Source organism: Pinus tabuliformis, chromosome 6, assembly GCF_031772625.1.
Source record: "Pinus tabuliformis cultivar Carrire ecotype Pingquan chromosome 6, CPIR1, whole genome shotgun sequence".
In the NCBI taxonomy this organism is placed as follows: domain Eukaryota; kingdom Viridiplantae; phylum Streptophyta; class Pinopsida; order Pinales; family Pinaceae; genus Pinus; species Pinus tabuliformis.
Genome location: NC_142292.1, coordinates 2049414450 through 2049486538, shown reverse-complemented (window position 1 = coordinate 2049486538; position 72089 = coordinate 2049414450). Strand labels below are relative to the sequence as shown.

Below are 72089 nucleotides of genomic sequence, written 5' to 3'. Positions count from 1 at the left end.
TGGCCATATGCGGGAACCAACTTCATGGGGGACCCAGACCTCCCACTGCTAGAGGGGGAGGAGTGGGAAGAGGAGCTAGGTATGATCTTCTATTTTTGGTGTTTTATGTATTTTCATCATTTTTTTTTGTCAATACATGCATGTTCTGATGACAATTGTATGTATATGCAGATGTGGGCCCAGAGCGACCAGCCGGCTTGTCTCCTATAGCATGGAGGGACCAACCTGCAGCTGACCCTCAGGCAAGGGGAGCCGTGGAGGAAGAGCTGGTGTAGAATCTCAAGGGGCTTACCCAAGGGATTCCAGGCTATGCCAGATTGGCAGATGTGCCGTTTGCATACTAGAGGCACATGGTGGGGGTGCCGACCTACATCCATTGTCTGTTGAGACGCTTGGTGCGTGCGGTGGCGTGCTATCATGAGCACCACCACGAGTATACTCCTAAGTTTCTTTCATGCATATTTTTTGAGGGACACGTTGTCCGAGGATGTATCAGGATGAACATGTATTATTTTTGGGTTTTGTAACGCACACGGTGCAAACATTATGACACACACATATATATATACATATGCCTATGGTTTATTATTGTGCTTTTATGTGCTTGCTTGTATGATGTTTTGATTATAAATTACGCAAATGTCTATCTAATACATGATTGGCCAATGCATCAGATAATGTGTTTAATCGTCATGGAATATGTTGATATGTGATAAAGTCAAAATTCCTTTCTAGCAATTTAACACGTAAGTACAACCTTAAAATGTGACAGTCTCTGATGAAATATCGCCCATTGAGCTGATGGACAACAAGTTGAGAGTCTAGGTTAACAAGCAATGTACGAATACCAAGATTAATTGCCTCGGCTAATAACTCAATAACAGCGCTATATTCAGCAACATTGTTTGTAGTACAACCTAAACACACAGCTTGAAGATCTATCAACTCACCGTGAGGATCGTAGATCACCCACGCCACAGAGGACAAATTACGAGTGCTGTGGCAGGCACCATCAGTGAAACCAATGTAAGGTGCACCCGACATCTGCACAAGAAGAAAAAAGACACAATAAGGGGCAATCACGCTTTCACACTAAACCGAAAACATGAAAACTCACACACACACATGCATATACAAATCGAAGCGCATGAAACTTGAGAATAAGGGACGGGCATGCCCCCTAGCATGATGTCTCAATTCCAGGCACATGCCCCCAAGCTTCAGTCCATTGAAAATGGAGTGAAGGTTGACATCACTGTTATTACGCTCGAATGGCATCATATCGCCCCGAGATTCTATCCGATGTATGGAAAGCGTTTTAATAGGGGCGAGATTCGAAGGTGGGAGTGGAAAGACACCCATTAGGGCGGGATCCTTAAAGAGTCCGGCTCCCACTCTCGAATGATTTAGAGGTATGCTCCACGAATGACACATTACCTTCAGAAGAAGAGGTGAAGAAGGAGAGCTGGTCCACCATGACAATCTTCCCTTGATGAGGGAAACGAATGACATGGAAAAGGGAGGAAGCCACGGCTTGCATGGCGTATGTCTAGCTACGTCTGAGGAGGAGGTTGTAGGTAAGATTAGCATCGACAACTTCGACCCCCACTTCTACCATCTTCCCTTCCAGGGAGATGGGCAAGTGTTGGAGGATACCGTAAGGACGGGGCTCTCTTCCATCAAAGGCTTCTAACGTCGTAGGAGACTGGCTCAATGTTGGAGAACCAATAGCTTTCCAGCAAGCAACATACATGATGCAAGTTGAGGCACCTTCATCAATGACTGTACGATGAATCGTTTTTCCATTGATGATGACCTGTATAAGGAAAGCGATTTGGTGAGGCAGTCTCGACGTATAGCCCTCGAGATCAAAAGAAATCAGATCCGAGTCAGCCGGGTCTATGCCACCGATGGCCGATAGCAAGGACTTCCTCTGGGAGGGGCAGCTCTGGAGGACTTCTAGAGCGGACATAGCAGAGGGAGCCTGGGCTAAGTCCTCAACAATGCTGTAGTGCTGAGCAGCACGAGCATTCAGGTTGTAAGAAGACTTTCGGAGTACACCTTTTGGAGGGGGTCGTATTGTCATCTCAGTGCTGGGTCGTTCGATGTGGAGTGGGCCGGAACTGGACGGAGGAGTGCTGGAGGGGACCTCCGGCTCTTTCCCGGCATGAGATGGATATTCTTTTGCTCGAGTGGTGACATGGATGGGAATCGTCCCTGCCATGAAGACTTGAGAGCCGAATGAAGAAGAGGGTTGCGATGGATCTGCCACCATTTGAGTTTGCTGAGAAGGGAAAGGTTCTTTAAGCACAGCGGGAGTCCTAGGAGCACCTTTCAATAATCGACTAACTTCGGACCACCTAGGGCAGTCTTTAGTGTAGTGATCCTCATCACAGATAAGACAAGGATACTTAGGTTTACGTTTGGTTCCTTCCTCGGGTGGAGATTTAGGGGAGTCCTGTTTGGGTTGTTCGAATTTATTCTTAGCTTTCCCTTTCTTTTTCCCTTTCAAGTATTTATCTGCCGTGGTGGACTGAACGACGTTTACCTCAGAGGTACTTCAAGAATTTGATTGACCCTGAGAAGCATTTCCATTAGAAGCATTCTGTTTTTGCTTCCTAGGGTTCGCGGATGATTTCTTTGAAGATGCGTTTACAGAGCCAATAACTTCGTCAACAGATGGTTTGGGCGGAGCTTTGGATGTTCCGGGTCTCGGGGCGTCTGTAAAATAATCATATAGAGTACCTGACTGAGAATATACCAAGTCAAGGTATTGAACATGCGCGATAGCTTGCTCTTCAGTTACACAAGCTCCCATGGCGATGTCTCGTGCAATTGCGGGGACAAAGGAAGTCGTGAACCAATCGGTCAGGAGCTGATCAGGAATCCAAAATTTGATCAAGTGACAACGCCTTCTCCGTTCATGTATATGATCGGATATGTGCGTGGCCGTGTCCTGTTTGAGAGACGTAAGGAGATGTGTCCCTGTATCATACCGAATGGGTAACTGAAAATGAGTTAGGAATGCCATAGCCAGGGAGTTGAAGTATTGAAATGTTCCACGATTCAACTCAATATACCACTTAGCGGTCGAGCCGGTGAGAGTCCTTTGGAAGAGGCGGAGCTGGATAGAGTCATCAAGCCATGAGTTGGATGAGCACCAAAGGTGATAGGTCATGACATGGGCTTGAGGGTCCTCACCAGCTTTGTCGTCGAATTTCGGGCAATCACCGGGTATCTTAGTTGGAACTGGTGGCCAATATGGATTATGAAGAATGGGATCATTTGTCAACTTGGACACATCTGGAAGTTCCAACGTTGCTAAGAAGGGCAACTGAGGATTAAAGGACATTTGTGGCTGTGGAAGAGAGGTAGTACCAGGGTTCCATCCAGGTGGTGGTTGCCCCCACGGACTTTGTCCGGATGGGCCTGGCCCGTAAGGGTTCTGCCCATAGGGATTTTTTCCATAGGGGTTCTGTCTATACGGATTCTGTCCATAAGGATTCTGTCCATATGCAGACAGTTGACCCTAGGTCTGCCCGCCAGCACCCCATGGATTAGCAACTTGACCTGTAGGTGCAACATACTGCTGGTGATAATTCTAGTAAGGAGTGACCTGCATCTGTTGATAATTTTGATAAGGGGTAAACTAAGTTTGCCCCTGGGGTTGCTGGTAGTCATACATTTGCTGAGCTCCATACTGAGCCTGATAAGAAGGTTGCGCTTGGTAAGAAGGTTGGGGCCGTGGTGAACCTTGCATTTGATAACCAATTTGAGTCTGGGGCTCAGAAGGATGTCCTTGAATGGGTTGAGCTTGGACCATCTGGCTGGAAGGTTGGCCTGGTTGGGTTTGGGATGGACCTGTTTGCCCAGAAGGATGTGCTTGCTGGGTACCAAGTTTTCCTTGTGCAACCGAGGGTTGTCCTTGCGGAATAGATGGTTGAGCGGGCTAGACGGCCGGTTGAATTTGAGGTTGGACAGCCTGTCCAGAAGGATGACTAGGCTGAGCAGTGGGTTGGCCCTGCTGTATGTAAGGCTGCCCCCCTTGCCCAGAAGGATACCCCTGTTGGACTGTCGGTTGACCTTGTGGAATATAAGTTTGTCCAGCTTGTCTAGAGGGATAACCCTGCTGGATACCAGATTGGCCTTGTTGGATGTAAGGTTGTCCTGGTTGTCCAGACGGGAAACCTTGCTGGGTACCAGATTGCCCCCGATAACCAGAAGGTTGACTCAGATAGGTAAACGATGGACCACCAGCGGCTGAAGGTTGTCCTTGATAGGGTTGTCCTTGTGGGCCCCCAGATTGTCCTGGGTAAGACTGGCCATAATATTACTGCCCTTGGTGGGCTTGCACATAAGATGGCTGGCCTTGGTTAGGCGGTCCTTGAAGCTCTGCAGGCATTGCTTGGCCTCCATGAAAAGAGTGAGTACTAGGGTCCCAAGCAATGGATAACAGTACCGAAACCTCAACGAAAGGTTGAGTAGGCAAGGGTTGAGAAAGTTGAAGGTATTGACGAGTAGAATCGTAATAAAAGAGTGGACCTTGTGCGTTCAGATCCTGAACAACTTTTCCATAGCCATCATACGGCCCCCCTCCTAGAACAGGACCAGAAGAGGGTGGAGCACTTTGTGCAGGGTGGAAAACTCTAGGCGAGAGGTGCCGGCTGGCCATTACTCACTTGGTCGTGAGGGGGACCAGCACCAGTGTTCAAGGCTGAAGACGCTGTTACGGCACTAACAACTGGAGTTGAATGCGCTACACAAACAGTTGGATTTTTCGGAACTGAAGTAACAGGTGTAGAGTGGACTTGTGAAACAAAAGATCCCGTGGTGGGAGTGATATGGGGATCCCACATGGTCGAAGCAGGGATCCTGGCACTTACTCTATCCCTCAATGATTGATAGCATGGGGGGAGTGGAGAAGTAGCTGGGATGGGAGTGTCGATATTTGACAACACAGGTGTCTCACTCACTCTAGGAGATGTCTCATCCATGTGAGAGGTAGACATTGGGGACGAAACACCAAGGGGGGTAAACGGAATATCGTCCTCGTCAGGCTCCCAGATGGGGTTCCAATGAATTTCGTAACCTTTGTCGTCCGGAGTGCGAGAGTTGATCAGTTGGATACTCGGGATGACAGGAAGAGTATCACTTACAACCAATACCTCAGGAGCAACGGAAGATGGAGACCCTTGATCACTTGGAACGGGAGTCGACGGTTCAGCCAGGATGACAAACTTAACACAAGACCTAAGGGAGTCTAATGATAAAGGACCCTACTCAAACTAACGCACACAAGATCTAACCAGGTAATGTTTATCATGGCCAAATGAATTTTAAGACGCAAAGACACAACTTGACCTTTTCATGTTTTAAGAGTCGAGGAAAGGACAAAAAGGTGACTCTAGTCGCCTTCGAATGTTTTGTGAGCCCGAAGTGACAAACTGCTCAAGTGAGCCTTTTCTTTTAAGGAGTCCGAAAAGGATCAAAAGTGACTACTCTAGAGAGACTAGGCAAAGGGTTTACCAAACAAATCCATAAAACTGCATATACACCTTGGCAATCATATGAAAACCAAGGACTTCCCGTACGGTAGTCAATCTTCCCGAATGTTGTGTTCAGTGCGTTACGGCTTGTAAGGCGGCAGACACGGCTTCTTGTGGATAAAGGATGATAACCTAGTGGGGTCTCCCCTATATACGCGATGGTACATGGGAGCTCAAGTCCGTGCTAGACCACTATCGAGTCACAAAAGGAGGAATCACCCAACCGTAGTGTGAAACAACAGTGACTAGGTTTAACGACGCCGGAGCACGTCTCTAGCCTAGACTTCTAATCAGTGAGCGTTATGTTCCAATGCATTTTTAAGTTCATTCAGTTCATTTTATGGTTGATCTTTAGTTAAGTTTCAATTTCCAGGTCCTACTGTATGTAATCTCTCACAATTCCCTAAATGCAAGCTATATGCCAAATAATATCATTTCGTTCGATGAATACTAACTACGAGAGAGTTGAGAATTTTTCAAACAAAATGACCACAATCAAGAAGCACTCTAATGCAGCTAATGAAAAATAAATGAAACTTTTCTTTGTTTTAAATCACTTAATCAATGAAAAGCTTCTAATTTCAATTAACTAATGCAACGCAAAAGAGATTATTCGTTTTTCTTTTCCAATGGAAAAGTGCACTAAACAAATTTTGAGAGATAATAACACCGAGCAAAAGATCAATTTCACTCAATGAGAACACAATCGAATCCCCAAAACACCAAAACAGTCCTTCAAACCAAGAAGAAAGCACAAAGACCTCTATGAGCTATGTAATCTAAGCCCAAACGAAGCCAAGTGAAACCCAAGCGAAAAAGAAACAAATCACTTGGAAAAAGCTTTAACAACTACCGAGCAAATGCAAAAGTAATCACAAAGTAGACTGGACGATCAAAGAACCCAAGACTCCTACGGAAGGCTCAATGCACAAAGCCACTAGATGCCCTAGGGCTAAAAGTGTAATTGATAGAAAGAGGCAAATACCTGAAGGATGAAGGTCCAAAACCAGTCAAACCAGGATCAAACACACTCCAGTAATTGAAAAAGACACAGAAAGACACAAAATCCAAGCTCAGGGGGCTTAAGGACAAGCAAACTGAAAAGTTGACAGGCCTGGCGTGACTGTCAGGCTGCAACTCGCGCTTTTATAGGATTGACTCGGGTTGTCTTTGAGAAACTTGAGCCAATTGGTGCGACTGTAAGGCTAAAAAGCGCGCTAATCAAGTTGGCTAAGTCAAAAACAAAAGCAAGCGACTCAGAGCTTGAAGACAGTATCTAGGAAAACCAGGAAGCAAGAAACAACAAGAAATCCAACCCAGAAATCTATCTAAGCAATCAGAGCAAGAAAAACCAAAGAGACAAGACAAAGTCCAAGTTGTTTAGTCCGTAAACCAAACTGGAGATTGACTGAAGTGGCGTTGATCTACTTCGCTAATGCAAAGCAATAGCGTTTCGAAGGCTACCTGGCCGTACTTTAAGCTTCGTCTAAAGTTTACAAATCAAACAACAAGATCTCCCAAGCGGAATCGCCAAATTTTTGTGGAGGTAAATCCTCTCTGCGGACAGAGACGATCCCTACTAGCCCAGACTGGGTCTAGCAACAATCACACAATGCTATCACGCAAGTTCCTAATTGCAAATACAAAGTAGATGGTGAGAACCTACTTGGATTCCAATGCTAGTGTTCGTAGAAGAGATGTCACCCTCGTTCCTTTGCTTTGGCCGGTCACGATCCCCACGATCTCCGTGATTGGACACCTGCACATGCAAAGAACAACACAAAAACAAGCATAAAATCTAGTAGATGCAATTATATATCAGCCAGAAAAGATATAAATCAACATCAATCATAGGACAATGAGAGTGGAACCATAATGATAGTCATCTATTATTGATAAATAACAAAGAAGAATACAACCATAGTTCTGACTTCAAATCCTCCTTTGGTTGGGCAGTCAGCTACACAAGTCTTGCAAAGCTTGTTGGGATGGGAAACAAGCCTCTCTCTCTTGGGTGACAAGAATCTCCTCACTTATATTTGGCCTTATGGGTGCAAAGAAGGCTCTTGCAGCTTCAAACTCTTGAACTCCTGGTATTCTCTATCACTATGTTGGAACTAGCTTGCTCAAGGAATAGAGACAAGCTAGTAGATGCAATTATATATCAGTCAGAAAAGATATAACTCAACATCAAACATAAGACAATGAGAGTGGAACCATAATGATAGTCATCTATTATTAATAAGTAACAAAGAAGAATACAACCATTGTTCTAACGTCAAATCCTCCTTTGGCTGGGTGATCAGCTACACAAGTCTTGCAAAGCTTGTTGGGATGAGGAACAAGCCTCTCTCTCTTTGGGTGACAAGAATATCCTTACTTATATTTGGCCTTATGGGTGCAAAGAAGGCTCTTGCAGCTTCAAACTCTCTATCACTATGCTGGGACCAGAACTACTGTATCTATGACTAGCTTGCTTAAGGCATAGAGGCAAGCTTTTATAGATAGAGAAGAAAGAGATAGGATCAACCACATTATTCATGGGATTGGCTTTATCACTTGGAAACTTCCATGAAAGGTGGCAAACCACTTTCCCTTCTATGGAGATTCGAAGCCAAACCATCCTAGCTCAACATAGATTCAATTGGTGAATGGGTTGAAGAGAACCTTCGGGAGTTTGGTGGTTGAAAACTTTACTCAATTCGGTTGGCGTGAGTGCGACTCTAAGACAGAGCGCCAATAGCGTGCCCTTTTTAGAGGATTTCCCTCATTGGTGCGGGCAGTGAACTGACGACCCGCGCTAATGCAAAAAGAGCTATTTTCATGGAGATTTTGCAGGAGATGTCTTCAGGGCAAATGAAGCTCATACTTAGAGGAATATGATGCAAGTGGTTTCAGGTCATGTCACTTCTCACAGGTCCCGGAATGAGTCCTCCAGTGTATGGGTGAAAGGGACGGTGACAAATGGTGACAAATTGCTGTGTAACAAGGACTTCAATTAGAACTCAAGTGGTTGAGTTTTGGTGGAGTTGATTGAGGAGTTGATGGAGTTGTGTTCAGTTTGACTTGGTTAAACTAGTTGTATTTAGTATAACTGTAGAATACACTAGTGATGAGTGATGTGAATCAATTATTAAATTAATTCACTAATTATTAACTCATAAATTAACTAAAGAATACATCAGTTAACTCAGTGCATGGACAGTTCAGTGGAGACAAGTGTTAGAGGTGAGTGAAAGGGCAAGACAACTGTCAGTTGTGACTATAGTTGTGCATGAGATTTTGCACAATCAATGGGATTGAGTAACGCCAATGAGGATTGAATGGTTCAGCCAAGGAAATACGAGTTTGCTTCAGCCATTCATCATTATTCTCATGCAAGATTGCACAGTGGAGGCAGGCAAGCAACAGGAGGAGATTTGAACCTCTGATTGATTCAGATCTGAGCTAGTTTGTGTGTAACAGGTGGAGATAGTACTGAGTACTTGTGAGGATTATTGTACTATGTATTGTTACATGTTCTCAATCATTATAATATACAAATATTGTGGGGTTTTCAGCTGTATTCTTTCCCCGGGTTACATACTGTGTTAATGTGCACATGCGATTTGTTTTTAATGTTGCTAAATTGATGATTAACGTAGAGGAGGTTATGTATTATGCATGCATTCCGCAATAGTGTATAATCAGGATAATCTCTGTGAATAAGTGTCATATTATTCAAAATTTCTAAAGAAGCTTGCATACACACCAATTTTATCAGTTAAGGAATCATTAAATCTATGAGGACCTATGTAGAAGTAAGAAAAGGAAATCAAAACCTTCAATATCATCATGTTATGAAGTCGAGCTCTAGCATGAAGATATATCCAACAATTCGATGTCACAAGTAGGCTCTGGTATGACAACGCTCATCTCTTCCCCATGCATATAATCATAAAATGTGTTAATGGCCAAGAAAGGATTTTTTATGGGCTGGAGGTGGTTAGTAACTTGACCACATTTGATTAGTAAAATAGATTTCATTTAGTCACACATGCAACGTGGAAACTTCAACTTAAGTGGAGTGGTGATTACAAGGAGAAAGGTGATGATCACATGGAGCAGGGTGATAATTACAAGGAGTGCAGGAAATGGTTAAAAAAGGGAAGTTCATGTAAGATCCATGTCATCAATGCACTCTGAGCCTTTACCATAAAAGGGAATAATGAGTACAAGGCTAGAATCCATTTTCATCATCGCTTATTCTTAGAAAACAATTGGAGAAGGATGAGGTAGTGCTATCAGAGACTACCTAGGGTACCACCGAGCTACTTCGAACTGTGTTTGTAGGTGCTACAGGAGGAGTTACAATAGGATCTAATTTTCTACAAGAGGCCCAGAAGGAAGCTACAGGAAAGAATTGAAGGGAGAAAGGAAGCCAAAACTACCCAAAGTTGTCCTCAAAATGTCATGCACATGATAGAGTTATCTTGAAAGGAGTAAGTGGATTTCTCCCTCTTTAATTTCCATACACCTGCATTGATAATTCTGCTTGAATTGAGTACTTTATAGCAAAATATTGTGCAATAGTTCCCTTTGAAATTGTTATATGTGAAGGCAAGATAGGAATAGAGGACAGTTTGTTTTGATAAAAACAATTATTAACATCCTTCTTCCCCTCTGATAAAAAGGAAAATTTGACATTGTCTCTACACCGGAGACTACTTTGAGGTCAAAATTAAAAAACACCCAAGTAACCCCAAGAACTAGTAGGAGAAACAGGAGGAGGCTTCAATAGAAGAGAACCCACATACACAAAAATAATTCATCAACATCCTCCTATGGTAGAATTTTTTATAAGATATCAGTGGATGGGTTTCTTTAAACAGTTGAAGGGGTATGATGATGACATAACTCAAGAATTTTCCATGGCACTAAATTCTGAGGAAGAAAATAGTGCCACTACTGTTGTTAGAGGACTTGCCATCTCTTTAAATGATGAACTCATTAGAAGAGTGACTACCCTACCCTTGGGATTTTGATGGAGGATGATAAGGTAGTAGGGGTCACAACCAAGAAGAACTTCTTCATCCATAGAGAAAATCCCGTAGAAGATAAAATGGAGTGAGGAGAGAAAGCATACCTTACCCCTAGGATGAAGTGTCCTATCACATTTTCAAATACATATCCTGTGAGGGGAGGTTGAGAATTGTATATGCCTATCATTTTAGGCTACTCCATGAGCTAATATTTAAAGCATAATTACCTGTTCCACATTGACTCAGTGTGCCACATTTCCTCCTACATTCTATCATTGAAATGAGCCAGAAAGTGAGGGAAGGGGAGCACCAAAACATTTCTCACCATGGCCTCATTAAGCTGATTGTTATGGATGCCTTAAGCCACCTAAGGAAACATGTGATATGGAATGATATTGTGGACATGGAAGAAAAAGAATTCATTGCGACACAAGCCATTGCCTCCACACAACAAGAGGGAATACCAACCTCTAGTATTGGGGGTAGAGAAGAGAAGGAGGAAGAAAAAGCCAAGGAAGAAGAGGAGGTAACATAAAAAAAGGAAGAAGAAGAAGAAAAAATAGAGGAAGGAAAAAAAGAGGAGGAAACAAAAGCGGAGGAAGGAAAATAAAGGGAGAAACAAGAAGCAGAAGAGGAGAACCCTTAGGTGCCCTATAAACCTCAAGAGACAAGTAGGGAAGGAAAGAAAATAAGCCTTTCACTAGGAAACATAGAGAAAGAAGTGGCTGCCACATTGGCACACCTATCAAGCCCATAAGAAGGAAGCCAAGGAAAGGTCCCTTATACTTTAAAACAAGGAATAGAACTAGGATAAGGCAAGGGAAGCCTCAACTTCCTTCAAAAATACCTGTCACTATTAATGAGTCATCAAGAAAAAAGGGAGAAGTGGGACCTAGTGAGGGAATCATTGAAGAAGTTACCTCTCATAAGGAAAAAACTAATAAACTTGTGCTATGCATGGGAAGTCCCATCACTGGAGAATTCACCTTTAAGAGGCTCAAGACCCAAGATTCCATGTTATAAGAAGAAAAATAAGAGCTACAGGAGAAATAAGGGTTGTTCGAATAAGGAATTGATGGGGGGGGTGAATCAGTAATTAATAAACTATTTTTTCTTTTTCTTACTATGATTACAACCCCTTCTAATGTTCTTTAACTTGTGAGATCATTCATTCACAAAACAATGAACCAATAATATTTCAGATGCACATATTCAAATAACAATCACATGAGCAGCACACATTTGACACAGTGATTTTCATGTGGAAACACAAAGGGAAAAACCACCAATTTGTTGTTTGTTTTATGATGTAAATTAGGCACCCACTTAATTACATATGTTTGTTTGCGAGAGCCCACTCATAGGAGGCACCAACCCCCTTTGTTTAGCAAGTACCAACTTTCAAAGAGGCACCAACCTACCTTTGGTTAGCAAGCACCAACTTTCGAAGAGGCACCAACCTCTTTAGTATGAAGGCACCAACCTGCCTTTTCCACTATTCTACTATTTTGTACAATTTTCAAAATGAAAATAGAGGCATACAATTATACAAGTAAAATACTAATAAATCGCTATTTGCAGATTCAACTTTTGCACTCTGCTTTCTATGATAACTTGCAACAGATCTCCTCTTGTTTCTCATAAAAGCACTTCCTCTACGCTTTGTCTTCACTGTTAAGGGCTCTTCACTAAATTCTCTCCAATACTACCCTCACCATTCTCCACATAGCACACTCACTGCTCTTGCTACACTATTAGACAAAGTCCTCTTAGGTGCTTCAACCTCTCTGTCACTATGCGCTTCACTCACAACTCAATACTCTCACACATATGCTCAAATCTCTAGTAGGTCAATCGAAGTTCTAAGTTTTTTTCCTATCTTTCACTGAACTCAATGTTGTCTCTGTTGCCATCCACATTGCCCGAGAGTGTACTCTTGGCATGGCACTCCATTCTTCTGTTGCATGATGTTTTACAAATTTTGTTGCTCCATTAAAACATAAGAATGGGCTTCATTCACTTCACCATCTCACTATGTGATTCTCCATGCTAAGAATTTAATCTCAGTCCACCTGCACACTCCACTGGGAGTCCCCATGCCTACTCATGGCTCACAGAGCTTGATTGTACTTTCACGTGACTTCTCTGTTTTTCATTTACTTCTATAATATGTTCAAGAGATATCAGAGATGGATTTCTTTCAACATCAAGACAAGCACAACAGTTCTTTGATAGTCACCATTACTCCTTTCACCAACTCCTATGGTCCGCATTCAATCTAGCAGTTTCCAAACCATATGCCTTTAACTCTATGTATTACACTATCGAAACCCAATATGTCATGAAATATTACAATAGTGTTGTATTGGAGCTTTTCCTTGTTGAAAATTTATTCATGAAAGACATTACGAAAACAACGAATTCTAATGTTCTTGGCCCTTTTTGTCTAGACCCTTTCTATTTTCCTCCATGGGATTGGGTGCAGTGATTGGAGGCCTAGCTTTAAGGTGCTAGGGCATTTTATTCCTTCCCATGAGGGGTTTTTACTTTGTTAAGAGCTTTGCAACCTTGGTTCTATAAGTTGTTCTTGACCATGTGCTAGCCCTAATATCGAAGCCACCTTATCGACACTTTTTCAATTTCCAACTGATATGAAGTGCTAAAATCCTCAACCTCAGATATGTCGAACTTTGATATGATGTCATTACTCCATGTGGCACTTCTAGAGTGGTGACATGTGTCACCCATATTTTCCCCCTTAGTCCCCTCAAAATTACAAAACTATCTGCCTCGTGTTCTATCATACTGACAATGTAGCTTATCAGGACCAATCATATGCCACCATGTGTTTTGCTAGAGGAGAGATAAAAGGGCTAGCCCACCTTTGGTTTTGAGATGAAATCCTTTTTTAATTCTCTTTTGGCATTCTTGGTGCTTTTAATGCTATCGAAGATTCACACATTTCGCAACATTTAAAAGGTTCACCACTTGGAAAGTTATAATATTGTGATCACTGATATGCCTTACTACAATGTTGTGATGTGCTGATATCACTAGACATTTGATATGCGATCACCAATATTCCAATGCGCTGGTATGCCAACCTTATGATGTGCCAATGCTTTGATATATCAGGACCTTCAATGTTGTGATGCATCGATTTTTCTAACCTACGATATGCGATCACTAATATGCCTGCTTCTTTAAACCTCTGATATGAAATTGTAGATATCTCTAGACCTCCAATACGTGATCGCCAATATTCTTTCCTTCCTGAGGCTTTACTCCTTGAAACTTCAACAGACCATAAATTTTGATCAAAGAGTCCATTTTTGGACTTTTACATATTGTTGGAAAGCTTATTCAAAGAAGATTCCAATGGGGGAGGGTTCCATATATTCTTTGATTCCTTCTAATACTTGTAATTCGACTACACACTTATTTTTCCATTGACTCTTTGGCCAGTTGAACACCAACTACTATGATGATAATTTTATGGCTTCTTCAGTAAGCCTGCAACTACCATGGAGTTCCACGTAAACACTAAATTATCATGCTAACCCTTTCTTGAAATTAATGTCAACACTTACACAACTACCTTTACACCATAAATAATCTAGCAATATGACCCTTTGGAATTTATGGCAACACCATAAGCTCCCCCTCAAGCTTTGAATGGTTTACTCCGATGCCAATCTTTTCCCCCTTTGACATTAGTGGCAAAGAATACTTCACATGCACTACCTCTGAGCCATTTCAGTCTACTCTCCCATGAATTCCACATGCTAAGTAGCTACCACCACCTACCAAAATTAGGTCATTTGGAGGGAGGAGTCACAAATCCTATCTACTGTTTGAGATACTCAAATTCTTCCCTTGCGAGTGGCTTGGTAAAGATATCTACCAATTCTCTTTAGTGAGTACATAAACACATTTGACAATGTTGGCTACAACCTGTTCCCTCAAGAAATGACACTTGATAGGAATATGATTAGTCTTTGAATGCATGAATGGATTTTTAGAGATGTTGATCGCACTTGTGCTGTTACACATTATTGGAATGGGATCAGACAAGTCTACCTGTATATCTTTCAAGGTTTGATTCATGCACAGAATCTACATGCAATATGTAACAACAACATTATACTCTACTTCAGAAACCGACAGAGAGATAGAGCCCTATTTCTTACTGACCCACGACACCAAGCATTCACCTAGAAAGAAATTTGCACCAGAGGTACTCTTCTTGTCATCAAGAATTCCATCCTAATCTACATCTGTGTAGGCTTGCAAATTGAAATATTTACTCTTAGCATACCACAGTCCATACTTTGTTGTACCTTGAAGATATTTGAAGATCCTCTTGAAAAAAACAACATGAATTTCTCATGGAAATGCCTGAAATATGGCCACAATCCCCACTGCTTGCATTCAGTTTGATTTATTAGTGGTATTCCATCTTCTTTGCACAATTTGTAGCCTGTAGTCATGGGCATGCTGATAGGTTTGCAATCTTCCATTCCAAATTTCTTCATAGTTTCCATAAGATATTTGGATTCAGATATAAACACTTCTTGTGTTGACTGAGTAATTTTCATACCCAAAAATAAGGACAGTTCTCTAATCATGGACATTTCAAACTTTGTTTACATACAATTTGCAAATCAATGCCCCAACTATTCCACATTGCTGCCAAATATTGTATCATCCACATACATAACCACTATCAGTAGATGGTCACCTTTAGATTTTACATAAATATTACTATCAACTGCTCCTTTCTTAAACCCTTATTTCTAAAGATACCTATCCAGCCTTTCATACCAAGCTCTAGGGGCCTGTTTCAAACCATACATGGCCTTCTTTAGTTTGCATATGTGCCCTTCATCGGAGGAGAGAAAAAATCATTCTGGATGATCAATATCGGCCTCCTCTTATAAATATCCATTGAGAAAGGAATAATTCACATCCATCTGATATACCTTGATATTCTTATGGATGGAAAGAGCAAGACAGATTCTTATAGCTTCCATTCGAGCTACTGGTGTAAAGGTTTCTTCGAAATATACCCCTTCTATTTGGGCATACCCTTTGCATACCAATCAAGCTTTGTTCCTGATTACTTGACCCTCTTCATTCAGTTTTTTCTTGAAAACCCACTTGGTTCCAATAACATTTTTCTCTCTCAGCCTTAGAACAAGCTCCCATGTGTCATTATTTTCAATCTAGTCCAGTTTTTCATTCATGGATTTTGCCCAAAAATTATCTTCACTTGCTTGACAAAGGTTCTTGGGCTCTATCTGTGATAGCAGAGCCAAATTTGCATGACTTGTACTACCCTTAAGTCTCCTTATGGTCTGGACACCTTGTCTTTGTTCTCCAAGAATCTGACTCTCGGGGTGTTCTTTCTGTACATACCTGGAGAGTGTCTTTGGCCTTGAAGTTGTGCCTTATTCCTCACCTTCACTATCTGAATCTTTTTCATTTATATTGATGGAACTCAAATCTAATATTTCTTCATCATATGAGTTCATTTTTCTTCTAGAGTATTCAAGTTTTGAACCTACTTCATCTACTATTACGTCGATGCAATCCTTAATCTTCCTTGTCCACTTGTTGTAACACTTATATCCTTTTCTTCAAATATAGCATCTGAGAAATATTCCTTCGTCATTACGTGAGTCAAACTTCCCAAGGTTCTTTTCATTCCTTTTAGTGAAGCACTTGCTCCCAAACACCTTGATGTATTTAACTGATGAGGTCTTCGCTTCCATAACTCATAGGGAGTTTTATCACCATTAAGCCTAAGTTGATTTCTATTTGAAAAATATATTGCAACCTGTGTTGCTTCTCCTGAGAAGTTGTGAGACACTACTGCTTCATCTGACATTTCTCTAACCATTTCCTAGGTTATTCTATTCTTCCTTTCCACTACTCCATTTTGTTGAGTTCTATCTACTAAGTACTAGCTCCAGATGACATGCTCTTCACAGAATTCCTCAAATTCTCGAGTTGTACTCTCCCCCTTTGTCTCTTCTTAAGAAATTTATCTTTAACTCTTTCTCATTTTCTACTTGAGCTTTAAACATCTTGAAATGATTGAGCATTTTTTACTTTTATTTTAAGAGGAAAACCCAAGTGGCCCTAGTGAAATAATCTATGAGTAACATAAAATACCTCTCCCCTTTTGAGGTTCTTTCTCTGGTTGGGCTATAAATGTTTGTCTAAATGAGCTCTATAGGTATAAATGAGGAGAACTCTTTTGATTTGAAATGAGTTCTAGTATTCTTGGAAAACTGACATGGCTTGTAGATTGTGTTATCAGGCTTCAAATGTCTTGGTAATCCTTTCACCGCTCCCATATTGCTTGCTTTTATCAAACTGTAAAAATTCATATGTCCAAGCCTCCTGTGCCACAACTGTGCTTTACTTGTTTTTCTTAAATAACAACTAATTTTGAATCGTCAAACACATATACATTATTGTGGGTTCTTTTTGGCTTATTGGGGCTTGACCTAGGTTCAGAGTTAAGTTAGCTAAACAAATCCTGGTACTATTGGCCCTTTCGGAAACAGTCCACAGAGTGCGGACTAAAGTCTCACCCAAAGTAGTATGGGAGGGTGCTAGAACTAGGTTTTTGCACCCTAGAGATGTCTAATGAGTTCAAGTGGTCCGCAGTTTGACCCTACGTGCAAGTTGCTTTGCGCACTTTCTCGTACCTAGCAGCCTGATATACTGCCTTTGTGTAGCCCTACCCAGGGGATGAACATTGCGCTTCTGCGTTATTACCCAAGACTTTACTAGTATTCCAATGTTAGTTACTTATCTTTGCCTACTTGAGTGCTTTAAGTGTACTTAACAATATAAACCATTCATATAGGTGCGGGCAGTAAATAAACAGTGTACCTGCAAATTATATCAAACATGCATTAATCCAAGAACAGATAGACAAAATTATGATAAAACTTCTCTTTATTAATTCCTTCCTTAGTTACAGACTCAACTCCACCCTGCGCACTCATCTGCAGGGGTCCGCGCATTTAGCTGAAGACTACTAGGCCTCTGCGCACTCAGTTGCAGAGCCTTCTCCTACTCTACAACCCAAAGACACATTTTTTTTCTTAGACTCTCTTCCTATCTCTCCTTATTTTCTTTAAACTTAGAGCCTCACTTTATTTATACAATCCCATGGTCTGTGGACCATAGCTAGGTCTATCCCACTGACATTACATTACAAAACTAGGGCAAAAAACCCTGTGACTCTATCATACTTTCGCTCCCCACGCCTACAATTCGCGGAGCTTTACAACAAGATTAGGTCAAAACTTGGGCTTTGAACCCCAAAACATGCCTTGGGTGGATTCCATGCCCAACATGCCCCAAACAGTAACATCGTGACTCACCCTTGAATCACTTTGTCAACGCAATGATCTTTGCCCAGAGTCCCTTCAACTCTTCTTGAACTACATGAAGGTCAATAGCGCACTGAGCTGCCACATGTTGAATCTGCTACATATGCTGTTCCGAGCCTCTTTGTTAGCAGTGATTCTCTACATCAATGTGTGCATCCCTTGTATGTGTGCGAGCTTACCTTCGATGTCTACTGTGATGGTGAAGGGCTCGTCGATCCAATGTTGGACGTGCGCTTTTAGGACTGCATCCTTATGTCGTGCCGCATCCACCTGCTCCTTCAATGCTTTAGCTTGCTACATCCTCGCAAGCCGATGGGTGAGGACCACTATCTGTGCAGTTCCTCATACACTTTCATACTGCTGTTGGAGTTCTCGTGCCTCTGTATCTAAGCACTAGATGTTGGGGTCCTCATGTAGAGTTGTGAGGACTTCAAGTGATTCTTCCAACATGTTGGTGTAGTCTCACACTGCACCTCTGATTTCCTCCAATCCCGTTGTGATAGCACTAGCGCGTTGTTCTCTGAATTTTGGGGGAGTAGATGGCTGCGCGTTTAGCCATATCTTGGCAGTATGAAGATTTAGCTCCAGCTAAACCTTTGTCATTGCTTCCCTGGCCTCGCAGACTCTTGATGCTAACCTGTGGATTCGTGCCTCCGCTAGTATATTTGCTGGTATGGCTAGCTCTGGGATGCTTTGCCAATTTTCGTCTATCACCTGCACCAGCTATTGATTTTGCGACACCAATTCGTTGCGCTGTAAGCTTAGTTGTTCCATATTTATCTTCTCTCACTGAGGACTTGGAGTGTGTAGCTCTCCCTAGCTCACAACTCTGCAGTTATTCCATCCTGTGACACATATAATGTCTCGTGTGGAAGGGTAGCTAGATTAACATCGAGACCTTTCAGCATCCTAACCGAAGGCCTGTTTGCCTCATTTGATGTCACTAGTGCCCCTTTCGACAACACTAATGTGTTTGTCATCTACATGTGCAACATTTGATTTGCTACCATGGATCCGACTGTGAGGTTGGTCGAAAGGGTACCACCCTAAGGGGGGTGTGGCTATAATTCCTAAAAATATGCTTTGAGGGCCCCCAACATAGTCTGGTGCTCCCACATGAAACCTTGAAGAGAATCATTTGTGACATCACGCACTGTCTCACCAATGTCATGCAGATCACCCTTGATTAGGGTGATCGAGTTAATGGACAATTTCAAGGCCTTGACCTTCTTTTGCGATCCTGCCTGCTTTGCCAGGTGTTGGCACATCAGCTGCATGGACGTAGTTCGTGGGTCCATGCCTCCTTCTTCTGTTTCTGCTTCCTCTACTGCCTACCCTTGTGAAGGTGTTGTTTGGCCGTTGCCCACCTTCACGGCTGCTTCCTGTGCTATTCTACTGTTGTGGCCTTTTCCTTCTTGGCTACTTTCTGTGCCACGTCTCACGCTACCCGCACTTCTGCTGCTACTATTTCCTTCCATTGTTTTTCGGCCAACTGTGTGATGTGCAGCTTGGCATCCTCTTTCTTCTTTTACACTGCCAACTTCTCAATTTATGCAATGTCTGGGTCTTGTCTTTCCCATGGCCATGCCTCCAGGACATTAAAAATGGCATTTTTAGTAGATACAAAAGGTAGCTTTGTCCACTGCTTCGTCGGGTCCTTGAGTGCCTTGATATATATGTTATGCATGTCTGCCTTAAATTTTGCAAAACTCTACAGACTGTTGTAAACCGTGGGTGACAACTATGGCTTATGGTTGATCCACATTCGTATGTTCATCTCCATGAGTAGCCAGAAGATCTTGTTGTCGCATATCCTTTTAGCATCCTTTGTAGCCTAGAGCGAAGTGTACTTCACGGTCTCTGGTAAATATTTGTCAATTATGGGGAATTGACTATCCTTTGGAAATTCTCCAACTACAAGTACTATGGACAACAACAACCATGCATAGTGGAACATTTTTCCCTATTCTTGGGCTTCGTGACAATTCTCTAAAATTTCCATGTAGAGGAATTCGGACCAGTTAAACTGGACCCGCTTCGCACATTTCTTGATGAGTACGACCTCCAGCACCGGTACCTCATCTGTGTGGCACTTGCGCATAACTTATCCTGCGAGGATTTGGGTTGCCACGCGTACTTCTTTGTCCTTGATGCTGGAGAAGGCATAACCCCTCTTCTTCTTTTCCAGCTTGTACTTCTTCTTCATGGCCTTTGCGATAGCCAAATCACTCCCCTTCCCTTCTGATATGGCCATGGGGTCCTTTGTATGGAAGCTGGGAGATGTGATGAGTCAAGTATTCCGTGATGGGGATAGGATCCTCCAGCCATAAACACCCATCATGCACCAAGGAGAGCAGCTGCTCGATAAAAAAAATGGTTATTGGGGCATGGTGGAAATGTGGCACTTAGAGTAGGTTCAACAGCTCGACCTTTTCCACTTTGCGCAACCACTTCTGTGGCTCTAATGTTGTCACCACCCCCACAATGTTCTGCTTCATGAGGTTTCCGGTTTCAAGGGGAGGGAACTTCAAATCTTCAAATTTCATGCTCAGAACATGGCCCAGGTGCATGCCTTCAAACATAACTCCATCTGTGAGGAGCGGGGTCTAGAGCGAGCTCTTGGTCTTGTCCAAGTCCTTGGGCACTTTGGCCTTCCCTTTTCATAGGGGGACATAGGTGAGCAGTTTTGTCGCAGAGTGCAGAGGTTGAGTATCCATCTCCATGGATTTATCTTCTTCTTTTTTGATGATAAACTCCTGCAAAAATTCTTCTTCTTTGTCTGTTTCTATAGTGACAACTTTCCTCTTTTCCTCCATCGACAGTTTGCTGCGCAGTGGGTTCCACGGGGATACATGTACGGGAGCCATTTCCTACTTGTGCTTCTTGGGTCTTGGTGTGCATAGTGATTTTGGGATTTCTACCACAATCTCGGCACCTTCTGGAACATCCCCCACAGTTAGGGCCTATGTGGCCTCCTCGGCAGTCACTTCTGCTATCTCTATACCATCCTTAGTTGTTGCCATTATATATGTGCTGCAATCTATCACTCTCGAATTCAAGGGCTCAATCAACACTCAACTCACAACACTTAGGGCTTTGCTCAATTGCTCAATTTTTAAATGACCAAGTGTTGTTTGCTAGGCAACCCTTTGTATTTTATAGTGCTTTTTGAATTTGAATTCGACCATGCCCCCCATATCCAGTTCATTAATGCTCCCTTAATAGTAGATTTTCCCAGATTTTTCCCATAAATCATGTCTTAAATGCCTACCTCCCACTCCAACTAGCCTCACATCAAGCATCCCATCATGAATAGTGACTTCAATGGTCACTTTTTTGCCAACCCGCACAGTAGCGTAGCCTCCCGTGCGCAGTCGCGGACCTTGTGACTCTTTATTGCTGCATGCAACTCCAATATTGTGCAACTCCTGGGAAGAATAGTTTATAGTCCCGCGCTCCCTTCCAACTACCTGGAGCGCTAAGACTATCCATTCCTCGGCTAGTCAGGTGGTCGCACCACCCACGTAGAGTTCCATCCTATCCTCTGTCATGGTTCTTGGAGAATCCCTGCCTGGTATTGTTACGGTTGGCATCGCACACTTCACCATTTGCAACACGCTACCCTAGTCACTATGCTTATCAATATGCGGTCCAAGCCAAGGCATCAAACTAATCAATTCAGGGTGATAGTTCTCAAACTTGTCAGCAGGATTGTACACACCTTGCCTTACCATCCTAGTTTTTCTGGCGAGAAAATTGTCCTTTATCTCGTCCTCTAGATTCTTGACTTTCGCATCCATCAAAGCGCTTTTCTTCCTTAACCGTACCATTTCTTCTTCAAGTTTCTGGAGTCTAAGGTTTCCCTGTTGGGTTTCATCCTCAAGTCCCATGCGCTTTATTTCTTGCGGCTATGTGATCCCTCCTTTCCGGGCTTCGCGAACCACTGTATCTATGGGTACTACTATGCGTGGACTAGGCTTTGCATGTTCCATAGGGATTACAAAATCTGCTTCATACTTTAGCTTCGAAAGTGCCCGCGTGGTCAGGGATTTTCACGTGGTCCTATAAGCCCAGTGAACCACTGGTACACATAGGTCCTAGTCAATCCGTTTCGCATTGTGGACCCTGTTTAGTACTTCTCACACTTTGTCAAAGGATTCCACGTGGAGAACCTTCTATGTGCTTGGTCTTATCATACCTCCTAGTCCCAAACGAAGGGGTATTTCGCACCATTGTATTGACCTCTCCTGCTTTCCAATCGTGTTTCCTACCATGCAAATGGTGTGCCTTCGTGCAGGTTGTGTACCATATGGCTGTATTCCTCTAGAAAGGTGGGTACGCGGGCCATTTTGTTGGGCATACTGGGCTTTTATCCACATCTGAGGCTTCCCAAATTGTATGTGCATCACCCTTCTACATTCACACTAGTCCTCAAAACTTCCTTCATGTGTATCCCACCATCTTGCGGGCATAGCGCGTAGTACCCATTTCAGACCGTTGAAACATTGTTGTTCCGGTACTTCACATTCAAATTTGGTCAAGAAATCATCCACCTCACTCAACTCGTCATACATAGGCAGATCTCTTACCTTTGTTGCCACGTAGTGCAGCGACCTTGTCATCATGTTACAGTTGAGCGTGGTTATCTCATGTAACCAGTTTTGCCATCATTCTATTTCATCATCCGAATCTAAGGTGCAGGGTCTTTCATGCTCCCACGAGAGTTTGTCATCCACTGTTGGATTTACCCAGTGCTACTCCCACACAGTTATCTTGTAGATACAGTCTAGATCATCGTCGCTATCATAGTCACGCACTGGCTCTATGTAACGCGATCCTTCCGCAAGGTCTAAAGGTACCACTACGCATAGTGAATTTTTCTCGAAAATCATCTTGCGCTTCTTTAGATTTATCACTCCATTCATTTCAGTGGCCAAATCTATTCCCAGTAGCGTGGGATAGGGATTGTTGTCATCAACAATCTCTATCACTTCGAAATCTGCAAGCGCACTCACACCTTCGATATCCACCGTTATTCCCTGATATCTTTCCATAGGTAGGATCTTTTGCTGGTTCGCCATTCACAATTGAATAGGAGACCATTGCAGCGTAGGCCTGCCCATGCGCTCCCATGTCTGCTTTGGCAGGACATTCGCATTCAATCTTAGATCCAAAATCACTTGATCCATTTCATATTCCCCGATTTGTAGGGTCAATATCATCTCTCTTCTTGTTCGCGTTGTGTGCCTTTCGAGCTTCCAGACTACTGGTGGTTCTCCTGGTCCAGCACATCTAGTGATGAGTTCTTATAGTCCCATCACAACTTCTCTATTACATAACAACTTCATGCATGTCTCCAAAAATGTATTGAGCATGGATGGGTCCATTTCTGGTTCCTGTTTGTCTTTACTTGTCGAAGTGGAGGCATCCGTGAAGCTCTTCTTAGCTTCCATGAATGTCTCCTTAGCGCGCTCTAAATCAAATTCTGGTTCCTATGTTGGAGCCTTGCGAACCCAGGCACTATCTTCGGGCTACTTGCCTTTTTCATCTCTTGTTGTGATACCACTTTGGAGCACGATATTTACATTCGGGTCTTCCTCGTGCGGCTCAGTGTTATAGTTCCATTTACTACCCTTGGTATTCGTGATGTTTGGTTTATGGCCTAGGGAAAACCCTCCTTCCAGAGTTGGTCCAAATATTTTAAAAATAATGTTTTATTCCCTGTAGACTACTTTTCCCTGAGATAAAAGCGTGTACACGTGGGTTAGTCAATACCCAAATCACGCATATGTGTTAAAACACTTGAAAAAATTAAATTTCTTTAATTATGGGTGGAGTTCACGGGTTTTACCTATTGATTACCTCCTATTGCCCATCGCGCAAATATTTCCCAACTAAAAAACTAGTTGGGAGGAGTATAAATAGACTTCTATGGGAAGGCCTTAAGGAGGAGAAGGGATAGAATTATTATACTGAGATTATCCTTGACTGAGTCTGAAGTATCCCTGTGCTTCAAGCACTTCCCCAAGTTTCAAGAAACCCTTGTTTCCTTGATCATTATATTCTCCCTCTTGCTTAAGATATCATGGTATTGGTTATGGAAGGAGGCTGTTGAAGACTAGGACTGGACAGATTTGGAGGATGGCTCTACTTGGAGCTGGAAGAAGAAGACTCAATTAAATTCTCTCCGTGTTAGTTATAGCTTTCTACAATAAAAAGAAACAATGTCTTGTTTCTGTGATTAATTGTGTTTATGCATTAGATATTGTAATTCATATATGAATTTTATTTTGATGTATAACTAATCATTTTCTTATATCATACAAAGTTAATTTCATTAAAATGCTTTACCTATATGCTGCTATGTATGTTCGAATTGGTTGATTTGTAGATTCCAATATCATCAGGAGTTGTAGAGGGTCTGAACCCTGTTGGAACTACCCAAATGAAGGACATCTATGTATGGTCACTATCGTATAGTTTGTCTATATAAGAATGTTGCCTAAGTTATATGAGTGTTTCTTTCTGATCTCTTTTTGATGGCTTGGTAGGCTGAATTCTGGTGAAGTCCATCTTAGCCTCAGCAGGATTCTTTCCATAATACATTTCGGCCATCATGTACCCCTTTTGACCTCATATATTAGGGGGCATCAGTTATAGCACCATTTACCACCCTTGGTATTTGTGATGCTTGGTTTATGGCCTAGGGAAACCCCTCCTTCCAGACTTGGTCCAAATATTTTAAAAACAATGTTTTATTCCCTGTACGCTACTTTTCCCTGAGATAAAAGTATGTACACGCGGGTTATTCAATACCCAACCCACATATATGTGTTAAAACACTTAAAAAAATTAAATTTCCTTAATTATGGGCGGAGTTCACGATTTTTACCTATTGATTACCTCCTATTTCCTGTGGCCCAGCTGTTTCGCAACTAAAAAACTAATTGGGAGGAGTATAAATAGACTTCTATGGGAAGGAATTCAGGAGGAGAAGAGATAGAATTATTATACTGAGATTATCCATAACTAAGTTTGAAGTATCCCTGTGCTTCAAGCACTTCTCCAAGTTTCAGGAAACCCTTGTTTCCTTGATTGTTGATATTCTCCCTCTTGCTTGAGATATCATGGTATTGGTTATGGAAGGAGGCTGTTGAAGACTGGGACTGGATGGATCTGGAGGACGGTTCCGCTTGGACCCGGAAGAAGAAGACTTAGGTAAACTCTCTCCGTGTTAGTTATAGCTTTCTACAATAAAAATAAGTAATGTCTTGTTTCCGAGATTAACTATGTTTATGCATTAGATAGTGTTGTAATTCATATATGAATGTTATTTTGATGTATAACTATTCATTTGCTTATATGATACAAAGTTAATTTCATTAAAATGCTTTATCTATATGTTGCTATGTATGTTCAAATTGGTTGATTTGCAGATTCAAAGATATTTAGGAGTTGTAGAGGGTCTAAACCCTGCTGGAACTACCCAAACAAAGGACATCCAGGTATGGTCACTATTGCATAGTTTGTTTATATAAGCAAGTTTCCTGATTTATATGAGTGTTTTTTTCTGATCTCTTTTTGATGTCCTGGCAGGTTGAATTCTGGCAAAGTCCTTCTCAGTCTAACCTCATATATAGGGGTCATCTATTATAGAACCATTTACCACCCTTGGTATTTGTGATGCTTGGTTTATGGCCTAGGGAAACCCCTCCTTCTAGACTTGGTCCAAATATCTTAAAAACAATGTTTTATTCCTTGTACGCTACTTTTCCCTAAGATAAAAGTGTGTACACATGGGTTAGTCTATACCCAAACCACGTATGTGTGTTAAAACAATTAAAAACCTAAATTTCCTTAATTATGGGTGGAGTTCACATTTTTACCTATTGATTACCACCTATTGCCCATGGCCCAATTGTTTCCCAACTAAAAAACTAATTGGGAGGAGTATAAATAGACTTCTATGGGAAGGCCTTAAGGAGGAGAAGAGATAGAATTATTATAATGAGATTATCCCTAACTGAGTCTGAAGTATCCCTGTGCTTCAAGCACTTCCCCAATTTTCAGGAAACCCTTGTTTCCTTGGTTGTTGATATTGTCCCTCTTGCTTGAGATATCATGGTATTGGTTATGGAAGGAGGCTGTTGAAGGCTGGGACTGGACGGATCTGGAGGACGGTTCTTGCTACACAGTAATTTGTCACCGTTTGTCACCATCCCTGTTACCCCTCACCCACACACTGGAGGACTCATTCCGGGACCTGTGAGAAGTGACATGACCTGAAACCACTTGCATCATATTCCTCTAAGTATGAGCTTCATATGCCCTGAAGACATCTCCTGCAAAATACCCATGAAAACAACTCTTTTTGCATTAGCGCGGGTCCACGGTGTACTGCCCGCGCCAATGGGGGAAATCCTCTAAAGAGGGCGCACTATTGGTGCTCTGTCTCAGAGTCGCACTCGCGCCAACCGAATTGAGTAAAGTTTTTAACCAACAAGCTCCCGAAGGTTCTCTTCAACCCATTCACCAAATGAATCTATGTTGAGCTAGGATGGTTTGGCTTCGAATCTCCATAGAAGGGAAGTGGTTTGCCACCTTTCATGGAAGTTTCTAAGTGATAAATCCAATCCCATGAATAATGTGGTTAATCCTGTTATCACTGAAAATTTTGATGCCAAAATAGCTCACACTAGCTTGAGGACAAAGTGTTTTGCAGCACATAAATCCTTTTGGCAGTTTCGCAGCGCAGCATGTTTTAGGTGATTTCGTAGCACATAATTCATATTTTGCACTGGCTGCGCTACGAAATTGGGGATTTGTTCGAATCCATAGTCATTCTTTCCCAGCTGTCATGTTTATCAAAATTCATTGGGTTTGCATCAACAGTTGTCAATTTATAAGGTTTTTTAGTACCCTAGCAGATGGTGTTTCATTGGGTTTATCTGGAGCATTCTTTCCTTGGAAGAAGCCTTCTGTGGTAATCAGTGGATAAACAAGGGATCAGACTGTGGATATCACATCATTTATTTTGGCACTGTTGCAAGTGCAAGGGAAGCTCTCATGTCAGAGGTTAGAACAGGGGTTCCTTTAAAGGTTTCCTGCAAAGACTTGCATGTGAAGAAAAGAATTGGAAGTGGAAGCTTTGGTGAAGTCAAAGAGATTATCTAGATGGGAGAGAATTTTGCAATGATGCATATGTTTACCAATGTGGAAATATTTCTTCATGAGGTCTCTGTAATGTCTAAGCTTCTGTACCCAAATCTTTTGCAGGCATTAAGCTCGTTCATAGATAAAGACAAAAGTAAGTGTTGTCTGGTGACAGAATTGATGCATAAGGATCTTCGTAGCTTCATCAACGAATGGATGCAAAGCTAAACATCGCCGGATGGGTTGGTGAACGAATGGATGGTCTCTGCTATTCGGAGTTTCCACAAAACCTTGAAAAACAAGTAGAAGAAGACTGGTTGACAGTTGCAGGTTTACTTAAGGAAATACGGAGTAGCATATTTTCAAGGAAACAGGTACTGATGAACTTGACAGCTGAGGAAAAGAATCTTGCAAATGCTGAGCAACACAGATTTGCTCAATTCTCTCCCTGAGACTAATACCTTGGAGATTGGTGAGCTCCAGTATTGTAGCAATAATGCTACAACTCCTGGGGCTTCCTGTCTCTCATTTTATCAACCCGGTAGTTCGTACAAACTTGGAAGCGACGGTGCTGTATGCACAAGTACTAGCTCTTGTCGCAGCTGTCACTTGGTCAGCTGGCACAAGTCCGCTAGGGCTCAAGCCAACTTCTATAGGCTCACAGAAGAAGCTTTATCAATGATGGACGAAAGCTAACTCAGAGAAAACTAATCTACTTGGCGAAAATGATCGGAAAGCAAATCAAAGCATGTAAACCTAGGAAACCCTAATTTAACTAGTCTAACCTCTATACTGCAAGGAATGTGAAGGAAACTTCTACCAATGCTTCTGTTACCTCTAATAAGTGGAAATGCATGGATCTAAGCTACGTGCATCATAAAAGACATGTTTTTGTATTTTCCCTTTAAGTGTGTGGAATGATTGTGATTGTGCGCTAATTAGGGTTTGGTTGTGCAGATGGGATGGAGAAGGAAGGAAAGCGTGGGACAGGTTGGGAAGGCTAGGGGAGGTCCCTAAGGATCCTTAGCATCCATCCACAGAGGTTCCTCGCATTCAGATGCTCAGCAACCAAGAGAGTGGCCTCCTACAGGATGGCTGTGGAGGATCCTACAGGATACTCTGTTTTCTACAGGATGTCTACAAATGGCTACAGGATGTCCTACCGTGAGTGGTTGGAGTGATGGAGGAGTAATGGAATGGTAGGGGGAGATGTGCAAGGTGGGGATGAGGCTGGTGATGGATGTAGAAGTGAAGGAATGGGATAGGGAGTGACTGTAGGGAGTAGGTTGGAAGATAGAGGACTAGGTCAACAACGAGGGGCTAGAGAATGGAGCTATGCGAGGAGTGAAAGTCTTTGGGGAAATAGCAGAGCGGAGTAAAGGTCGAGAAGATGTGGTTGCATGCGTGATCAAGGTGGAGGAGAAGGTAATGGGCCGAGAAGGAGAAGTGTAAATGTATCAAATGCTTATGACTGTTATCAAACCGAAAGTGCATCAACCTAACTACCTGTGCTTATAAATTCAATGATCAGCAGTCAAAAACGCGAAGGAGAATGTGCATGAAGCTGTGGTAAAGGAGTGTAGTGCATGAGTGGATGACAAGGAAGCATCTAACGTAACAGTGACTGTATTGCAGCAATCATCAAGTGAAGAAATGCGTGTTTTTGGTGGCTAGCTATGGGCTGCACCCCAATCTTCAAGAAAGATGGCAGTGAGTCCTAACAGCCTTTTTGTTGGAGCTCCAATGGACTCTATCTATCCTCTGCTACACTAAACGACTGTAAACAAACTCACCATAAGCAAATCCTATCTACTCATGAAAAAGACCAACTCAACAACCTGTAATTCGAATTGCATGTACAAATGAAAAGCTCAAAGTGCTGGAAATGAAATGGGAACAACACTACAGCAGAGGGGATCTATGGCTCTCAGGTTGGGCCCTAACCTGAGAGCTATAGTCTCCTTAAGAAACTCAGAACTAGATCACAAACTGTCTTCTTTATTCATAATCTGATATCATGCCAAATTGGCTTACAAAAAGAGACAAAAACTGAACCGTGCTCCAAAATGACAATAGCAATACGAGAGTTTCAACAACCTAACCAAGGCTAAGGCCTCTATACTTATACAAAACGATGCTCCAACAAGTATCCATGATTCTAGGAGCTCGGCTGTTCAATCTATAGTTTAATTGCTGATCCTGTAGGATGATCATAAATGCTGTTTCCTGTAGAGCAGTTTTGAACTGCTGTTCCTGTAGAACAGCTGGCCGTGTATTAGGGAGGATGGAGTGGGGCTCGGAGTTCTTGGTGAGGATCACGAGGAATGTCCCCCAAGACCGTGGACAACCTCTCCTTACGTCAGCAATGCCAACTCGTTGTCTCCTTGCCACCTTTTCATTGTCTTTTGCTCCCTTTTAATGCCAAAACCTGGAATCACAATGCATTAGCTACGTAGATAAAGTGCCTATCCTTTCTCCTACAAACAAAATGAATAAACTAAGAAGTGTATGCATAAACAATAAAAATGAATGGTTTGAGCAAGCAAAATAGGCCAAAAATGAGCCCAAATTGTACCAAAATTGGGGCTCATCATCACCCCCCAGCTGAACCATTTGCTCATCCTTGAGCAACCTTGCCCCTGTTCCTCGTCCTTGGCCGAGGACTCGGGACCGGAACAGGCTGTTTCTTTTCTGCTTTTGATGGCCCTGCCTTTTCTGCCCCTGATGGTGATGAGGGTGATGCTTCCTTCCCTTTTTCTATTTCTTTGAGTCGGGCTTCAGAAGGCGACTGACCTATCTTTCGTGTCCAAGAAGTTATTTTTGGGCTCCCCTTTTCGGGGGTAGCTGATGGTTTAGAGGGGGTTCTTGCACTGGGTGAAGTAGGTACATCCCCTGAAGTGGTATGGCCGCTGGGTGAAGGCTGTGGCTTGCTCGGGGACATCCTCTTGCTTCTCCTGGCTTTAGGTGGCAGAGGGGTCTCCCTCTCCATTTTCTCTTTCAGTTTTGGAGGTGTGCTGAGGGCAGCCAGTGCCACTGCTGCCTCCTTATCGAGGATGTCAGCCTTCTCTTTCTTGTGTTTTGCTCCCTCGGAGCTCCTTGTAGAGGGTCCCTCCTTTTTTGATTTCAGGCTTCCTGTGGAAGACCCTGCTTTGCCCGCTTCCGGGCCTCCTGTAGAAGATTCTTTCTTTGTCTTCGGGCTCTCTACAGGAGGCTGTTTCGCAATGACCTTCGGGCCTCTTGTAGAAACCCCTCTTTCCAGCCTTGTGATTCTTGTAGGAGCCCCTGTCTCTGTCTTCGGGCTTCCTGTAGAAGCCTGTGGTTGTACTGTCGGGCTTCCTGTAGAAGCCTTTGTCTCCATCTTTGGGCCTCCTGTAGAAGCCTTAGTTTGTGTTTTCGGGCTTCCTGTAGAAGCCTGTGATTGCGTTCCTACAGATGCAACTCTCACCACCTTCTCTTGCCTTGTTTCGTGGCTTTTGCGTTTGGCTTTGACTGCAGAAGCTGACAAGGTGCTTGGGCTGGCAGGGGCCACCTCAGCTTTGACTGCCCTGCTTTTCAACCTCTGTTCCCTTGCTGATAGGATGGGGGTGTCCTCTTTGACTTTGTCATCTTTTCCCTCTTCCTTCTTCTTTCGTTCCTTTTTCTGTGCTGGAGCCGGAACTTTTTGGCTTTTTCCTTTCTTACTCCCGGCTGCTGGCTCTTCTTCTTCTCCGTTAGAGGATTCCGCTTCTTCAAGCAACATTTTTATGTTCCCCGTTCTGGATAAGTTCCTAAATGATTCCCAAGCGAGGGGGACTTTATATGAGCGGAGAGCATCCTCCACGAGGAGCTTGACTAGCCCATGGTGGGCTATCTGGTCCGGAATTCCGTCCTTGAGCTTGGTGGAACACTCCATTAAGGACTGTAGTAGAAAGTAAGGAATGCTCAACCTCTGTGCTGCAGGGAGGTCAATCTGGTGTCTTAGTTCGTTAAGCAACCTGAATTGATACGCATATACAATGCTATATCGACCCTCACAGGTGATATATTTCATAATTTGTAGACTGACTTCGTTCCATGGCAGCAACAGGCTTGCCCTTTTGACTCCATTTTTGTCTTCGGTGAATGACTCTTCCGGTGGGAAGAACTCCTTCTTTGCTTGCTGGCTCATCTTCCGCTCTTCTTTGTCCCACGGCAGACCCATGGGCAGCTCTGTAATCCGACTGATATGCTCTGGGGTGAGTTCGAGGCTGAGACCTCTAAAGGTTATCGTGGCCAATGTCTGTGATTTAGGCTGCAGAGCCTGCAAAAATTCCTCGGCTAGTTCATCATCGTAGCCCTGTAGTTTATCACAGAAAGGCATCCATTGCGCTCTAGTGAAGAGCTCAACCACTGTCGGGTTTCTCCTTAATGCATTTGAATTAGTGGGCTCTCACCTGATAAACCCGCCAGGCATGATGAACACAGTGGTTTATACCAAAGGTGGTGGATACACAGGAAATTCGGTCTTAAAGACAGAACATGCAATGAATTTTTAGACCACAGTTGATTATACAGCTATCTTGTAGGCGCGATAGTATAGGCACAGCAATCCAATTTTTTTATGACCACACTGTGACTAATGGCCTTGCCACCTTTAAAAAACAATTGCGGAAGGAGTTGCAGGGTTACCTCTTTTCTGCCACCTTTTTTACGTGAAGACTTCACCTTCCTGTAGAGCCGCGTTCCTGTAGAAACTGCTTCCTGTAGGATGGCGTTCCTGTAGAAACTGTTCCTGTAGGAGCAGTGCGCAGGCTTCGGGAAGAGCTTTAGTTGGCTGGCGGTCGAGAGGTGCTTTACCAGCGTTCAGGTAGCCGAGAGCTCGGCGTATCAACATGCAGAGGTAAGCAGAGGATCTACTCGAGTTTTGAAGTGAGGTTGATGGAGATACACGCTTAATCGAGCCGATTAGATTTTGAATCGGTGCAGCTCGTGGCGCGGGGGTGAGCTGTCCCCGCCGGACCGTTGGGTGACGTCACCCATCATCCGCCTGCACATTCGTTTGTTGCCGCATTCATTCCCACAGATCTGCTGCCGCCCTTTTCGGTTAAACTTTACTTCTCGGTTGACGGGACTGATCTTCACGTGCTTGCTGCGTGTTTCTTTCGTCGTGGCTGCCACCTCATCCTCTGACTATCCCTTTACTAACCGACGTGGCCAATCACTGGCCTTTAGGCCGCTCAACCATTCACCTTTATGCCATGCAAAACAAATCGAAGTAATAATCATGCAGTTTGATGGAGAGAAGGATTAGAACACTTACCTGCGCGCGACTGCACATGATTTCCAGTTTTTTGAGCGATGGATCTACCTGCCGCATGTGGCTGCACATTCCTGTAGGCTCGTGGTTACAGGATGCTGGCGATGGAGTGAATGGTTCTGCGTTCATGCACCCATGTTTGATCTCAGCTCAGATGGCGGTGCTGTCGACGGTCTTCACTCGAGCAGGTTGGACTGTTACAGGATCCCCGCGAGGGTCTTGTCACAATCCCTTCTCCTTGGGTGCATGCTGCATGCTGGCGGTTCTGGCTTCTCGATTACGATCCCAGCGCTTCTGATGTATCAACGTGGATGTGGTATGGTTCTCGATGCCTAGTTTTTCTTTAACAGATGCTTTCTCACGAGAACTGATTACTTTGTTGTGCTGCTGCAGGGATCTTGGTTGCATGGCGACGAAGATGGTGGAGGACGATAATGGCAATGTTCAGGGGTGCCATCATTGGCATGCATGCATTCAATCCACTCCTCAGTCGCTAGATCTTCATTTGAAACACATTTCAGCCATCGTAACCTTCTACAAGAAGTTTCCTGTAGAACACAGAGCTTCCTGTAGAAAATTGGCACTTTCCTGTAGAAGATCCGCGTCTTCCTGTAGGAAGACTGTCTGTTCCTGTAGAAAAACTGTATCCTCCTGTAGAAGATCCAAAGCATGATAATAATTGCACATACCTTAAAAAACATTGCTGTTCTTGGAGGAGGTGCTGATGACATCCTTTGTTAGCATGATGAAGGCCCCTGGCTTGGAGTGGAGAGGCTTCTTCTCCTCCATAGAACATCTGCATGCAAACCTTTTATGGTGCTGATTGCTTTTTCCTTTTTTCTTTCTTTTTTCCTTTTTTTTTTTAGAAAGACAATAGGAGCGCCTCAATGAGGTTTTCACCCCTACTGCCTGCCTTGGGCGCCTCAGAGAGGTTTTCACCCAAGGATCTTTATTTTTCTCTCTTTTCTTTTTCGAAAGACAATAGGAGCGCCTCAATGAGGTTTTCACCCCTACTGCCTACCTTGGGCGCCTCAGAGAGGTTTTCACCCAAGGATCTTTATTTTTCTCTTTTTTTTTTTTTCTTTTTTTTTTTGTGTTTTAGATCCTTCAGGGTATGCCCAAAGCGGAGGCAGAACCCTTCTCTATGACCAAAACAGATTTCTCCATAGTGCTGATAAACTCTTGTCTTGAGAGAGGTCTTCTATAGATCTTCAATCGGTGCCCATTGACAAGCATGGGAATGGATTCCTCATCAATGGTTCGAATGAGGACAGATCCATTGTCATGGCACTGTTCCACTACATATGGGCCTAGCCATCTGGTTCTCAACTTCCCCTTGAAATCTTTGAATCTGGAGTCATACAACAAGGCCCAATCTCCCGGCTGAAATTGCTTGTCATGGAGATGTTGGTCATGCCACGCCTTCCTCTGAAGTTGAACCACTTCTAATTGAAGGAGGGCCTGCATGCGGTGCTCATCCAGTCCATTCAGCTGTAATAACCTTTCTTGCTGTGCATGGCTGAGATCTAGGTCCAGCTGAGCTGCCATCCTCAAAGTGTTATACTCAAACTCAATGGACAGCAAAGCTTTCTTCCCATAGACCAGCTCATAAGGTGTGCAGTCGGTGGTGGTCTTCCAAGTGGTGTTGTAAGCCCATGTGGCCTCAACTAGGCGATCTGCCCAGTCTTTTCTGCTGCTGCTCACCACTTTGGTCAAGATCCCTTCTAATGCTCTATTGGTGACTTCCACCTGCCCATTTGCTTGAGGATGATAGGGGGTGGAAGTCCTATGTTTGATCTTGTGATGAGCTATTAGATCTTCAACCAAATTGGATGTGAACTGGCTCCCTTGATCGGTCACCAGCTCTCTTGGGTAGCCAAACTTGTAGAAGATGTTCTCTCTTAAGAACTCGACCACCTTCTCTTCTGTTGCTGCTTTGATTGCTTTAGTCTCTGCCCACTTGGTCAAGTAGTCAGTACACACAATGATGTAGGATCTCTGCCTCGAAGAGGGATTGATTGGACCCACAAAGTCCATGCCCCACTTCTCAAATGGCTCAAGAGTCACTTGAGGTTGGAGAGGCATCTCATCCTTTTGGGTAGGTTTCCCCATTCTTTGGCATTGGTCACACTGACTGACATATCTTCTGACATCTTGATGAAGTGTGGGCCAATAGTAGCCTGCCTGCAGGATCTTGAAGGCAGTTCTCTTTGCTGCAAAATGTCCTCCACAAGGCCCATCATGACAGGTGAGGAGGATGTCAAAGACTTCCTCTTCCCTTACACAATGCCTTAGGATCTGATCAGGGCCAAGCTTGAATAGGTTGCCCCCGATCCAAGTGAATGAGGCACTTTTTCTGATGATTTTGCTCTTCTCTTTCGAAGAGAGGTGTGGAGGAAACTGAGCTGAAACAAGATAGTTTGCTATATCAGCAAACCATGGAGAGAGTACTGAAATAGCAAATAGATGCTCATCAGGCATCTGGTCATCCACCGTCCCATCTTCACCTGCAGACAAATCCAATCTAGATAAAAAATCAACAACAACATTTTCTCTTCCTGGTTTATCAACAATGGTTAGATCAAACTGCTGCAATAAAAGTAACCATCTAATAATACGAGCATTCACATCGGGTTTATTCATCAAATATCTAATAGCAGCATGGTCAGTATGTACAATTGTTTGATATCCGGTAATGTAATGACAGAACTTGTTTAGTGCATGGACTACAGCTAAGAACTCTTTCTCGGTTACAGTGTAATTCAGCTCAGCTTTGGACAAGTTCTTACTAACGAAGTAAATGGCATATGGAAGTTTTTCCTCAATTTGTCCTAAAGCTGCCCCTATGGCTTTGTTTGAGGCATCAGTGTGGATGTGGAAAGGTAGGGCCCAGTTTGGACCTCTCAAGATTGGTGCTGACACGAACTTGTCCTTTAACTCATTCAAACTCTTCTGACAAGCGTCAGTCCACTTAAACTCCACATCTTTTGCCAACAAGCCAAACAATGGCGAGGCGAGCTTGCTGAAGTCCTTAATGAATCTCCTGTAGTATCCCGCTAATCCCAAAAAACTCCTAACATCCCTTACCTTTTGTGGAGGTGGAACCTTCTTGATTAGAGCAATTTTGTTAGGATCCACCTGTAATCCTTGGGAAGAAATGGTATGGCCTAACACTGTCCCTTCAGTCATTAGGAATTCACATTTCTCAGGGCTAAGGGACAAGTTCATCTCGATGCACTTGGTTAGGACCTTTCCCAAGTTGGACAATGCTTCCTGGAAGTTGGCCCCATAAGGGGTAAAGTCATCCATGTAGATTTCCACTACATCATGGACCAACTCCGAGAAGATGCTCAAGACAGCTCTCTGAAAAGTAGCAGGAGCATTGCATAGCCCAAAGGGAAGGACTCGGTAGGCAAAGGTACCCCAAGGACAAGTGAAGGTGGTCTTATCTTGGTCTTCCGGGCTGATTTGGATTTGATTGTACCCGCTGAACCCATCCAGGAAAGAGAAGAACTTCTTTCCTGCCAGTCCATCCAACACTTGATCTATGAAAGGTAGAGGGAAATGGTCCTTCTTGGTAGCTTTGTTCAGCTCCCGGTAATCTACACAGATCCTCCACTTCCCATTCTTCTTGGGAACCAACACTAGAGGGGACACCCATTCACTATCTGAGATGGGGTAAATGAATCCGGCATCCAACAGTTTTTGCAATTCTTCCTTGACAATGTCCTTAAGGGCTGGATTCATTCTCCTCTGGGGTTGCCTAACTGGTTTACAATCCTCTTTGATGTATATATGATGGGTACAGACCGAGGGGTGGACTCCTTTCATCTCCTTATAGCTCCAAGCAAAAGCATCTAACGCTCTCTCCTGGGAAGGAGATAGAGAGGAGCTGATCTTTAACGCTCTCTCAGGGCCGAACTCCACACTTTTGACTCTGGGAGTGATAGGGCTGGTTGTACAAAGGTCCACTAAGGTGCTAGCTTGGGCATCCTCCACCAACTTCTCTAAAGATAGTGCACTGGAAGGTGGATTCTGGATCAGGGTCTCAATTAAATCATCCTCGGTAGGAGAATTTCTTCTAGCGGTATCTAGGGTGCACAGAGGTGCAGAGTACACCTCGTCTTCCTCTTCGTCCTCCAACCAGAGTGGTAAATCATGCTCTAAAGAGGGTTGGGCAGGAGGGTATAGGACTAGCTGCTTGGACATGGGACCATTTTTGATGGTCATGTTTCCTGCCCGACAACTTATGTAAGCATCTGCAGTAGCTAACCAAGGCCTTCCCAAGATGAGAGGATATCCAGTAAGCTTGGCCTTTGGTTGCAGGACCAGGAAATCTGCAGGGTATTCCCAAGAATCAATTGAGACCAAGACATCCTCCACAATCCCTTCGGGAGTCATGGTGGAGCGATCTGCTAACTGCAGTACTGTCGAGGTCTTTCTCAAGGAACCCTGGAGATTGAGTTTAAGCATGGTATCCCTGGTCATCACATTGATGGCTGCCCCCAGGTCAATCAAGGTGTGGGGGATAATGGTGCCATTGATGTGTACATCTACTACAGGACTTCCAGGATCTAGGTACTTTGGGCAGATGACTTGTCCTAGCATAAGGTCAGACAGTTGTCCTATGACATTGATAGTTGAGGCATCTTTCTTCCGTCTGCCTGGGTGTTTGAAACACTTCTCCTTAATCAGCTTGTTATATATTGGCACATCCTTGATGGCTTGGAGAAGTGGGATTTTTACACACAACTGTTTGAGCTCACCCAAAAGCTCATCTTCCTCCGGGTTGGGTTGTGTGGTGGCTGTAAGTCTCTCAGGAAAGGGTGGAATAGGCTTTGGTTCACTTTCCTGATGGTCTTCCTCTTCCTCTGGGGGAGGAGGTTGGCGATCTGGAAGAGTCTTTCCAGATCTAAGATTGATCTCCTGGATCTCCACAACATAGGTAGGGCATGAGGTCTCCCCAGTACATACCTGCTGAGCCTGTCTATTGTTGGGGTTCGGGTTCGGTTGAGCAGGCATCTGAGGTTGCCTTGGAGGAGCAGGAGGTAAAGGCTGAGGTTGAACTGGTGGTGGAGGCAAAATGGCAGGAGGAGTGTTGTATTGGGGCCTCCACCCCGACTGAGGAGCACTCCATTGAGGCTGCGACTGGGTATGTGAGTGATATGGATGAGAAGTAGGTTGAGTAGGGTACTGAGGTGGATAAGACCATGGAGGAGGCATGGACCAGGAAGGATGAGCAGGGGGACCCCAGGAAGGCATGGGAGTCAAGTGGTTGGGGTTGTAATAAGCTTGAGATGCCCCTTGCATCCCCTGCTGATAAGGTCTAGATCCTTGAGGCCTCCTTTGGTTGATGAAGTAGAGAGGCTCAGTGGGGGCTTCAGTTCCTTGGTACATGGCTTTAAACCCAGGCAAGGTTGGACACTGATTTGTTGGGTGGTCCTCCTCACAAACGAAACACACTTCAACCGAATGCAATGGACATTCGTTCTTAGGGTGTCTTCTGGTGCACCTAGGACAGAAGACAGCCAAGGCTCTCTCAGCTTCCTCTTTCTTTTGTTGGATCCTGAATGTGTCCAGCTGCATGGCAATGGTATGTCTCACCTCACTCTTAAGATCTTCTAATTGGTTTGTAAGCTCATGTTTGGAGAAAGGGACACCGGTGGAGAGGAGGTTTCCTCTACCTCGTTTTCTAGCTGCCCTGGAATGATTTCGAAACACAGTCTTGATGTCCTCATAAGGCAGTTGGTAAATGTCCCCCCCAGCTAACATGTGAAGGGTGTCTAGGAGATCTTCAGGGACTCCTCGGAGTATAACCAACTTGGGGGATTCAGGGTCAAGTGTGCACCTGGCCCGTTTATAGCTAAGTTGGAACCTCTCCTCATAGTCCTCTAAAGACTCATCATTTCCCATGGTCATCCGAAAGATTTCCCCCTTTGTTTCCTTGGACCTACAATAATCCCGGTACTTGGTGTTGAAGGCTTGCTGCATCTGAGCCCATGTGGTGATACTATTCCCAGGCAAACCCATGAACCAGCGTAGTGCTACATCCTTGAGAGTAGAAGGGAAAAGTTTTAGCTTTTGTTCATCCTCAGTATAGTCATAGGTTCTACAGAGGACAGCAAACTCAAATAGGAAGGTATCAGGATCCTCAGTGGTCATTCCATGGAAGTGAGGCAAAGCAGAGGGGCTAATGTTTTTCATTTTCATCTCACCATTGGTCTCTCGAATGGGGAAAACTCCTTCTATCCTCTCATCCTCTCTATTGTCAGCCATAGCTTTAGGTGGAGTGGTTTCTAACTCTTCTTCTTCTATAGGGTCTTGGTATATCTCGGGATGTTCACCTATAGGTTCCTCTGGGTCACTGTCACCAAAGAAGAGAGAAGGGTGACTTAGTGATGTGGTGGGGGTGTTTGGTAGGAATTTGCCTGATCTATCTCGGTTCCTACGAGGCATGAAAGGGAAAGGACTCTTATCTGTTTTTAGTGCTTTTGTTTTTTTTTTTTCCTTGTACCTGCAAAACTAAAACAAAGTGATCTACAACTAACTAGATTACTCAAATGAAATTTGCGGAATTGGAAATATTAATCTAGGAAAGCAGGAAATATTAATCTAGGAAAGCAGGAAATATTAATCTAGGAAAGTAGGAAATACTAATCTAAGAAAGCAGGAAATACTAATCTAAGAAAGCAGGAAAGATTAGTCTAGGAAAGCAGGAAAGTCTATGCTACTTTTGCAGAATGGAAATGAAGCAAACTACTTAGCAGAAGGTAAGAGTAGGAAAGTAGAGGAAAAGCAACAGGTGCTAATACTCTGACGCTTCCCCGGCAACGGCGCCAAAAAGATGGTGAGCTCCAGTATTGTAGCAATAATGCTACAACTCCTGGGGCTTCCTGTCTCTCATTTTATCAACCCGGTAGTTCGTACAAACTTGGAAGCGACGGTGTTGTATGCACAAGTACTAGCTCTTGTCGCAGCTGTCACTTGGTCAGCTGGCACAAGTCCGCTAGGGCTCAAGCCAACTTCTATAGGCTCACAGAAGAAGCTTTATCAATGATGGACGAAAGCTAACTCAGAGAAAACTAATCTACTTGGCGAAAATGATCGAAAAGCAAATCAAAGCATGTAAACCTAGGAAACCCTAATTTAACTAGTCTAACCTCTATACTGCAAGGAATGTGAAGGAAACTTCTACCAATGCTGCTGTTACCTCTAATAAGTGGAAATGCATGGATCTAAGCTGTGTGCATCATAAAAGACATGTTTTTGTATTTTCCCTTTAAGTGTGTGGAATGATTGTGATTGTGCGCTAATTAGGGTTTGGTTGTGCAGATGGGATGGAGAAGGAAGGAAAGCGTGGGACAGGTTGGGAAGACTAGGGGAGGTCCCTAAGGATCCTTAGCATCCATCCACAGAGGTTCCTCGTATTCAGATGCTCAGCAACCAAGAGAGTGGCCTCCTACAGGATGGCTGTGGAGGATCCTACAGGATACTCTGTTTTCTACAGGATGTCTACAAATGGCTACAGGATGTCCTACCGTGAGTGGTTGGAGTGATGGAGGAGTAATGGAATGGTAGGGGGAGATGTGCAAGGTGGGGATGAGGTTGGTGATGGATGTAGAAGTGAAGGAATGGGATAGGGAGTGACTGTAGGGAGTAGGTTGGAAGATAGAGGACTAGGTCAACAACGAGGGGCTAGAGAATGGAGCTATGCGAGGAGTGAAAGTCTTTGGGGAAATAGCAGAGCGGAGTAAAGGTCGAGAAGATGTGGTTGCATGCGTGATCAAGGTGGAGGAGAAGGTAATGGGCCGAGAAGGAGAAGTGTAAATGTATCAAATGCTTATGACTGTTATCAAACCGAAAGTGCATTAACCTAACTACCTGTGCTTATAAATTCAATGATCAGCAATCAAAAACGCGAAGGAGAATGTGCATGAAGCTGTGGTAAAGGAGTGAAGTGCATGAGTGGATGACAAGGAAGCATCTAACGTAACAGTGACTGTATTGCAGCAATCATCAAGTGAAGAAATGCGTGTTTTTGGTGGCTAGCTATGGGCTGCACCCCAATCTTCAAGAAAGATGGCAATGAGTCCTAACAGCCTTTTTGTTGGAGCTCCAATGGACTCTATCTATCCTCTGCTACACTAAACGACTGTAAACAAACTCACCATAAGCAAATCCTATCTACTCATGAAAAAGACCAACTCAACAACCTGTAATTCGAATTGCATGTACAAATGAAAAGCTCAAAGTGCTGGAAATGAAATGGGAACAATACTACAGTAGAGGGGATCTATGGCTCTCAGGTTGGGCCCTAACCTGAGAGCTATAGTCTCCTTAAGAAACTCAGAACTAGATCACAAACTGTCTTCTTTATTCATAATCTGATATCATGCCAAATTGGCTTACAAAAAGAGACAAAAACTGAACCATGCTCCAAAATGACAATAGCAATACGAGAGTTTCAACAACCTAACCAAGGCTAAGGCCTCTATACTTATACAAAACGATGCTCCAACAAGTATCCATGATTCTAGGAGCTCGGCTGTTCAATCTATAGTTTAACTGCTGATCCTGTAGGATGATCATAAATGCTGTTTCCTGTAGAGCAGTTTTGAACTGCTGTTCCTGTAGAACAACTGGCCGTGTATTAGGGAGGATGGAGTGGGGCTCGGAGTTCTTGGTGAGGATCACGAGGAATGTCCCCCAAGACCATGGACAACCTCTCCTTACGTCAGCAATGCCAACTCGTTGTCTCCTTGCCACCTTTTCATTGTCTTTTGCTCCCTTTTAATGCCAAAACCTGGAATCACAATGCATTAGCTACATAGATAAAGTGCCTATCCTTTCTCCTACAAACAACATGAATAAACTAAGAAGTGTATGCATAAACAATAAAAATGAATGGTTTGAGCAAGCAAAATAGGCCAAAAATGAGCCCAAATTGTACCAAAATTGGGGCTCATCAGAGATCCCTTCTTGGGGCAATCGCCTTTCTCTAGTCAATGAAGCCCTTCTGATCCCAACTCAGGTTAATTATGTTGGAAAAGCAGCAAATATATATGAAGCTGGTTATCGACTAAGCGGTTTGGCAAACATTACTAGCTGTTCGTGCATTAGTTCTTCCACCGACAGAGGACATAGACACATGGTTGACATTTGTGCCTCTTTGCCGGAAAAGTGGTCGTATTAGTCAAGGTCATTCCACCTTGATCAAACAGTTTGCATCTCAAGAGGAGCAAATGCAAGCTCGGTTGAAAAGACTTCTCGACTCATTTGGGCAAAACAGAGGATGGGAAGCTACGGGTGAATGATAATCCAACCCATACTTATCCTATACTAAAGCATTGCAAGGTTGGAGCAACTAGGAAAGCTGTGGCAGTAGCAAAAGACTAAAGATGCTTGATGGAGAATACAAAGATCCTTGAAGAATTGATCCAATTAAAGCATAAGATGGCACGCTTGCTGGGATATTCTAATTATGCAGAATATGCACTAGAGAATCAGATGGCTAAAACACCTTTTAAGGTTATGGAGTTTCTAGTGGATATATCAGAGAATATATCAAATTCAGCTGCTAAGGAACTGCAAAGACTTAAGGATTTGAAGAGAGAGGAGGAAGGAGAAGTTGTATTGGGAATGGAGGATTTACAATACTATATGCACAAAGCAGAAGAACTAGAGTTTGAAATAGATTATGCGACTGTGAAACAATATTTTCCAGTGGATTCTGTTACATCAGGGATTCTGAAAATTTATGAACAGTTTTTTTTGCCTAAAATTTGAGACAGTACAAGCAATCGAAGTTTGGCATCCTGATGTGTCACTATACTCAGTTTTTGATTCGTCTTGTAATCAGCTTTTGGGTTTCTTCTACCTTGATGTGTATATTAGAGATGGAAAGTTTTCCCATGCATGTGTTATCCTTCTTCAGGATGGCTGCTTGATGCAAAATGGCACTCGCCAGTTACCAGTAGCTACGTTGATTGCAAACTACACAAAGCCTATGGCAGATAATCCTGCAGTTCTGCGATTTGCAGAAGTGGTTACATATTTTCAACATTTTGTCCATGTGGTACATCATATTTGCAACCATGTATCATTAGCAAAATTTTCGGGGATTAGAGTGGAAACTGATTTTGTTGAACTTTCTAGCCAGCCGCTAGAGAATTTGTGTCATGAAAGTGTAATCCTAAAAATGATGAGCGGATTCTATAAGGATATCCATAAACCAGTTCCAGATGAAGTTTGCAGGGCTTTAAAGAAGAAACGAAAATCTTTCTCTGGGCTGAAAACTAAACAAAAGATAGTCTTATGCCTTTTGATCAGATTATTCATACCAATGAAGTGGTGGATACAAAGGCACTTCTTCGAGATCTTTATCCAAAGGATTCCCTTACAGTGTTGACAATTTGGTTTCACAGGTTTTGTAAAAGTTGTTTTGAGCCTGCTTTCCGAAGATATCCACTGGAGGAAACCAGGGCAAAGGATACTTTAGAACAATTGAAAGAATTTTTTCTAAAGAGGGTGGAAAGGATTGTTCTAAAAATAGAGGGCACAGCATGTTATTGAACACATGTTTTTCACCTGTTAGATCTCCAGACGGAAAGAGAGCAAAGGAGCAGAGTGATATCCAAGAATTCAACAAGCATGATAAGGACTTTTTCAATTTACTTGAACAGGTTTTTGGCAATGGTAGTTGTGTCACTTCTGATTCAGATATTAAAAGACATGACAAATCTGGTGCTCCTTTTTCAGGCAATGAAATTGAAGATAAGGTATACAAACAGAGGAAAGTCAAAGACTGTGTTTTTGAAATTACACAGCAGTTTCGTAGCGCGCTACGAAACTGCTGTAGGGGCTATTTTTAATGCAGACAAATAGTTTGATGGAATAATCAGAAATTGGCAAAGAGAACACCTAGGTGACATGAAAGAGATCAAAGGAGGCTGCTACAGCCATTCAAAATATGCCAGGTGTACTTTTAACAAAAGGTGAAATATTTTAACCTAAGTTTAAATTTTTGGTTATAAAGCCACTTTATTCTCGGTGATTAGGGTTTTAAGGGAGCTGCATACGAGAAGTTTTGGTTGGCACACCTGTCCATCAGAGAAGTCTCCAGCATATCAGGAACATGGTGATGCCCTTTATTCTTGGGCTATTAAAGACTTAAAGTTCATGCTGCTGCATATTCGAAGTGATGGGGGACCAGAACCGAAAATTTAGGGATATTCTCAGCCAACACGGAGCAGATCAAAGCCTTCAGTATCCAAAGCCAACATGGGACATTAATTGCTCATCTCATGCCATCTCAGCCAAACGAAGAGGAAGCCAAGTGCCAAAGCTGCAAGGAGGAATCAATTTATGAAGAAGATAGAGTTAGAGTTATAACCAAATTAGAACTCTTTAGAACTTCTGTTAGTGGTTATTGTATTAAATAGTTTGTTAATAGCAGATAGGGGTAATTAGTAGCAGTCATCGAGCTCCCCTCATGCTGGAGGAGGAAGCTCAAAGTAGTTAAAGCTATGTTTCTATATATAGTTGAAACTTTTATGTAATGAGGGTTGGATGTTTTTGGAGAAACAGAGTTTATTTTGGCTTATGTAAAGAACTTGTTTTCAGTAATACAAATGACTGCTTTTTCTTCTCAGGATTCATACATTGTTTCAGATGCTCAAGATATATGTGGTGTTGTTTTATCCTTTATGTTTTACAGCTTTATAGATACACAATCACTCAGAATTCACTCTACTGCTCTGATTTCCTGTGTGTATTTGTAAGTTGAGGTTTATTTGAGAGGTGTCTTGAGTGTTTAAACATTACATGCCCTGACTTCTATGAATGAGTGGTTTTATAGTTTGCTGAAATGATGATTAACTCCATGAGCCCAATGGAAATATTTGTAAGGTCTATCCAGCCAATTTATATGTTAAATTTACTTTGCAAGAGTTAGCCATCTCATCAATATTTAAAATGAATAACCCTTTGAGAGAGCCCTCTCAGGCTAAGGAGGCTAAGCCTTAGTCAAAAGTATGGTTTGAAATAGTTACACAAAGTCTAACTGATTAGCAGCCTTCAGTGCTTGATTTTGAGATAACATTTTGGTGCGTCTGCCGGGAGCCTGAAGAATACTCATTCCCGAAATTTTAAGGTTGAACTTCTGAAGGTAGCAGGAGCTCAAACATCTTTTGAGGCTGCAAAACTACCTTGGCGACTCCACACATCAAATAAGGAATTGGAAGGTGACTCCACTGCTAGAAAATCAGTAGCTTGATGAAGTTTCAAGATGAATTCCACTGCAAGAATGAATGCCAGGTATGCTCCTATGAATCGGTCTCATATCCCTGGTTTTCCAAATCCTATGCCAGAGGTTGATTGGTTAGATGATCTTCCAATATTTAAAGATGAAAAGAAGGACAATGCTGCTCTTCATCTGGTTAAATTCCATATGCATGTATGCAGTCTTAAGGTTCATTTCCCTGAAGATTGTCTCATGAAAATGTTTATGACCACTTTAGAAGGAAAAGCATGGTCTTGGTACAAAAGTCTAGAAAATGGTTCAATATATTCGCTTGCTAGTTTTCATAATGAATTCTGTGAGATGTATAAAGAAGGTTATCCATCCTTATTGCTGCTCAAAGATTGTTGTAGACATTCTTTAAGTCTTATTAAGTATTTAGAGGATGGTTATGATGATGATGAATTCACGGATGAAGAAATTTTAGAGGCTCTTCATAACAATGCATTCCAGCACCAAGGAGAAGATATAACATCCCATGAAACACAGCATGAAGATCAGCAGGGGTTTATTTGTGAAACCCATGTTTCATCCTTTGATATTGATGTAGAGATACAGCAGATTTGTCAGGCTTCAGATCATCATGAGTATGAAATCGATTGCAAACAGCAAGAAGAAGTACTGGAAGATAGTTTTTACGACCCTCAGGCAGAGGAAAAGCTTGTTCAATTTTGTAATTCCTTGCAGCAACTTACTTCAAATAATAATCATAATAGTGAGGAAAATTACATTGTTTGTGAGCATCATTCAGAAAGGCAGTTGGATAGTATATCAAATAAATTTGGTGTGGCTGAGGATAAGTTGTTTGAAGATATAGAATGTTATGAGAATCAGCAAACTAACCATGTGTTTTTTGACCCTATAGCTGAATACATGGAAAAGATTTACTGTTCAGGATTCCAGTTATATTTTCATGTTGAAGAATAGTTACACCTCATGCTGCCTTGGCTACTTCAGTATCTGATTTATTTTTGTTTCAAGCACAGCCAAAGGACTCAAATGTCAGATAAGATAAATGATTGGCTACATTGGAAATATCATGTTGCTTGAGCTACAAGTGGAGCTTGCAGCTGATAGGGTAGGTAGGTAAGATAAATGCAAATAAGCTCAAGGTTGACTGAGCAATTTTTTTTTTAGTAGTGGTAGATATAGACTTCTATCTTCTACAGTGATCATCAAGCTTAAGCCCGAGGTGAAGGCCCAAGGAACTTAAAGAAGATGTTTGTCAAATAAATTTTTATTTGTCATAAATGGATAAGGCACTGGAACTGCAGGTTCTTAGTGTACCACAAGGGCACACTATCCCAAGTGGAGCCACTGTTATCACTGAAAATTCTGATGACAAAATAGCTCACACTAGCTTGAGGACAAAGTGTTTTGCAGCACATAAATCCTTTTGGCACTTTCGCAGTGCAGCATGTTTTAGGTGATTTCGTAGCGCATAATTCATATTTTGCACTGGCTGCGCTACGAAATTGGGGATTTGTTCGAATCCATAGTCATTCTTTCCCAGCTGTCATGTTTATCAAAATCCATTGGGTTTGCATCAACAGTTGTCAGTTTATAAGGTTTTTTAGTACCCCAGCAGATGGTGTTTCATTGGGTTTATCTGGAGCATTCTTTCCTTGGAAGAAGCCTTCTGTGGTAATCAGTGGATAAACAAGGGATCAGACTGTGGATATCACATCATTTATTTTGGCACTGTTGCAAGTGCAAGGGAAGCTCTCATGTCAGAGGTTAGAACAGGGGTTCCTTTAAAGGTTTCCTGCAAAGACTTGCATGTGAAGAAAAGAATTGGAAGTGGAAGCTTTGGTGAAGTCAAAGAGATTATCTGGATGGGAGAGAATTTTGCAATGATGCATATGTTTACCAATATGGAAATATTTCTTCATGAGGTCTCTGTAATGTCTAAGCTTCTGCACCCAAATCTTTTGCAGGCATTAAGCTCGTTCATAGATAAAGACAGAAGTAAGTGCTGTCTGGTGACAGAATTGATGCATAAGGATCTTCGTAGCTTCATCAACGAATGGATGCAAAGCTAAACATCACCGGATGGGTTGGTGAACAAATGGATGGTCTCTACTATTCGGAGTTTCCACGAAACCTTGAAAAACAAGTAGAAGAAGACTGGTTGACAGTTGTAGGTTTACTTAAGGAAATACGGAGTAGCATATTTTCAAGGAAACAGGTACTGATGAACTTGACAGCTGATGAAAAGAATCTTGCAAATGCTGAGCAACACAGATTTGCTCAATGCTCTCCCTGAGACTAATACCATGGAGATCCCTTCCTGGGGCAATCGCCTTTCTCCAGTCAATGAAGCCCTTCTGATCCCAACTCAGGTTAATTATGTTGGAAAAGCAGCAAATATATATGAAGCTGGTTATCGACTAAGTGGTTTGGCAAACATTACTAGCTGTTCGTGCATTAGTTCTTCCACCGACAGAGGACATAGACACATGGTTGACATTTGTGCCTCTTTTCCGGAAAAGTGGTCGTATTAGTCAAGGTCATTCCACCTTGATCAAACAGTTGGCATCTCAAGAGGAGCAAATGCAAGCTCGGTTGAAAAGACTTCTCGACTCATTTGGGCAAAACAGAGGATGGGAAGCTATGGGTGAATGATAAGCCAACCCATACTTATCCTATACTAAAGCATTGCAAGGTTGGAGCAACTAGGAAAGCTGTGGCAGTAGCAAAAGACTAAAGATGCTTGACGGAGAATACAAAGATCCTTGAAGAATTGATCCAATTAAAGCATAAGATGGCACGCTTGCTAGGATATTCTAATTATGCAGAATATGCACTAGAGAATCAGATGGCTAAAACACCTTTTAAGGTTATGGAGTTTCTAGTGGATATATCAGAGAATATATCAAATTCAGCTGCTAAGGAACTGCAAAGACTTAAGGATTTGAAGAGAGAGGAGGAAGGAGAAGCTGTATTGGGAATGGAGGATTTACAATACTATATGCACAAAGCAGAAGAACTAGAGTTTGAAATAGATTATGCGACTGTGAAACAATATTTTCCAGTGGATTCTGTTACATCAGGGATTCTGAAAATTTATGAACAGTTTTTTTTGCCTAAAATTTGAGACAGTACAAGCAATCGAAGTTTGGCATCCTGATGTGTCACTATACTCAGTTTTTGATTCGTCTTGTAATCAGCTTTTGGGTTTCTTCTACCTTGATGTGTATATTAGAGATGGAAAGTTTTCCCATGCATGTGTTATCCTTCTTTAGGATGGCTGCTTGATGCAAAATGGCACTCGCCAGTTACCAGTAGCTACGTTGATTGCAAATTACACAAAGCCTACGGCAGATAATCCTGCAGTTCTGCGATTTGCAGAAGTGGTTACATATTTTCAACATTTTGTCCATGTGGTACATCATATTTGCAACCATGTATCATTAGCAAAATTTTCGGGGATTAGAGTGGAAACTGATTTTGTTGAACTTTCTAGCCAGCCGCTAGAGAATTTGTGTCATGAAAGTGTAATCCTAAAAATGATGAGCGGATTCTATAAGGATATCCATAAACCAGTTCCAGATGAAGTTTGCAGGGCTTTAAAGAAGAAACGAAAATCTTTCTCTGGGCTAAAAACTAAACAAAAGATAGTCTTATGCCTTTTGATCAGATTATTCATACCAATGAAGTGGTGGATACAAAGGCACTTCTTCGAGATCTTTATCCAAAGGATAGCCCTTACAGTGTTGACAATTTGGTTTCACAGGTTTTGTAAAAGTTGTCTTGAGCCTGCTTTCCGAAGATATCCAGTGGAGGAAACCAGGGCAAAGGATACTTTAGAACAGTTGAAAGAATTTTTTCTAAAGAGGGTGGAAAGGATTGTTCTAAAAATAGAGGGCACAGCATGTTATTGAACACATGTTTTTCACCTGTTAGATCTCCAGACGGAAAGAGAGCAAAGGAGCAGAGTGATATCCAAGAATTCAACAAGCATGATAAGGACTTTTTCAATTTACTTGAACAGGTTTTTGGCAATGGTAGCTGTGTCACTTCTGATTCAGATATTAAAAGACATGACAAATCTGGTGCTCCTTTTTCAGGCAATGAAATTGAAGATAAGGTATACAAACAGAGGAAAGTCAAAGACTGTGTTTTTGAAATTACACAGTAGTTTCGTAGCGCACTACGAAACTGCTGTAGGGGCTGTTTTTAACGCAGACAAATAGTTTGATGGAATAATCAGAAATTGGAAAAGAGAACACCTAGGTGACATGAAAGAGATCAAAGGAGGCTGCTACAGCCATTCAAAATATGCCAGGTGTACTTTTAACAAAAGGTGAAATATTTTAACCTAAGTTTAAATTTTTGGTTATAAAGCCACTTTATTCTCGGTGATTAGGGTTTTAAGGGAGCTGCATACGAGAAGTTTTGGTTGGCACACCTGTCCATCAGAGAAGCCTCCAACATATCAGGAACATGGTGATGCCCTTTATTATTGGGCTATTAAAGACTTAAAGTTCATGTTGCTGCATATTCGAAGTGATGGGGGACCAGAACCGAAAATTTAGGGATATTCTCAGCCAACACGGAGCAGATCAAGGCCTTCAGTATCCAAAGCCAACATGGGACATTAATTGCTCATCTCATGCCATCTCAGCCAAACGAAGAGGAAGCCAAGTGCCAAAGCTGCAAGGAGGAATCAATTTATGAAGAAGATAGAGTTAGAGTTATAACCAAATTAGAACTCTTTAGAACTTCTGTTAGTGGTTATTGTATTAAATAGTTTGTTAATAGCAGATAGGGGTAATTAGTAGTAGTCATCGAGCTCCCCTCATGCTGGAGGAGTAAGCTCAAAGTAGTTAAAGCTATGTTTCTATATATAGTTGAAACTTTTATGTAATGAGGGTTGGATGTTTTTGGAGAAACATAGTTTATTTTGGCTCATGTAAAGAACTTGTTTTCAGTAATACAAATGACTGCTTTTTCTTCTCAGGATTCATACATTGTTTCAGATGCTCAAGATATATGTGGTGTTGTTTTATCCTTTATGTTTTACAGCTTTATAGATACACAATCACTCAGAATTCACTCTGCTGCTCTGATTTCCTGTGTGTATTTGTAAGTTTAGGTTTATTTGAGAGGTGTCTTGAGTGTTTAAACATTACATGCCCTGACTTCTATGAATGAGTGGTTTTACAGTTTGCTGAAATGATGATTAACTCCATGAGCCCAATGGAAATCTTTGTAAGGTCTGTCCAGCCAATTTATATGTTAAATTTACTTTGCAAGAGTTAGCCATCTCATCAATATTTAAAATCAATAACCCTTTGAGAGAGCCCTCTCAGGCTAAGGAGGCTAAGCCTTAGTCAAAAGTCTGGTTTGAAATAGTTACACAGAGTCTGACTGATTAGCAGCCTTCAGTGCTTGATTTTGAGATAACAAATCCTATCTCTTTCCTCTCTATCTATAAAATCTTGTCTCTATGCCTTGAGCAAGCTAGTAGTTCTAGTCAGTAGTTCCAGCATAGTGATAGAGAATATCGGGAGTTCAAGAGTTTGAAGTTGCAAGAGCCTTCTTTGCACCCATAAGGCCAAATCTAAGTAAGGAGATTCTTGTCACCCAAAGAGAGAGAGGCTTGTTCCTATCCCAACAAGCTTTGCAAGACTTGTGTAGCTGACTACCCAGCCAAAGGAGGATTTGATGTCAGAATAATGGTTGTATTCTTCTTTGTTATTTATCAATAATAGATGACTATCATTATGGTTCCACTCTCATTGTTTCATGTTTGATGTTGAGTTATATCTTTTCTGACTGATATATAATTTCGTCTACTAGATTTTATGCTTGTATTCGTGTTGTTCTTTGCATGTGCAGGTGTCCAATCACGGAGATTGTGGAGATCGTGACCAGCCGAGGCAAAGGAACGAGAGCGACATCTCTTCTACGAACACTAGCGTTGGAATCCAAGTAGGTTCTCACCATCCACTTTTTATTTGCAATTAGGAACTTGCGTGATAGCATTATGTGATTGTTGCTAGATCCGGTCTAGGCTAGTAGGGATCGTCTCTGTCCGCAGAGAGGATTTACCTCCACAACAGTTCTTCTTGGAGCCGGAAGAAGAAGACTCAGGTGAATTCTCTCCGTATTAGTGTTATAGACATTTTTGGGCACTGCAACCCAAATCATACATGTCCATAAACCAAGGGCTCCTAAGTCCCTAAAAGTGTTGCTTCACACCCTAAAGGAACAAGGTCAGATGATTACATCATCTCCCAGAAGTTTTCCATAGAAAACTGCTCAGAACTGGTTAAAGCTTGACCATACAGACTACCCAGTGCAAAGGGTGCGATGCATCTCACATGCCCAATGTAAAGGGTGCGATGCATACTGGAAATCCCTTCTGTAGGGTGTAATGGGTGAGAGTAGACAAATAGAAGAGACAATTTGCAAGGTGGATCGTCATGGAATCTTCCAGAAACTTCTCCTATGACACTTGCCTCTCTGAATTCACCTAGGGATGAGTAAGATATCATCAATCTCCAAGTGGAACCAAGAACTATCAGAGAGAGGACACTAATCAAAAACCCAGCAGCTGACTCACCCACCTACAAACATCTATATATGGATCCCTCATGCCAGAGATCTAAAGGCTGGAATTTTGTATCTTGTAAGGAAGTGTTGTTGGTTTCTTGGTGGAACATCATAGTGTTGGGTGATCTAAGCTTTTCATTAGGTGAAGAAGGGCTTTCATGCTGGGAGGATGTAGCTGGGTTAGAACAATTGGTTGTAGTCCTCTTTGCTATTCTTGATATTAATAAATCTATTCAAGTTTTCCTCCACATTCTTGTATGTTTGATAATATATGCATTTGTGTGGTCAATATATATTTGGTCCTATATTGTTTATGATTATAGATCTCTGTTCTTCGATAGTACTATGCTGCTTTGATTCCACAAGTACTCTTTGAAGCTGGGTAGACAAAGGAAAAAGCGGCAAGGATCTGTCAAAAGGGAGAGGAACCAAGCAAGGAACTAAGCGCAAGACTGAGGTTGGTGTCCTTTGTTCTCCTCTTATCTACTTCTCATAAAGGAAAGCGAAAGTAGTTTTAGTTTGTTTGTTTCTAAGATAGCTACCAATCTTAGTGGGACTAGCAGCTCTGAGTGGACACTAGATTTCCCAATAACAAAATGGCGACTTCGCTGGGGAGCGAATAGATTGTTTGCTTATCTATATTTGTTTGTTTTATAAACTTATAGACGGAGCCTGAAGTCAAGCCAGCTAGCCTTCGAACTGCATTTGCTATGCAAGCGCAAAGTAGATCAATGCTGCTTTAGTCTATCTCTGGGTTTTGTTTATAAACTGAAAAATCGATTTTCAAACATTCTAATTGCCCTAGTGGTGGCTCTAGTAACCTCATTAGATCAATCCCTATGATTTATATTTACTGAACATCACTTGCTCGGCCTAAATCCCTGAAATGCGCTACAAACTGTGACCCAGAACCAAGTTGAAGTCTCATCCCTGGACCATCGCACTTTCTCCTCTTGCGAATCTGGATGCATCGCACCTCTTGTGTGTAGTAGGTGCACTGCATTGCACCTTCCCTGTGTTGTAGGTGCGCTGATCAGACAAGACCTCTTCTGCTCTCAGATTTTGGTTTTGTGTTCACTCTCTTCAGCTTTATTCAAGAGTTTTGTTGTCTGTGATTAGTATACCACTGTGGAAACTCCCTTCCTTTTCATGATTCTGCCTCCATAGTACAAGGATTTGTGAATTTTGTTATGTATTGTGCACCATTTACAGTTCTCTTTTACAAAAAGTAGCATAATCAAACTGTCGTCTTTTGATTTGGAAGTGTCGCAAGTGTCGTTTTCAGTCAAAGAAAAGAATTCTATTGTTCTTGATGGTCAATTATATAGTTACTCTTGTATTTGATTTGAATTAGTAGTCTTTCAAGTGTCGAAATCAGTTTTCAATTCAAAATAGTAAATTGTCGTCATTATCTTCCTTTTGTTTTTGAAGAGAAATTTGTTAGTATTGTCGTTTTGGAAAGATAATTCAGATTCGTACTTAGCATTCTTCTTTTCATTCACACATTAAGAAAGATGAAAACAAATACATGCATGTGCATTTGCATTTAGACTGCATTTTGGTTTGATTTAGGACAGTGCATCTTGTTGTGGAGGTAAATCCTCTCTACGGACAGCGACAATCCCTACTAGCCCAGACCGGGTCTAGCAATAATCAAACAATGCTATCACGCAAGTTCCTAATTGCAACTTAAAAGTGGATGATGAGAACCTACTTGGATTCCAACGCTAATATTCGTAGAAGAGACGTCGCTCTCGTTCCTTTGCCTCGGGAGGTCACGATCCCCACGATCTCCGTGATTGGACACCTGCACATGCAAAGAACAACACAAATACAAGCATAAAATTCAATAGATGCAATTATATATCAGTCAGAAAAGATATAACTCAACATCAATCATAGGACAATGAGAGTGGAACCATAATGATAGTCATCTATTATTGATAAATAACAAAGAAGAATACAACCATAGTTCTGACGTCAAATCCTCCTTTGGTTGGGCAATCAGCTACACAAGTCTTGCAAAGCTTGTTGGGATGGGAAACAAGCCTCTCTCTCTTGGGTGACAAGAATCTCCTCACTTAGATTTAGCCTTATGGGTGCAAAGAAGGCTCTTGTAGCTTCAAACTCTTGAACTCGTGGTATTCTCTATCACTATGTTGGAACTAGCTTGCTCAAGGCATAGAGACAAGCTTTTATAGATAGAGAGGAAAGAGATAGGATCAACCACATTATTCATGGGATTGGCTTTATCACTTGGAAACTTCCATGAAAGGTGGCAAACCACTTCCCTTCTATGGAGGTTCGAAGCCAAACCATCCTAGCTCAACATAGATTCAGTTGGTGAATGGGTTAAGGAGAACCTTCGGAAGCGTGTTTGTTAAAAACTTTACTTAATTTGGTTGGCGCGAGTGCGACTCTGAGACAGAGCGCCAATGGCGCACCCTCTTTAGAGGATTTCCCCCATTGGCGCAGGCAGTACACTGTGGACCCGCACTAATGCAAAAAGAGCTGTTTTCATGGGTATTCTGCAGGAGATGTCTTCAGGGCATATGAAGCTCATACTTAGAGGAATATGATGCAAGTGGTTTCAGGTCATGTCACTTCTCACAGGTCCCGGAATGAGTCCTCCAGTGTGCGGGTGAGGGGTAACAGGGATGGTGACAAATTGATGTGTAACCGATGCCCCTTAAAGCATGAGGCCCGAGGGAGAGAGAGGGGTGAAATGCTTTACAAGAACATGCGTAACTAAAAAAACGGCCACCAGAGAACCTGCGAAAAGAAGTACAACTGATATCTCAAGTATATGATATATGTGGTATGGGCACAACCATCCATAACAGAGTACACAATAAGCTAGATCCAAGGTATGGGCGCAGCCATCCAGTGAGGATCGATAAATAGACTCAGGCGTGGTCACAACCATCCAGTGAATGAGTCATGGAAAGATCATAATAAGCCACAAATCACAGCCTGGATTCCAATAAACAAAATCCAGGGTCTTGCGCTCCATCTTGACCCGAACAGAGTACAAGTTCAAGCATGTGAATACATGAGTTGAAGTCGAACATGCATGAACATTGTCTGATTACCAACCAATAATGAAAGTTATTAATAGACGTGAGAGGTACCACCAATAATGACAATGGTCCTCAAGGTACTATAGGTACAATCCACGGCGTGTGAATCAATGAGCTGGCGTCGAACACCCGTAGAATCATTTGATCGAAGGCCAATGATGAAAACCTCTCCTCGAACACGAAGAACCTGCCATTGAGGCATGCAAGCTCCAAGGCACCGGAAGGGAGTCTCTAGATCAGCTTCCTGGATAATGAGCTGAAGTTGACAGGAAGTGACCTTGATCAAAGGTGGGCCATAGTGTTTCCCACATCAATGACACGAGACAGAGGAAGAATGTTGTGGTGAATCAGAATTATGTGAGGTATCAGAGGGAGGTTGTAATTCTGCAGAGGTCAACTTCTCCTGAACATATCGGCAGCACGACAGTGGACTTGGCAATATTTGACGTTAATTGATCAAGGGTCATGGTGACAAGGCAATGAGCAGATGAGAGGTCAAATAGGATAACCCAAACCCACGGAGGCGAGTGTAAAACAAGATGAGATGTTCCCACCCAGACACAAATGCAGACTAGTGCCATGTTCAAGAGCGACATACTGCCGACACGACAATAATTATGGGTCCATTTTCCCCACCATTTCTAGCGAGTACCCCAGTTATTTTTAACAAGCTTGATGGGGATAGCATATGCTTGTAAGGCATCATTACGACATAATCCGATGTCATTAAGTTTTAACGAGCCTGAGAAGGGAAGAACTCGGCGTCTTTTCCTGTTTAGAGAGTTTGAAAAGACAGCAGAAAAGAAAACTCCAGGGGGGTCCTTTTTCATAAAGTTGTGTCTCCTGAGCCCGAAAAAGTATAAAACAATGCTCGAAAGAACCGGCCGATCATTACGATCGAGGAGTACTTTTCATATGTAGTGACATCGACCTGAAAAAGTAAAAAATTGATCGATACCACGTCGTTTCGTGACCATTAATGAACCTGAAATGACAAGGGCCCGATGATCTTTTCATTTTTTACACGGTCAGAAAAGAGTTTAAAGACGACCGCCTCTTATTTACGTTTAATGAGTCAAGAGGGATAACTCGGCGATCTTTTCATGTTTAGTGAGTCAGAAAAGAGCTAAAAGATGACTCCATAGTGACTTTTTCGTGTATTTACCGAGTCCGAAAAAGTATAAAATACAACTCGTTTCACCATCGAAGTTGCATAAAAGACCTGTTGCTGCACAAGAAGCAAGTGTAAAATCCATTTCGACCAAAAATATATTAAAATATTCAAAAAATAACTTTTTAAACCTAAGTGCAAGTCAAAAAGTTTATAAATATGGTGAAAATGGTAAAAAATAGAATTACTTTTACTTTTTACCTCTTGAATAGTAGTAGTGGTCTGTTTGGGGAGCGAACTTCAGACGGTGATTACAACCAATCCGTGCAACCATTCAAGATTTCGTCGGATCCAGGTAAGAGGCGCTTCCCTTAGCTCCATTTCCATACCTTTTTTATGCATTTTGTTCCTTGATTGAGCCTCTGCAAGGAGGATTGTAAAATTTAGGGCCGCGCCCCATTGGCGCAGGTATCCGGCACGAACCCGCGCTAATTGGGTGATTTGCCTAAAGGGGCCATGCCATTGGCGCGACTGTTTTATAAACAGTTGCACCAACCGCGCAACCTAATTTTTACGTGGAAATTTCCCATTGCGTTTGAAATTTGTCCGGTTTGTAAGCTTACCAGTGTTTTAATAATGATATATTCATCCTTGTGGGTGCAGGAAACAAGCAAAAATGGTGGTGGAATGGAAAGAACGGGAACATGATGCCGTAGATGCCTTGGCTATAGAGGATGAGGGATGCATGAATGCTTTAAGAGACTGTGGTCTCAAGAAATTCTTCCTCACATCTTATCTACGAGCTCAACCCTAGTTATTGCAGTTCGTAGTTGATGCTTGGGATGTTGATGACCAAGTATTTCGCTTACAGGACCAAACCTTAGAGCTGGACGTGTCTGATGTGTATTTCATTACTGGGTTATCACGGAGAGGGGTGAGTCCTATCTTGACCAGAAGTAGACCTTCCGGGGAGAAGATGGGTGAGGTGATGGCCCAAGTATGTCCAGGAGCACAATTTGGGAAAAACAATGCTAAGGTAGATATTGCCACTGTTTGGGACTTGGTTCTCAAGGTGATACTATTCACCATCACTCGTGCAGCCGTGGTACAAGCACCCCATGAGGCGAGTAAGAACCATTTGTTACTAGCGACAGAATGCCTCAGCCCCACCATTTTTTACTGGGCTACAGCGGTGACCACCAATATTAAAAGGCAGCTTACAAAGTGTAAGCGAGAAGGAGTGAAACAGTTCGGGTATGGCTCAATTGTGGTGTCGTTCTTCTTGGAACGATTACCCCTCTTTCAGATTCAGCGAGCTATAGTGGCTGATCCATTTCCACGAGAGCCTAGGATGTCATGCTGGGCAGCACTGATGCCCAGAGGAGGAGGGGCCCAGCAGATATCCTGGCAGCCTGAGTTCTTTATATGGCTCCGTCGTCAGCTGATCGTAGTGGAGGATTGGCCATATGCGGGGATTAACTTCATCGGGGATCCAGACCTCCCACTGCCAGAGGGAGAGGAGTGGGACAAGGAGTTAGGTATGATCTCTTTGTTTTTTTGATGTTTTATGTATTTTTTGTTTTTGTTAATACATGCATGTTCTGATGATAGTTGTACATATATGCAGATGTTGGCCCAGAGCGACCAGCCGGCTTGTCTCCTATAGCACGGAGGGTCCAGCCCGCAGCTGATCCTCAGGCAGCGGGTGCCGTGGGGGAAGAGCTGGTGCAGAATCTCGAGGGACTCACCCGAGGGATTCCGGGTTACGCTAGACTGGCGGACGTGCCCTTTTCATACCAGAGGCACACAGTGGGGGTGCCGACTCACATCCATCGTCTATTGAGACAATTGGTGTGCGCGGTGACGTGCTATCATGAGCACCACCGCGATTAGACTTCTAGGCTTCTTTTATGCATATTTTTTGAGGGACATGTCGTCCCGGGATGTATTAGGATGAACATGTATTATTTTTTGAACTATGTAACGCACGCGGTGCAAACATTACGACACACATATATATACATATGCCTATGGTTTATTATTGTGCTTTTATGTGCTTGCTTGTATAATGTTTTGATTATAAATTACGCAAATGTCTATCTAATACATGATTAGTCAATGCATCAGATAATGTGTTTAATCGTCGTGGAATATGCTGATATGTGATGAAGTCAAAATTCCTTTCTAACAATTTAACACGTAAGTACAACCTTAAAATGTGACGGTCTCTGACAGAATATCGCCCATTGAGCTGATGGACGACAAGTTGAGAGTCTAGGTTAACAACCAATGTATGAATACCGAGATTAATCGCTTCAACTAATAATTCAATAACAACGCTATATTCAGCAAAATTGTTTGTAGTACAGCCTAAAAGCACACCTTGAAGATCTATCAACTCAACGTGAGGATCGTAGATCACCCACGCCGCAGAGGACAAATTGCGAGTGCTGCGGCATGCACCATCAGCGAAACCAACATAAGGTGCACTTGACATCTGCACAAGAAGAAAAAACACAATAAGGGGCAATCACGCTTTCACACCAAGCCAAAAACATGAAAACACACACACATGTATAATTCGAAGTGCATGAAATCATGAATAGTACTTTTTCAAGTACAACCCATTGCGGGGCTTATCAAGAGGATTACCTTCATAGTCAACTAGCTCATATGCCCCTTTCTGCAACACTTTCTTTACAATATAAGGGCCTAGCCACATGGGCTCGAGTTTGCCTACCCCCAGCTTGTCATTTGCTTGGTCGTATAGCAGGACTAGATCTCCCTCAACAAAGGAACGAGGATGGATGGTATGGTCGAAGTGAGTTTTAACTCTCTTCTTTTGAGCTTCGATAGCTAGAGAGGCTAGGCAACGGGTCTCATCCAACCGTTCTAGGTAAAGAAGTCATTCCTCTACCGGAGTAGTGTTGGGAAGTGACTCGACGGCTATTTTCAATGAAGGAATTTCACATTCTATAGGAAGGGTAGCCTCCAATCTGTAAATGAGTTGAAATGGAGTGAAACTGGTGGCATCCTTCACAGAGGTTCGGTAGCCCACAAGGCGGGAAACAACATCAGATGCCAATTAGACTTATGCATGTCAATAGTATGTTGAAGCATTGTAACCAAAATCTTGTTAACGGCTTCAACCTGGCCATTGGACTGAGGATAGTACGGGGTCAAACTATCATGCCGTAAGCCTAGTTGGGTTGTCAGTTTGGTCATCATGTGATTACGAAAATTCTTTCCGTGATCTGTGACGATGGCCTGCGGAACTCCGAACCGCGTAATAACATGATTGAACAAAAACTGTGCCGCTGTGTGACTGTCTTCAGTTAATGTGGGCATTGCCTCGACCCATTTTGTAAAGTAATCGACGACAACGATGATAAACCCATGCCCCCCAGCTAAGCGAGGCTTATAGATCATATAATAAATGCCCCATTTTGCAAAAGGGCCTACGGTGACTATAGGGTGCAGCGGAGCTGGTGGTGCACGCATCTTTCGCTGGTATATTTGGCATGCATGACATGAACGGACGACAAGAATGCAATCCTTAAAAATGGAGGGCCAGAAATAATCGGCGCGAAGGATTTTCTGAGCTGTGGCATATCCGGACATGTGACAACCACAAGCACCAGAGTGGCAGTAATTCAAGACTCTCTCGGCTTCCTCGAGGGTTAGACAGTGGCGGAGGATGGAGTCAACGCCGAAACTGTACAAGGTGTCCCCAATGATACGATAGGGTTGAGACTGATGACGGATCTGCCGCCGAGCATCTTTGGATGCAGCAGGGTGGAAAGAGGATGTCTGAAAATAAACAATAATATCCCCGTACCAGGATCGAGGGTGCTAATCAGAAAAAGAGTTTCATCCAAGATATGATCCTCTGAAAGAGGGGGTGTATAAGGAGATGGCAAAGAACAAAGTAACGCAGCAAATACCAAGGACTTCTTAGACTTGGGAGCAGTAAATTCCAAGTCAAACTCTTGGAGGATGACGATCCACTTTGAGTATTTTCCCCCCAGCAATTGACGTGACAAAATGTACGTCATCAGGTTGCAGTCAGAAATCACGGTCGTGGTGTGCAATAAGATATAATGCCGGAAGCGTTGGACGGCACAAACACTGGCCAATGCCAACTTCTCGACGTAAGTATATCGAGTTTCTGTATCCAAGAGGTTGCGGCTGAGGTAATATATGACGTGCTCATTGCCATCATCATCTTGCACGAGGACCATGCCGATAGTGGTATCGGCGGCGGCCAGATACAAGGTATAATCACGGTGGTAATTCGGAGGTCGCAATAATGGAGCAGAGACAAGGAGACCCTTGAGATGCTCGAAAGACTCCTGATCGATAGCATCCCAATGAAAGGGTGTATCTCGCTTCAATAACCGTGTAAAACCTTTAGCCACCTTGGCATAGTTCGGAACGAATCGTCTTAAGAAATTTGCTTTGACCTGTAAGCTCTGCAACTACTACAAAGAAGCAGGGGGAGGAAGATTCATAATAGCCTCCACTTTGAGGGGGTCCAGACGGATGCCCTCTCGGGAGACGATAAACCCGAGTAGTCGGCCTGATTCAATGTAGAAGACACATTTATGAGGATTGAGCCTGATACGGTAGTGTCAACAGCGGAGAAAGATTTCACGAAGATGGGAAGGATGGTACTGACGTTTGACTGAATGAGCTAGAAGATCATCCAGATATGGCTGTACAATGTGACGAATGTCATGAAGAGCATAGGACATTGCATGTTGGAAGGTAGCACCGGCATTCTTTAAACCGAAAGGGAGCTTCTTGTAAGCAAAAGTGCCCCAAGGACAGATAAAAGCAGTCTTATGTTGGTCAGCGGGCACAATATTGATCTGGTTATACCCAGAAAAACCGTCCATAAACGAGTAGATTTCGCTTCCTGCACACTCATCAATGAGCTGATCGATGAAAGGTGTGGGGAAGTTATCCTTAGGACAGTGCGGTTAATGTCACGATAATCAACACAGACTCGAATAGTACCTTGTTTTTTGCTCACAGGGACTATATTAGAAACCCAATCCGTAAGTGGAATGGGGTAAATGAAACCAACCTTGAGAAGCTTTTCAACTTCTACTTTAATGGCTGCAGCCTTTCGGGGGTAAACGGGGCATAGGCGTTGACGAACGGGCTTAGCACCAAGATACGTAGGTATCTCATGCACCACAATGCTAGGGTCAATGCCGGGCATCTCTTCGTAGGACCAAGGGAAGACATCACGAAATTCGCGAAAAAGATCGGTGTAGAGTCGAACTTCCTCTGGAGTACAAGTGACTCCAATATGAATATGCTCGACAATCCCTGGTTCCACAGAGATGTCGATGGGTTGGGTCTATGTAATGTTTCCCATATTGCATTTAGAAGACACTTGATAAATTTGAATAGGTGTTTGAAGGGGCTGAAATGGGATACACGAAGCAAACTGTTCGAGACAGGCGATCATTTCCTGATGGGCAGGGAGGAACGAGGAATGGTGGTGATGATCAGACCAAGGGGGTTCCTTAAGAGACATGGTCTCTATGATGGCTTCATCGGAAGGAAATATTTCCTTGAATGGATCCGAAGTAGCATCATCTCCAAGCCAAGGGGAATGAACATATGAGTCGGGAACACCACTCGGAGGAGCAGGTTCAGGAGGGGGAGCCGATGCAGCAATGATTTCGACGTAGTTGAGCTCGGCAGGACTCAACGGCATCATATCGCCCCAAGATTCTATCTGATTAGCGGGAGGAAGGACCCACGGATCAGAGCGCATGGAAATCATGTTAATAGGAGTGAGATTAGGAGGTGGGAGGGGAAAGACACCCATCAGGGCGGGATCTTTAAAGAGTCCGACTCCCACACTCTCGAATGATTTGGAGGTATGCTCCACGAAAGGCACATTTCCTTCGGAAGAGGAGGCGAAGAAGGAGAGCTGGTCCACCGTGACAATCTTCCCTTGATGAGGGAAACGAATGACACGGAAAAGAGAGGAGGCCACGGCTTGCATGGCGTATGTCCAGCTACATCCGAGGAGGAGGTTGTAGGTAAGATTAGCATCGACAACTTCGACCTCCACTTCTACCATCTTCCCTTCCAAAGAGATTGCCAACCGTTGGAGGATACCATAAGGACGGGACTCTCTTCCATCAAAGGCTTCCAATGTCGTAGGAGACTGGCTCAGCATTGGAGAACCAATAGCTTTCCAACAGGCAACAGACATGATGCAAGTTGAGGCACCTTCATCAATGACTATACGATGAATCATTTTAGTATTGATAATGACCTATATGAGGAAAGCGATTTGGTGAGGCAGTCTCGGCGTATGGACCTTGAGGTCAAAAGAAATCAGATCCGAGTCAGCTGGGTCTATGCCACCGATGGCTGATAGCAAGGACTTCCTCTGGGAGGGGCAGCTCTGGAGGACTTCTAAGGTAGACATAGCAGACGGAGCCTGAGCTAAGTCCTCAATGATGCTGTAGTGCTGGGCAGCATGAGCATTAGGGTTGTAAGAAGACTTCCAGAGTACACCTTTTGGAGGGGGTCGGATAGTCATCTCAGTGCTAGGTCTTTCAATGTGGAGTGGACCAGAACTGGGCCGAGGAGCACTGGAGGGGACCTCAGGCTCTTTCCCGGTGTGAGATGGATATTCTTTTGCTTGAGTAGTGACATGGATGGGAATCGTCCAAGTCAAAAATACTTGAGAGCCGAATGAAGAAGAGCGTTGCGATGGATCTGCCACCATTTGAGTTTGATGTGAGGGAAAGGTTCTTTAAGCAAAGCAGGAGTCCCAGGAGCACCTTTCAACAATCGACTAACTTCGGACCGCTTAGGGCAGTCTTTAGTGTATTGATCCTCATCATAGATAAGACAAGGATACTTAGGTTTACGTTTGGCTCCTTCCTTGGGTGGAGGTTTAGGGGAGTCCTGTTTGGGTTGTTCAGATTTATTCTTGGTTTTCCCTTTATTTTTCCCTTTCGAGGATTTATCCGCCATGGTGGACTGGACGGCGTTAACCTCGGAAGTTTTTCTAGAATTATATTCACCCTGAGAAGTGTTTTCATTAGAAGCATTCAGTTTTTTCTTCCCAGGGTTCGCAGATGATTTCTTTGAAGATGCGTTTACAGAGCCAATAACACCGTCAACATATGGTTTTGGCAGAGCTTTGGATGTTCCGGGTCTTGGGGTGTCTGGAAAATAATCATATAAAGTACCTGACTGAGAATAAACTAAGTCGAGGTACTGAGCACGCGTGATAGCTTTCTCTTCAGTCACACAAGCTCCCATGGCAATGTCTCGCGCGATCGCAGGGACAAAGGAAGTCGTGAACCAATCGGTTAGGAGCTGATCAGGAATCCAGAACTTGATCAAGCGACAACGCCATCTCCATTCATGTATATGATCAGATATATGCATAGCCGTGTCCTGTTTGAGAGACGTAAGGAGATGTGTCCCTGTCTCATACCGAATGGGTAACTGAAAATGAGTTAGGAATGCCATAGCCAGCGAGTTAAAATCTTGAAATGTTCCGCGATTCAATTCAATATACCACTTAGCCGCCGAGCCGGTGAGAGTCCTTTGGAAGAGGCGGAGCTGGATGGAATCATCAAGCCACAAGTTGGATGAGCACCAAAGGTGATAGTTCATGACATGGGCTTGAGAGTCCTCACCAGCTTTGCCATCGAATTTCGGACAATCACCGGGTATCTTAGTTGGAACTGGTGGCCAATATGGATTATGAAGAATGGGATCATTTGTCAATTTGGACACATCTGGCAGTTCCAATGTCACTAAGAAAGGTAACTAAGGATTGAAGGACATCTGTGGCCGTGGAAGAGAGGTAGTACCAGGGTTCCAACCAGGTGGTGGTTGCCCCCATGGACTTTGTTCGAATGGGCCTGGCCCATAAGGGTTCTGCCCATAGGGATTTTTCCCATAGGGTTTCTGTCCATAAGGATTCTGTCCATACGGATTTTGTCCATAAGGATTCTATCCATAAGGATTCTGTCCATAAGCAGACAGCTAACCCTGGGTCTGCCCCCCAGCACCCCATGGATTAGAAACTTGACTTGCAGGTGCAACATACTATTGCTGATAATTCTGGTAAGGGGTGACCTGCATTTGTTGATAATTTTGATAAGGGGTAAACTGAGTTTGCCCCTGGGGTTGCTGGTAACCATACGTTGCTGAGCTCCATACTGAGCCTGATAAGAAGGCTACGCTTGGTAAGAAGGTTGGGGTTGTGACCCACCTTGCATCTGATAACCAATTTGAGTCTGGGGCCCAGAAGGATGTCCTTGAACAAGTTGAGCTTGGACCATTTGGCTGGAAGGTTGTCCTGGTTGGGTTTGGGACGGACCCGTTTGCCCAGAAGGATGAGCTTGCCGGGTAGCAGGTTTTCCTTGTGCAACCGAGGGTTGTCCTTGCGGAACAGATGGTTGAGCGAGTTGGACGAACGGTTGACCAGCTCGTCCAAGAAGGATGACTAGGCTAGGCAGTGAGTTTGCCCTGCTGTACGGAAGGCTGACCCACTTTCCCAGAAGGATGACTAGGCTGGGCAGTGGGTTGGCCCTGCTGTACGTAAGGCTGCCCCACTTGCCCAGAAGGGTACCCCTGTTGGACTGCCGGTTGACCTTGTTGAATATAAGTTTGGCCTGCTTGTCCAGAGGGATAACCTTGTTGGATACCAGGTTGACCTTGTTGGATGTAAAGTTGTCCTGGTTGTCCAGACGGGTAACCTTGCTAGGTACCAGGTTGCCCTGGATAGCCAGAACGTTGAGTCAGATAAGTAAAAGATGGACCACCAGCGGCCGAAGGTTGTCCCTGATAGGGTTTTCCTTGTAGGCCCCCAGGTTGTCCTGGGTAAGACTGGCCATAATATTGCTGCCGTTGGGGGGTTTGCATATAAGATGGCTGGCCTTGGTTAGGTGGTCCCTGTAGCTGTGCAGGCCTCACTTGGCCCCGAAATTTTCCGTTCCTCTATCTCCTAAATCAAACAAAGACTCTCATGCTAGGAACGACGTGATAGGAATGACCAGCACGAAAACCGTAAAGGCTAAGTCGAAGAAGGCCATATGGTTTCAGGTCAAAATGAAAATGAAGAACTTCTTGCGTCAGAAGTAAATGCCATATCGGCTGAAAAAGGCAAAGAAACCAAGAAACCAGGAGGCAAGAAGAAAAAGAAAGGGAAGAAGAAGAAATAGGAGGAGTCATCCCCTGAAAAGTCTTCTACAAACCCTTCTGGAGTTAGGAAACCAAATCATCCATGCCTTATATGTGACGAGGATCATTGGACAAGAGAATGTCCATATAAATCTGAGCTTATAAAATTCTTCAAGAATTCAAAAACCCTGGCAGTATTGGCTGGTCCGTTTCCAAATCCAGGAGTAAATCTAGTTGCTAGTGACAATGCTTCCCCATCCCAAGTGCTAATGTTGTCGGTTTCGAAGCAGCAAAATGATGCTTTGATATCGACAAGGAATAAAGATTACGGGAATCCACAGCTGTCGGAGAACAAGGCCAATGATCAACCTAGTAGTTTGACAACAACTTCGACCAACGTTGAGCCACCCATCATTCTTGAACTAACGATAAATCCGCCAAAGGGAGTAGTACACAAATCGACATTTAATCCTCGTTCCAGAGTAACACATCATTATAATATAGTGGAGGATTTGGCCCAATCACCATTCGCTATGTCGACACTTGAGGTACTGCAAAATTTCCCCTCCCAAAAGCAGGCTTTATTATCAGCAATAGGTGGGATTGACCCAACGGATTCCAATCTTGTGTCCTTTAATAAAAAAGGATATGACCCTCAGTTATTAGCTCAATTATCTTTCCTGATTCAAGTGAAAGCCCTCAACAAAACTGTCGAACAATTATTGATGAGGGGGCATCTACATGTATTATGTTAATGAGTTGCTGGAAAACTTTAGGATCTCCACCCTTGTCACGATCTTTGATGACATTAAAAGCATTTGATGGACGAACATACACCCCATATGGGATTTTAAGTAACTTGCAAGTCGAACTAGGGGGAAAAACGGTAGAAATTGATGTTGAAGTGATCGATGGAAACCTCGATTACAACATCCTACTGGGAAGGCCCTGGATACATGCTATGGTTGCCGTTGTGTCAACCTACTTCAGGAAGATTTCATTTCCCTTCCAAGGAAGTATTACAATCATCGACCAGCAAACATTTCTCCCCAACAGTTCACAAGTTACGGGAAGCATTCCGATGATCCATGGAAGCCCTCATTCGCTTCAAAATATCGTAGTAGGCCTACTAAAAGACCCTATATTAATGGGGACTTTTTCCCTACCGCCTCCAATCAGTCTGGAGGAAGTGGCAACGGTGGGAACCTGCAATATGATATATTCTATTCAAAAGATCTCTGAAACAATATTAACATGGATCATTTGCAGGTATTGCCTCCAAGCCTAATAGAAATATTGTAGCAATCAATTTTCTTGGCCTAGGGGGCAAACCCAAATCAACGCTCATCGAGTGTTTGGATGGATAGGTCTAAGGAATATGGCACCTCTTCAGATCCTTGGTCACATGTAGATTATATAGACAAAGGAATCATTCAAGTAATGATGATAGAAGAGGCACCAAGGGAAGATCACCACCATCGTTCCCATATTCTGAAATACCATGAAGATTATTGCAGTGACCTTAATCATCCTTCAGTTTTTTATTTTCTATCAAATACTGTAAATACGGTGGACTCTGAGGACGGTTCTTATCTTGTGTTGACCTCGTTAAAAAATGAAACAAGGAGTCATGAGGATAGTTATTTTACTGTGTCAACCTCATTAAAAAATGAAACAAATCTCTTTCCAAATCAAGTCTTTGATTACAATCTCATAAAATCCATGTCGAGTATTTCAAAGATCTCGAAGGTAAACCTTCATTCCAACCATCGTATTGAATTCAATGAAGCTTGGGGGGAATGCACCTCGATTTGCATTATTCTGGTGGGGGCATGCAAACTTATCATGAGCAGTGTTACCACAGGGTTCAAGCTTGTTAAAAAATAAACCTGCCAAGAGCAGTTTTACGCAAAGTTCAAGCTCGTTAAAAATTAAACCTAGCAATGAGCAAATGGTTCCCCCAGAGTTTAAGTTCATTAAAAGATGAACCAATCCCCGGTAAATAACCATTGTGAATGCATTATCATTAGCTTTTGAGCCCTGGGCGTGTTCTCATCATCACCTCCACTCTGTTTTAGCCGATCATTCACCTCCATTTGATTTTTTACCCCTTTTGAGGAATAGCTATGAAGAGTGATCCTGTTAGCCATCCTTGTGACACTGTTGTGATTAGAAAATTCCAAACCTTACCTAGAATCAGCTACTCCCTCAAATTATCACTCGTTCCTCAAAAAACGAGTCTCCTATAAGCTATTTTCATCTGACTCGTAAAATATGAAAAGATTGCTGAGAAATTGGCCTCTCCAGCTCCTTAAAGCTACCGAGAGTGTTGTTAGCTACCTATACCAATAGGTTTCATATTTCATGATTGACATTGAAAAGGTCCAAATATGCTCTACTTTGATGATGCAAAGATCACATATTTCCAAGAGAATACAATCTGTGCTTGTAGCTTGATGTGGACTCAATTTTGATGGATGGTCCAACAGTCTAATCTGGATCATGCCATGTTTTAAATTTTCAGTTGTAGAATAGAGAAAGAAGTCTGTCCAAACTGTTTAATCTTGGCAGACAAGTAGTTTAGGTAGAGAAGAAAAGGCTCCCAACAGCTTAATCTGGGACCTTGGAAGAAATAAGGGTAGAAGTAGATAGAAAAACAAAAGGAAAAGCCAAAGAAAAGAAAAGGCAAATAAGGGTCTGCAAGCCTAAGTGCACCCTCCAAGAAGAAACAAAAAATGCTAGGCGAGTAGATGGGTAGGCAGTTGGGGTTGCAGAAGTATCATTCCTTACAATTGAAGGTATGCTAACCTATTTCACAAAGCAAAGTCAATCGATTGGGAAGTCTTTCTTCTCCATCAGGTTGCAGCAAGCAAAGAAGCATGTCTAACTTCCCAACTTTCCCCCCTCCATTCATTACTAATATCCCCTCATCAGTTGATATTCATGAAAGAATTGGTGGTTTTTAGTGGTTCTTAGTCCTATTAGAAGCCACATTTCTTGTCTAAAACTCTTTTCATTTTGATCTACTCCTTAAGCTAAGTTATTTTCAAAAAAGCTTAGTGTTATCTCCCCTCATCCACTCCTTTCATCCATATTAACCCTAACTCTATTATATAACTCCCCTATATTACCCTTTCCCTAGTAGTATAACACCATGGTGTATAAACCCCAAACATGGTATAAATATCCCTCCCCTTGGCATTATAGCCATATGTTCTCTAAAAAGGAATCAAAATGACATCTGGTCACTTTGATGAACCTAAACCTCACCCCTCTCCCTTCTTTAAAGTCATTCCACCCATTAAACCTTCGTTTGTAAAGAAAAACCTTATAAAAACCCCCTCCTACCCATAAACCCCTTTGAAATTGTGAAATAACCCAAAAACCCACCTTTTTCCGCTTAACCAAAGTATCCGCCCGCATTGTTATATTTCCAAAATACATTGAAAAACATTGTAAAACACCATATCCTAATGTTTTCCGCCGGGCGCAAATTCCAAAACAAATAATAAATTAATCCCGCCCCCCATCCATATTGTCCGATCACATCACTCTTCCGTCAACCGTCGGATCGGACCCATGTGATCCGACGGCCCTCGTTCATATCGGAGCGGCCCCGACGTCCGACAGATACCTTCCGATATCTATCAGAAGGTGACGTCAGGCGCCCGCCACGCACCTTCCCCACAATGCATCGGAGGTACGCCTGACACATTCCACCTCCGTAGCTATAGCGGTGCGATATAAAACCGCTAACCGTTTCCGGTTTCGGTCGATCCGCTCATCCAACGTCATCCCCACGTCATTGCCATCCCGCCATCGCGTCAACCTTTTGTCCGCCCCTGTGCCAATGTGTCTGCCACCGCATCATCTCCGTGGACCAATAGTAGCTCGCCACCTCACCCGATGACGTCATGCTGACGTCATCCGACCTTGACCCCACCTGATGACGTCATGCTGACGTCATCCAAAAAACGCGCCAATATGCCAAAAATCCATATTTAGGCCAATTTTCGCGTTTTTTCACACTTTTTGCCGCAAGAGCTGTTGCTTTCTCTGCATGATTTTACGTCCAAATTATACCACCTTTGCTGAAATCAATTCGGGGACCTCCGGCGCGCCATTCCCTCAGTCGTTCGTGACCATTGCTCGCTCTTTACCAGGTATTTTCCATTATAAATCCTTCATATGCCTACTTTGTCTGTGAATTCCCTCAAAAGAGCTTAAACGACGAAAAACTCACAAAATTCACCGGCGAAATCTTGGTACCTAGCCCCCATTTACAACTGTGAGCTCGAAAAACACTAGCTGAGCCTTGTTTGCCCACATTTTCCCAAAAAACTGTACTCTGTTCGCGCAATCGCGAAACAACTTACTCAGACTGTACCTACCTGTTAAAAAAGACAAATTGAGACCACACATTGGTCTTATTTGCGCTTCAAACAGTATTTCAATTGCTGTAGCGGTTTCACTCACCCTCTGTTCCATCCAATTCACATTTCTCCCTTAAAGAAAACTCTTTGTGTTGCTCTGCATAGCAACTATATCCATAGTTCTAGGAGAAGTCATGGATCCACCAGTAGCTCCAATAGCATTAAACGTTGCTCCATTAAATGCCCCTCAGAGATAATTGGAATGGCAGTCTCTGGCAGACATGGACTATCAGATTTCAGAGGAAATGCTGATGGGTACTAAGTTCCATATCCACCTGCTCAATGAATTGAAGGCCAAGCATGAGGCTGGAACAGATGTGTTGGGCATATGGGACTCATTCCTCCCTATTTTCAAGCTCCCTCAACTTAACCAATTCCCTAATTTGATCCATCTGTGTGCTGAAAATTATGAGCCCACTCAAAGGGCAGTTCTTGACCATTCAGGGTCAGTTGTGTTTTATGTCACCCCAGAAGCTATCAAGGATATGCTCTGCTTCAGGACTGAGAAGAAACTGGTCCCTCTATCACTTGTAGACCTGATAAATCAAGGAGCCAGAATGACAGATGCTCAGGTCACCAAACTAAACCAGCTATACATTGGCTCTGACTCTGTGAAGTATCCTCCTATCAATCAGGTATACCTCAACCAACTGGACAGAGATCTGGCAGACATGATTAGTCCCATTTTGGGTTACAACTCCATTGAGTTTGTTGATCAAACTGTGCTGGTAATCATGCTCATGTTTGCTCCTGGCAAGTCTCCTATCTGCTATGACTATGCCACCTATATAGCAGACAAAATACATGAGCAACTAATGAACCTGGCAAGAGAAAGAGTGTTCAGGTATACCTCCTACATTTACCACTTGATCTTATATCATCAACATCAGAAATTCTCTTTCCCAATCAAGAGAGAGGATGCCCAAGGCAATCGAAGATCAGTGGTCTATTGGTCATCTGTTTTCCACTGTAGAGGTGAAACTCCTTATACTTATTGTGAGTTCATAGATCAGTTCATCCACCCAGCTATGTCAATGATGATGGGCTCACCTCCTCCGAGGCTCACAGATGAAATGCAAAGGATCCTGCAGTTATCCAAATCATACAGCATTGGGGACTGGTACTTTTACCAGCACCACACCGTCATCAGGATGTATGGGTGTGAACTGCCTCCCTACAGACTACCCAGATAGGTGCCTATGAGGCTATTTTCCCTAGAATACTTCAGGCAGTTTGGAAATGTTGATGTGCTTCACTTTTCAGGCAAAGGCAAGAAAGCACAGTTGAAAGTCAAGAACCAACTGGGCCACTTTGTCTATAACCAAAGGGAGGAAGGTTGGAGAGAAGTAGACAGGATGCTTGAGTCCCTTGGCCTTCAAACCAGTTTCCTCTGGAAACCTTATGACCCCAACCACTTCATCACTTTGAGAAGGCTCAGATATAGGCTCTCTGGCTATGATCATGTAAAAATCCCTCACATTGAAAAACATGCTAACCAAGCAAAATGGAGGAGAGGAACCCTAGAAGAGTCGGTTACACAAGAAGAGCTGAATCAAAGAGCAGTGAGGAATCTTAAAAAGATGGCTGACCTTGAACTTTGTTCACAGGTGTTTTCACTGCCAAGCACACAAGTGGGAGTAGTTTCATCCTCCTCGACTGCAAATCAGCAAGCACCCAAAGCCACTGAAGATATATCTAGAAAGGGCAAGGAAAAAGAGATGGATACTAAACAGCCACCGCATGAGAAGGTGCAGCAACAGCAGCAACAGCAGCAACAGGTACAACAACAACAACAACAACAATTGCAGCAAGAAGAAGGGCAGCATAATAAAGAGCAGCCCCCACAGCAAGAAGGGGCAGTTGAGGCCCCAATTTCCACAGAACAGCAGGCACAAAATACGGTGCCTCCAAGGCAAGAAACATTAGTTGATGCATCAATCCTACAAACTCCACAAAAGGAGGATACTAGCAGAAAAAGGGACAGAGAGACTCCCTTGACCACATCAGAAAGTCATGGTGAGAAAAGACAGAGAATGAACCCTTTCTCTGATGAGGAAATGCCAACAGGGCAGTCTCTGGGCATAGGCCCACCTAGCAGGGAAGCATCTGCAAGTTCCTTCCAAGAGGAACAGAACAGAACTGTGGGAGGAGAAGTCAGCTCCTCTAGCCAGCAGAAGGAGGGTGAACTGAGCATCAAACAACATTTCATAGACATAAAGAAAAGAAGTGAGCCCATAAAAATACAGCTGTATAATCATTTGCTGAAGATGTCTCCCACCAACCAGCAAAGACTGATGTCTGCTTTTGATGTCAGTGAAGGCAAGATGATCATGAGTCATTTCTTACCAGCTGTAGCACAACCCCAAACTCATGCAGATTATATAAGGACCAATCTTGAGGTCCTTGCCAAAGACATCCACCCAATGGATAAAATTGAGTTGCACAAACAAACAGGTGAGATGGTCTATGCCTCCTTGGCAAACAAAACCTTGGACAATTATAGGCTGGAAAATAGCCTTAATAATACAGCTGCCCAACTTGAGTTGGAAAGGGCATCATCACAGGCTAAGGACAACAGAATTAGGTCCTTAGAAGATATAATTATCGAGATTGGGCATGATCCCAAAGATATCAAGGGCATCCAGGAGATATTGAAGTTAAGGGATGCAGACATGGCTGCTTTGAAGAAAAAGATAAAAATTCCAGCCACAATTCACCCTCAAACGGATGAGGTTGCCCAGCAGAGGCATGATAAAGAAGCCACAGATTTGTTGGTGTCTCTCTACAAGCAGCTTATCCAGACACAAGAAAAGCTGGGAGAATCAGAGGCTACACAGGCAGCACTACAGGAAGCTTTGAAGCAAAGAGAAGAAGGTCAGACCTCCCAGCCTCCTCCTGAAGTGATAAATCTTGAGGAAACTGCTCCAATCACTGTTCCTCCTCCTCAACAAGCAGAACAGGCAGCAACATCCACTTCAACAGCACCACTAGCAACAGAGCAGGCCCCAAGCCTGGACATGCA

At 43.0% G+C, this 72089-nt stretch overlaps 2 pseudogenes; both read left to right on the top strand.

Annotated features, from left to right (window-relative positions):
- The first annotated feature begins 40117 nt into the window (after positions 1–40117).
- On the top strand, positions 40118–47330 carry LOC149267468 (putative thimet oligopeptidase; annotated as a pseudogene).
- On the top strand, positions 47298–47935 carry LOC149267467 (putative thimet oligopeptidase pseudogene; annotated as a pseudogene).
- The last annotated feature ends 24154 nt before the right edge of the window (positions 47936–72089 follow it).